This window comes from Giraffa tippelskirchi, chromosome X (genome assembly GCF_054371585.1).
Source record: "Giraffa tippelskirchi isolate mGirTip1 chromosome X, T2T-mGirTip1v1.2.pri, whole genome shotgun sequence".
Lineage (NCBI taxonomy): Eukaryota > Metazoa > Chordata > Mammalia > Artiodactyla > Giraffidae > Giraffa > Giraffa tippelskirchi.
Window position 1 is genome coordinate 115,992,130 of NC_137289.1, and position 72,089 is coordinate 116,064,218.

The window sequence follows — 72,089 nt, forward strand, 5'->3', positions numbered from 1 at the left end:
ATATTAATATATCATGCAAATTTAAGTGGAGGAATTTTTGGACTTCAAAGTACAACCTTTCAGAGAACTGGTTTTACTTCAGCTAAGTAACTGATGATGTATTCAGCCACAGAATTTGTGGTTCGCACACTTTTTGGAGGAAGAAGCAGTTTGTTGGTAAAGACATAGAGAAATTAGTAAAGGGGCTAAATATTCTTCTGAGAAAACATATATATATATGTGTGTGTGTGTATATATATATATGCGCTGACTCTTTTCTCATTTGCAATCCTACATTCTTAGAAATCTTTTTATAAATGAACTGGGCGAAGAGTAGTAGAAAGGAGTTAGGAGTGATAACTAAGGCTTAACCAGGCCTTAAATTACTGGGATGTATTAGACCAGGATGGTTACAACTGTAATGACTAAAGACCAACCCCTAAATCTTAATGGTTTAATGTAATACCAATCGAGTGCTGGCTTATGCAATAGTTTAACACGGGTGCTTGGTAGGCAGCCTTTGATAGAATTACCGAGACCAGGCTTCCCCTTATAGCATTGCTGCCCAAGAGAACCTCAGGTGCTCCTGCTATTTGTGTTTTCTTTTGTCTACCATAGGAAAGTAGAGGATCAATAGATATTTCGGGTGTTGTACCTGGAAGCAGTATCCATCACTTCCAACCACATGGCCTCATCTGTTGCAAGGGAGGTCAGAAAAGGTGACTATGAAGAAATGGAAATTGGTTTGGTAAACAACCAGCCAGTATCTCTAATGCATGGATTGTGTTAGTCACTCAGTCGTGTCCGACTCTTTGCGACTGCATGAACAGTAGCCCGCCAGGCTTCTCCGTCCATGGATTTCTCCAGGCAAGAATACTGGAGTGGGTTGCCTTCTCCAGAGGAAATTTCCAACCCAGGGATCGAACCCTGGTGTCCTGCCTCGCAGGCAGATTCATTACCATTTGAGCTACAGGGAAGTCTTTGCATGGAGTTCCAAGGAAAAGAGGTTGAATCTAAGCATTCCCTATGACTAAATAACTCAAACACCACATGGCATGGCTCTGTGATTAATGGTTATATATTAATTGTAAAATAAGTTATAAGGTAGGTTATAACATAGTTGATAATGACCTATGGTGATACAGGGTAGCCTCAGTTGATTATGGCTGTGAGTGGGAGGAGAGAGAACATTTTATTTTCATACTCTCATATCCTCCTCACATTCAAGTAACAATAGGAACTCAAAGGAAAAAAGTACCAGCAAAAGTATTACTGTATTAGTAAATAGGAATGACATGGAGTGTTCAAACCACCTGATTTTTAACAGCAACACTGTGAGGTAGAGGTAGTGTGGAGTCAAGTCTGGCCTTCTGTGTTCTACTTACAGTGAGTCACTTTGGCATGACAAGTGAGGTTTGGGAATATTCTCCCCAGATTTTCATGCATGGGCATTAGTTCTTGGCTTTTTGGTGAGCTCACTAGCATCTGCTTCCAGTGGTAGATGCAGAATTGCTTAATTTATATTTGGGTTTCAACTCCAGACATGAGGTAGTTCCCACAGAACACAATATTCTAGTATGTGGTTTTTGATTCATATGCCAGAAGAGGGCTGATGCTGGTGATGAGCCCATGGGAGGAGGGATGGATAACCTTACAGGGTCGATATGAGAGCTCATAGAAATATTGAGTGGATTATTAAAAACCACTGTGACCTTATCTGCACTCCTAGTATGTGAAAAAGGCTTTTTCTGGTACAGTTACAACTAGAAAAAATAATGCTGCTGCATGTTACATGGAGAACAAAATTGATCATCACAAAATATGCTCCAATTTTATCTCCAGAATGATATAGCTGTGCACTTCCACAGTTTGCTTGTCTGCTTGGCAGGGTTGTGATTCCCTCATAACTTCTCTGTCCTCTGAAGCAATACATAGATGTCTGCAGGGGCTGGCTTTCTTTTTACTCAGTGAGAAACTGACCTTGAACATTGCCATCAGCTGGCAAAGTAACGATCCCATTTCCTGTTGAAACAAGCTATCCATTTGCTTCAAAAATGTCTTTTGAAGAACAGGGGGAAAAGGTTTTTTTTAAAAAAGCCCTGAATCAAGAAGGCTTGAGTTCACAAATATTGTAGCATAGGTTGTACCCTGCATATTAGGGGCACCTTCTCACATCAGCCCTTCTACTTTTGATTGCTTCAAAGGCTGCCAGGGCCATGTGGTAGAAGGATGATGAGCCTGGATGAGGTCAGTTTTTGTTTGTTAGTACCCTTTCCCCTGTATTTCATACTTTCATTTTCCAAGGGAAAAGGATCTCTCTTTCTATAGAACCAACCTCTCATAACTAACCAGACTACTCACAACTCGATGGGTGCTCAAGAATACTGTCCTGATTTATTACAATGAAGTTTTCCTTGTCTCTGACCTCTGAGACTTGTTGACATAGGTAGACATTGTAGATCATTCAGAAATAGAAATTGGGCTCCAAATTTGAATTCTAGGCATCCTGAATTGAATTTTGAAAGTATTCCTAAGGCAGAGAGAGGAACTAGATGGGTTCTTAATTGAGCAGATCGCAAATTTTCAGAATGAAATGTCAGTGGGTGCTACATTAAAATAACAGGATTGCTTCCCCAGAATGGAAGAACACAGGGACATTTGGGGTTCCTCCTTATGCAAAAAGCCACCAAGATTTACTATGTAAACAATTCAAGCTGACTGTAAAACAAAGAAGCCCTAACTGTATTCCAAGTTCTTCCTGATCCTTGCCGTGGAGATGAAGCTCAGTGGTTGAATCAGCCCCAAGTGAGGGCCAAGTGAAAGGGAGTTTTGTGCAGGATTTGTAAGAGAAAAGTGATTGAAAGGGCCAGAAGGTGTGCACTCAGGTAATTAGTCCCCAGAGAAGATCACACAAAAAGGAATCTTACACCAGATTCTTAAGAGCATACAGGAGGAAATGACCACCTTATGTGCACTCAAGGAGGCACAGATGAGAAAAGGCATGGTGAAACGGCATTTGATGAAGGATTCCTAAGAATGTGTGTCCTTTGGGAAGAAGTTTAAGAAAAGGCCAATAGCGTGGGATCCTAATCTAGATTCCTAGGAAGTTAGCGTTTCTAAGAAGTATCCTCTATGTGGGCACTCAGGGTATAAGCCCGAAGAGAAGGTCAAGGAAAGCTCTAGGCTGCATTCCTAAAAGGAAAGGGTGAGAAAAAGAGAATATGATGGTAGGAGCTCTCTTTATCTGTTATCAACTGATGAAGAGAATTTGTCCTAATGACATATAGAGAAATGAGGTCAAATAATAAATTTATTTTTTTATTTAAGTATAGTTGATATACAGTATTATAAAAGTTACAGGTATACAAGAGATTCACTATTTTAAAGGCAACAGTCCGTTTACAGTTATAATAAAATATTGGCCATATTCTCCATATTGTAAAATATAACTTTGTAGCTTAGTTTATACCTAATAGTTTGCACCTCCTAATCCCTTACCCCTATATTGCCCCTCTCCCCACTGGTATCCACTAGTCTGTTCTCTGTGAGTCTGCTTCTTTTTTTGTTATATTCACTAGTTTGTTGTATTTTTTAGATTCCACATACAAGGGATATCATACAATATTTGTCTTTCTCTGACTTATTTCACTTAGCATAAAGTTCTCCTAGTTCATCTGTGTTGCTGCAAATGGTAACATTTCATTTTTTATGGCTGAGTATTATTCCATTGTCTCTATATACTACATCTTCTTTATCCTTTCATCTGTTGATGGACACTTAGGTTATTCCATAAATTGGCAATTGTAAATAATGCTGCTATGGCCATACTACCCAAGGCAATCTACAAATGTGGTGTAATCCCTATCAAAATACCAATGGCATTTTTCACAGAACTAGAATAATTTAAAAATTTATAATGTATGGAAACACAAAAGACCATGAATAGCCAAAGAGTCAATAAAAAGCCCAGTGATAGACCAATGTATTTATGGTCAATTAATCTCCAACAAAGAAGGGAACAACATACAATGGAGAAAAATACATTCTCTTCAATCAGTGGTGCTGGGAAAACTGGCCAGTTACATGTAAAAAAAGGAAAACAGAACATTCTCTAACATAATGTACAAAAATACACTTGAAATGGATTAAAGACCTAAATATAAGACCAGAAACCATAAAATTCATAAAGGAAAACATAGGTAAGAGACACTTTGACATAAATTATAGTGGTTATCTTTTTGGATCTGTCTCCTAAAGGAAATGTGATAAAAGCAAAAATAAACAAATGGGACCTAATTAAACTCAAAAGCTTTTGCACAGCAAAGGAAAACATCAGCAACATCAAAAGACAACCCACAGAATGGGATAAAATATTTGCAAATGGTATGACTTATGATCGCTTACTATCCAACATATATAAACAGCTCATACAACTCACCATCAAAAAAACAAACAACCTGTTTTAAAAATGGGCAGAAAAACTGAATAGACATTTTTCCAAAGAGGAAATGCAGATGGTCAATAGACACATGAAAAGATGCTCAACATCACTAGTCATCAGGAAAATGCATATCAGAACCACAATGAGCTATGACCTCTTACTTGTCAGAATGGGTATCATCAAAGAAACATATAAGGAACGTTGGTGAAGATGTGGCAAATAGGTAACCCTAGTACACTGTTGGTGGGAATGTAAATTGGTGCAGCCACTGTGGAAAACAGTATGGAGGTTTTTCAAAAAACTAGAAGTAGAACTATCATATGATCCAGCAATTCCACTCCTGGGTACATATTCAAAAAAACCCCCAAAGTACTAAGCAAAAAGATACATGTGGCCCAATAAATTTCTTATTTCAAAAGTTAGTTTGATGGTCAGAAACTGACGGGATTCTTAACATTTTAGCTGGAACTACATATACCACAAAACAACTTTTTGGTACCATAGTCCCTGACAACAAGCTCTTTCTTTGTCCATATTTCTTTCTTTGTTCATATTCCTTCTATCTTTGTGCAAGATTATTCTGTATCAAAATACCCTGATTTAGGACTTCCCTGGTGGTCCAGTGGTTAAGAATCTGCCTGCCAATGCAGGGGACATAGGTTCAATCACTGGTCTGGGAAGATTCCACGTGCCATGAAGCAACGAACCTCGTGTGACACAACTACTGAAACCCATGCATCCTAGAGACCGTGCTCTGCAACAAGAGAAGTCACTGTGATGAGAAGTCCACACACTGCAACTAGAGTAGCCCCTGCTCACTGCAACTAGAGAAAGCCTACATGCAGCAACAAAGCCCAAGCACAGCCAGAAAGAAAGAGGGAAAATCCTGATTTATACATCTTTGTCTATAATATTTAAGGTTAATTTGCTGTGACACTCCTTAGTTCCTGTTGCTTTAAAAATTTGCCAGATATATAAATGTATTAAAAAGATCAGCCTTGTGTTTTTAATGCATTTTAATGAAACCTCTAGTTTCAAAGCTGACTGACATGATAATAGATCTCAGCTCCACTACACACTGTCTGTGCTGTTCGGGTGAAGGTTTTTAATGTCACTAAGTCCCTATTGGTAAACTGAGGACAATAATATAGCCTGGTTACAGCATTGTTATGATGAATAAGGATATTATATAAACGAGTCTGGTGCATAATAAATGCTAAGTAACTATTAGAAATTATGATGATGAAAATGACAATTACTGTGAAAGGAAGCTGATGTCACACCATGAAGGGTCTGGGAGTTCAGACTAAAAGGTTTTATTTAGATCTAATGTGCAGTTAGATACTGTAGGTGGAAATACATAAAGTCACTCTGATATTTTGAGTCCAAGAAAGGATAACTCCACGAGGAACAATGGGTAATCAGAAAGATGAATCACAGCCTGGCCAGAGAGTACCATGGGTGTTGTCAGTTCACCGGGATCATGACATAATATATTAATAGATAATACTCAGGCTACAATAGGCCTGGTGCTTTCATAATCAACCGAGTGTCACTGAATCTCTTTCTAACTTCCACTGAAGCTCATCACAGAAAACTGCTTAAAATGTATAATTCATAACAGCAAAGAATACTGGGAACTTTGCAACTCACAGAATGGGTAAATAACTGTAGCTGTCTCATATTATTCAAATAACTACTTGAAGAGACTACTGTTTCCAAGCTCTTTTATCTGAAGGGGCAACACCCCTAGATCACTAGCCAGTAATATAGTCCTTTAACAATCATCATCTTATCTTGATAATTACCAGCCAGTCCAATATAGTGATATTCTTCAGCCCTTGGAGCCACTGGAAAACAAAGGTCCTTTTTGTTCAGGATGCAAGCATTTGATTCTGGCTTTTGCTTAAAAGGACTCTGTACACTAAACTCAATGTGTAGACCTCTGAACTGTCCTCTCCTCTGGCCCAAATATCCCTCTGATAAACCTCATTATCCCACCTCTAATTCACTGATTACAGATTCCACAAGAACTCCATTTGGCCCCTATCTCAGTTCTCTGTCATCTCCTATTCTAAGCCTCAGCTCTAGCTTTCCATCCAGTCTCCCACCCAGAGATTCCCAGCATCTCATTTAGGACATCACCCTGATTGCTATTCCTCCTTCAATACTTCTAATTACAAAGTTTCTCTGACATGAACACAAGACAGTAAGTAGCGTTAACATGTATATCACAGAATATATAATTCCATAGTGCATTCTATAGTGAAGGGGAGAGAGGCTGGGGCATGAGAAAAGGGAGATGGAGGCTGCTACAAGCTTATGTGGAATCTTTCCATCAAACAACACACCTAGTTACTTTTTCACCCAGCTGAGACTGGGTGTTAATCAAGAATAACTCAGAAGAGGTTGTGAAGTATATAATCCATTGAAAAATTACAAAAGTACATGTAGTTTAAATGCATCTTATTATACAATGGCATTCAGAGATTTGGGAGTTCCATATGAGTAGTATTCTTGGAGGAAAACAAGAATGATTCACCACTGCTTTGGAAATTAATATACAGCATTCAGAATTAATTCCTATCATGTGCATGTTGTGTATGGAGTTTCACTTCTGGAGATGGGACAGAGGGCTTTTAACGAAGTCATTAGGAGTTTCAACATTACTCATACTGTTCTCTCTCTCTCTCTCTCCTCAGCTGGATCAGCAAGTGAATAAATGCTCTTACCATTTATTTTTTATCAAGCGAGGCAACAACTTTGAAATGTGATATTCATAGCCTTCCTTAACAAAAAGGAAGTGACAAGTGTCGAGCAAAAACATTTTTGAAGGGAGAGATGCAAAATGGCTTTCACTAATAAGTGTTTTTCTTAATTATGCTGACTTTGGCAAAGCCACACTTGACATGTTTGTCTGAAGCTGGGGAAAGAATGAGGCAAGATCATCGGCAAAGATATTTGTGCAGTAACTGCCATTGAGCTCTTTGCTATTGACACTTCTTGTAAGATGGAGATAAAAGGCTTCACAAGGGGAATAAGCAAAGTCAAGGTGCTTCAGGTCCACTTGGCCATATGACTAACATGATCCCATGTACGTGGTATTTAATGATTTCTGTACCCCACTACTAGAAATCTTCCTCGGCCAGCAGTTGTCATGGTGACCATCTACAGTCCCTCCAAGGACACTTCAACACATGACACATGATAAGCACAGTCTCTTCCTCTCCATGTGTAGCTCCTTGGAGGAGTCTAGACTTTGGGTCAAGCTGTGTGCTAACGACTAAGAAATGACCTCCCCTCCCACATTTGTCAAGCTTGCATCTGAGGCTGTAACAGCTGGTGAAAATGTAGTTTTTCTCACTTATTAAAAGGAGCAGGTCTTGAGACCTGATTTTAGATTGCACCCCTGGCTGATGGTGTGATACCTTTCTGTTGTGATTTAATTTCCTCTTTGGATGGAATATAAAGTATGGTGCTTTTTTTCAATTTGTTCCACTGCAAAACACCATTCATCCTTGTTTGGAAAGAACCAAGGATGATTTCCTGTGCTGAGGCTGAGCAGGGAGAGCAAGTGCCTCCATGACACTGCTTTGTCCACCAGCAGAGCTCTCTATTGCCCTTAAAAATAAGCTCTTGACAGGGCATTCCAATCCTCAGCGTCTATTACCATGAAAGCTGAGCAAAAGAGAGACTGAGTCATACCAGACTCCCCTTATAAAACCAATCAGTTTAAAGTGGGTACTTGCTTGGGGCCCAGAGCTAACAAAGGAGAGGAGGGTGAGAGTCAAAACATTCATTAGGAGAGCTCTTTTCTTCCTCTTCCTTAGTTAATTTTATCTCATTTTATTTTTTCTTTGGGTCTCCAATAATCTCCTGCCTCTCTTGTTCAGTGACCACTCATAGGTCTTTATTCACTGGTACACTTGTTTGGTGACACCAGAGTCAATGGGTTTGGTCTCTGACTCACTGTTTGCCCTGTTTTTGACACGACATATGCACCTACTGCCTGACTGTCCACCAGACTTCTGGTTTCCTCCTGCATCCTCTCTTTGGTTCATATGTGTATCTAGACTACAGAAATTCTAGCTTTCCTTCCTAACTGCCCCACACTGAGTTGCATGCTAACTTCTCAACCCAGGCCATTCTCAGTAAATAAATCTCAGGACAAAATTAACTGTTCTTTGTATTGTCATCTTTTCTAACCCGTTTCTCTCTCATTCTACCCTGGTCCTCTCAATCTCCAGGCACATCTTTGTATGTAAAAGTTTTAAAAAACAGTCAAAGAAATCACAGAATAAAAATCTACATCTCTGCAACAGCATGGACGTCTATAAATGGGAAGAGGCTTCCTCTCCTTGAAGTTTGGGCAAGAGGATTAAGAACTGATCAAATGTATCTACCCTAAAATTATCCTAGATAGAATTTCCCACTAATAATGGGGCTTCCCCACTGGTTTAGCTGGTAAAGAACCCATCTGGCAATGCAGAAAATGCCAGAGATGTGGGTTCAATTCCTGGGTCAGGAAGATCCCCTGGCAACCCACTCTAGTATTCTCGCCTGGGAAATCCCATGGACAGAGGAGCTTGGCAGGCTACCGTCCATGGGGTCGCAAAGAGCTGGACACAAGTTAGCAACTGAACAACAACTACCACCACTAATAATATGCTACATAAATAAATTCAGATGTTCCTCAAGGGTAGACAAACTCCCTTTCATCATTGATACTAGTATTTGAATTCTAGAAGATCAGTAAGGAATTGAGTTGAATTCAGTTATATAAATCATGAGATAGTTTAGTGAAATGTTATAGATATATGATCTAATTTTGTTTCAATTTCTCTCCTTTGCTTTTTATTTGGAGAATGTTGGCTTAAAAGGCAAAATGTAATTACTGATCAGTATTTAAAACAATTTCTTCGAGAAAAATTGTAAGATGGACAATCAACATGATAGATTCTAAATATAAGTAACATTTATGCCCCAAAATTATGCATATAGAGGAGATACACAGATTCAGGCATGGTTTACATAAATTGCAAATCATATATACATAATGCAGAAAAAGGATCCTAACATATCACTTGTGAGAATATTATTATTGACAGGACTATCATGCTCCTAAAAATCTGTCCCTGGAAGGAAACCACTGGGGCCAGATGGACTACAGACAAATTTAATATAGCATTTTCTTGTCTGTCTTGATTATCTGTTGCTGTGTAACCAATCAGTCCAAGCTAGTGGCTTATAAAACATTATTTTAATATTTCCCACTGTTTTGTGGATGACTGAGACTCAGCTGGACAATTCTTTTGCTGATTTAACTTGAAACCGCTTGTGCTGCTTCAGCAAGATTGTGGCTTGGAACATCCATGATGCTGCACTCACAGATCCAGCTCCTGGAAGGCTGGGCTCTGCTGAGATACAGGCATGGCTGGGTCTCTCTCCTTCTCTCTGTACTAACAGGGTCTGTGCCTCCCTACATGGTGTTTCAACACATTCTTTCTGTATGCAACCTGCCCGAGGACTCCTTCCAGGGTGTCTATAAGCACAAAAGCAGAAGCTTCTAGTAGCTTCCAAGTCTTAGGCCCAGAACTTGAACAGCATCACTTTTGCCACATTTTATTGATTGAAACAAGAAACTGACCCAGCCCTGATTCAAAGGGAGAAGATGACCCAGGGTGTGAATTCATAGAGGAGAGCCAACTACGTCAATGTCCTCGTTTAATCTCTGGGGACTGGCAATGCTGACTCATCTATATTCCACTTCTACAATTTATCTAACACCTCATGGGGATGAATCTCAGTTCTTTAACCAGAAGTCTTCTCCAATAACACCAATTCCCTATAATTAATCAATAGCTAACTCTGAATACCAAGTGTGGGCCAAATATAAATTATTTCTAATTTATTGAATGTGTTGTATTTAAAAAATAAGAAAACTGAGGCTTAGAGAATCTCAGTATATAAAAGGCATATGGCTAGTAAGGGGCAGAACTATGACTGAAACTCAGGTATATCTTTATATAAAGCTTTGGCATATTTTTCCAAGGTTGCACACTGTTGTATCTCTTTGCTTTCTGTCTCTGTCTCTCTCTCTCAATTCTGGGACCAAATAAGAATCTCTCTCTTTTACTTAATTTCAAAAAAAATAGGAGTAAGGTAGTCTCCCTTCTCAACCCATCTTTTTTTGATTAAGGAACAGGTTTGTCCTGAGATCTCACTGCTGTGCATTATGTAACTTTTTGTTTTCAGAAGGAAAACACATCCATGGTTTCAAGAGGGCAATTTGTGTATCTGGTTGTTTTTGAATAGGATTTTTTTTCCTCAGGATAAAGTAAATTTTGGCTAAGCTCTTTTCCTCCATTTTGTTTTTTTTTTATATTCAGGAGATGAATATCAGAGGTATTGGTCCTTTATTGACTTTATTTCTCTGAGTTTAGAGTATTTAAAATTATGTGACATGTTTTCTTCTATTCCTTCGATTAAACATAAAGATTTCAAGTCAAAAATACTCCTGGAGATAGTACATTGATAATTCATTTCCCAGGCAGTGGGGAGTAAGTCACAATGAAGAGATGAGTCTTAGAATGCAAAGTGAGTCTGTTGGGAGACCCTTGTCCCTGGGACTTTCTTGTGTCTGGATATCTTGTGAGCAAAGGGACTGCACCTTTTTCTGTACTTCTTCAAGGATGCTTGTATAGTGGCCAGCCTTGCAAGACAGATGTAGTGTCTTCCACTGAATGAAAGGAGAGGTTATCTTACTTTCTACTATAATGATGACAATGTCTTCATCTGGACCAGAGGGAGGGCATGCTTACGGCTCATTATAAAAAGATTCAGGTTTGCTAAGCTCATGGTTTCTTCTGAAATGCAACCCACTGTATGTGCAGACATCAATCTGGACTAATCTCTGTTGCCCTTGTGGAACTTCAGGAGAGGAAAACTAATACAAATATGCTGATGATTGTGCTGCTTATTGTGCTGTGAGTAATACAGTTACTTATCCGTAACTCAGGCATCTTACACTTTATGCCAGTATCTATGAAATAAAAATAGGCTAGCTTATTAGCTTATAAACAGTGTAAATCTGAGATCCTTTGCAGTCTTTGACACAATTGCAATGGGAACTACAGTCCAAAGCTCAAATATAAGCTATTTGTGATTCTAAATCACTTTCATTTTAGTGTGTTCCCTCTGTAGTTCAAAATAATTATTATTACTAATCAAGAGCTGAAAACCTATGTCTTATAAGTCATTCTATTCAATACTTACATATGACAGTGTTGAGCTGTTACCTCATTCAAATTGTTAAACTAAAGAAAAAGGATAAAGTATAATCTGGGTGACAAATTTCCTGAGAAAATATAAATTATTCTATGTCTAGGCCATAATATGCTTATGCTTATATCTAGGAATGAATGATTCAAGGGCATAGATAGAAGGGCAATTAACAAAAGGAAAGTAAATGGACAGAAATAATTTATACAATTAACTTAGGTAAATTCAAATTTATTTTTTTTTAGCAGAGAGAGAGCATGATTACTAGTAAGATTATCTAGTGAGAATGAGCTGAGAAGGGGAAAGAGAGAGAAAGAAAAAATGAGAGGGAGGGAAAGAATAAAAGTTGAAATAATGTCGGCAATTCATTCCACCATTCCAATCAACGAACACACCGCCTACAGAGATTATCAGGTGAGAAGCCTGAATTGGCTCTTGGTTTTACTTCGGATGGTGCCAGTTAACGGCATGCCTCCCATGAAGTGATCATTAAGTGTGATTCTAGTGTTTAAAGATATGTATCTTTCATATAAAATATCTGGTGAAAACAAGCCATTCACTTTATCTGGTGCTACACTAAAAAGGCAACCCACTCCAGTATTCTTGCCTGTATTGGAGAAGGAAATGGCAACCCACTCCAGTATTTTTGCCTGGAGAATCCCAGGGATGGGGGAGCCTGGTGGGCTGATGTCTACGGGGTCGCACAGAGTCGGACACGACTGAAGCAACTTAGCAGTAGCACACTAAAAGGGCAGCAACCTGCTCCCATGTTTTAGAAAAATCATGTGTTGAACTTTTTAGGTAGTACTTTGGCCCCTAATATGTTACCTTACAAAGGATTTTTCAAGTATCATTTTGACTTAAAACAATGACTTTCCTTTCTAACTCTCCAAATCCTTCCTCCTCAGCATAAGGTATGGGTCTATGACAATACAGATTGAAGGCAGGAGGAGAAGGGGACAACAGAGGATGAGATGGTTGGATGGCATCACCAACTCAATGGATATGAGTTTGAGAAAACTCCAGGAGTTGGTGATGGACAGGGAAGCAAGGGTGCTGCAGTCCAAGGGGTCGCAAAGAGTCAGACACGGAAAAAGTCAATCACGTGGATATCTGATTGATATCCATCAGATATCAATCAGCACAACAGATGCTGCCCTACCCATCTCTAGCAGAAAGTGATTTAATATAGAGAACTAGAGTAGTAACTATTGGAAGTGCTGGAGAAGTAAAATTCAAGGAAGCAACTAACACTCCTGGTTTTCAGGAAATCTGGAAATAAATGAATCGAGTAGAAGCCACTGATGATAATCTCAGCTGCCAGTTGGACTAAAGCAAGTTAGTAACAGGACCTCACTCTAAAGCAAACTCATGTTTACTATCTCCTAAGAGTCTCTTTAATGTGCTAGGCAATTAACAACTTCTGCTTCTTTTCTGCCTTCCAAATAGCATGTGGATCCTTCTTACTGGCAAAATTTAACCCTGAACTCTGCTGTCAGTAAAGTCTCAGAAATACAGTTTTGGAGGTTCCTCCTGTGATGTAGAATCAAGCATAAATCAGGGTGTGGATTATGCTGATCGGACAAAATCTGACACAGCCTACCCCTTTGACAATTCAATATGCACACACCTTTTTTGCCCATTATTCGACTTTTAAATGACAAAAATAGCAACAGAACCTCATTTCCCATAACATGATGTGACTACATCTGATGTAAAGAAAATGTTTATCCCCAAAATGGAACACTAACTCCTAATAAACTTCGTCAATTACTGGGCAATACTTTTTTCCTCTTACACCTGTCATAAACTCCCTGTGATATTCTTAAATTTTAAGATGAAATGATGTTTACCAACAATGAATTATAGGAAACAGTAGACAAAGAGAAAGGAGAAAGATAAATTGGTGTATACATATATATGTATATAAAGCAGAATAAAACTTGCTTACATTCTAAAGTCTTGATTTCTATAACTGGTCAAAGTGTTATAGTTGGTATTTATAACCTAATTCTTCCTTACTTGGCCAATATTGCCTTTGCTCTTGTACTGGTCATATTTATTTAACTGGAGATGTGACCCAGAACCTTTATTCCTAAAGGGTTGGAATTCTTAGAGTTCTGCCTGCATTGGGTTGCTGTATCTGTCATTAACTTTTACCACTAGATTCAGAATTGCAAAGAAGAATCATTTCAATTCCACACTAATTACATATCCACAATGATCCAACTGTGCAGCTGCCAGCCTGTTTCCTCTTAATAATCAAGATCAACTAATACAACCAATAGAGAAATCTTTCTGTTTTTCCATCACCTGGAATGCAGAATCCTAAATAGGACAGGGGCGATTTCAGCTCTCACTTTATTATAAGAATTCTTGTGACCCTAGTGGAAGTATTTCTTCTAGGAGGGGGAACTAACATTTCAAACCAGGGAAGTACATAGTTACTGTGGCTGGTACCCATATTTTTATTCATGTGTTATCACTGGTAATGGTTAGAGGGGGCACTTCCATTTCTACCTCTTGGTGTATCGCCTTGGGAATTCTGGCTGTGAAACAAATGGCACTCTATACTGGTCATTGGTTCACAGCACATACTGAACCTGTAAGTGCAGATACCAACTCACATTGCATCGTCATCCAGGGCACCATACTGAGCCTTCAATAGACTCTTCACAGTTGAGCTTATTTCTGTGTGTTGTGAAACATGGTAGAATCAATGAATGAGTAGGACAACATTCTTTTACTTCCCTTCCTGTGAAATAGATTTTACTACCTGTGTGTGGATACCATGTTGATGAATGAGGAGTTCTGTATACCCATTGATGGTGGTGACGGTAGGACAAATCACTGCTCCCTAAATGATATAAGAAATTACTTACAATCAACTTGCCACTAGGTAGGTCACTGCCTTCTCCCTCAAAATGGTGCTATGTTGTATTTTTGGCATTTGTCTTTGCTGTTACCAGGTTGCACATTCAGATGTGGGAGTAAATAATCAATAGAAAAACTGAGTATTGAGGACTTATTTAAAGTAAATGGAGAGTCAGGCAGGGAAAGCCTTTTTCTCATACTTGAGTCTCCTCAAATCTACATTATCGCTCATATTTATATAAATTTTCCTTCCATCAAATAAGAAAAGCTGTGAAAAAAATATTTGCATCTTCTTTCCCATTCACACATCATTGGTTCCCAAGGAAATTGGCAGACAAAAATCCTCTTTACAGTTACACAGGCAAATCATTCCATATGAGTTCAAATGGCTGGATCGTATACCATCTTCTAGATTTCTCATATTGAAGGCCAGAAATGTATCTCAAAATAGAAAATTTTAAAAATGTTTCAATATAGAAAACCATAAACATGTCTCAAAATAGATTTTTTTCTTATAAGTTTCAGGTATATAGCATTATAGCTCAAAACTGTAAAAATAGACACATTTCAATGAGTACAACATTGGTATTTCCAAAGTAATTTTAATGACAGTAATATCAAACAATTACATGGTGCTTAAACTGCTGTAAATTCTTTATATACAATGACTAATTTAATCCTCATAACACCTTGAGGAGGTAGGTACTAAGTCAGTCTCATTTGACAGACACAGAATCTTAAGGTATAGTGGTTAAGTTACTTATCAAAGGTCACACAGTTAGAATCTGGTAAAGTCAGATTTCCACTCAGCCATTTTTGTGTCAAAGTGCATGCTTCTAACCTCTTAGTTACATGTCTCACACTCAGCCCACACTGACACTTTTTGGTAAACTCGTTTTGAACTTTTGTAATTAATCTGCCTCCTACTCTGTTGTTGAATCTGTCGAAAAGAAAAATCAGTACATAGACTGAAAATGGGCATTTTTTAGAAGAAGTTTAATTAAGCCATATTTTGTATTTTATTCTAAGTTAAATTTTGAAGTGTTTTTCTTTTTTTTTTCTTACTTTAGACATTGTTATCTTACTGTTTGGATCATCACTGTAGCTGCACAAAAAAACTTGATTTTATTTTAGCAGTACTTGAGTTCCTTATAAATCAATTCCTAAGATATTAGTCTCAAGTGGAACTGTTACTTATATGATCAAAGCCCTTGATTTACCTACAGATTTATTCCTTCACTTAAAAAATTAAGCATTGCTCTATTTTAAAGGCACAGTGAAGATTCCACTACACATTCTTCACCAATCTCTGAGCCTGGGTATCTGAACAGGTTTGTGATAACTAAACTGATAAAAATAAAAACAATTCAATGTAACTGATTTCATGAGTGAGCATTGGTTTGTTTGAGTTTTGGAGTTGAGAGTTGGTTGAATGTGAAATATTAAAATAGAAGAAAAACTGAGAGAATGGAAACCAAATATATATATATATATATGATGGTTTTTGTCTTCCTCATTGCTATTTTGAAGTAGTCTTTCAATTGAGAGAAGCAAGAAAGTCACACACAAAAAAATACATTGCCACATTTAAGGTACATTCTATCCCTGCCTTAGAACATTTGTAAACAATGATCAGTGAAGAAATAACTTCAGAAAGAATGATGGGATGGAGCCAAAGCAAAAACAATACCCAGCTGTGGATGTGACTGGTGATAGAAGCAAAGTCTGATGCTGTAAAGAGCAATATTGCACAGAAACCTGGAATGTTAGGTCCATGAATCAAGGCAAATTGGAAGTGGTCAAACAGGAGATGGCAAGAGTGAATGTCAACATTCTAGGAATCAGCGAACTAAGATGGACTGGAAGGGGTGAATTTAAATCAGATGACCATTATATCTACTACTGTGGGCAGGAATCCCTTAGAAGAAATGGAGTAGCCATCATGGTTAACAAAAGAGTCCGAAATGCAGTACTTGGATGAAATCTCAAAAACGACAGAATGATCTCTGTTCGTTTCCAAGGCAAACCATTCAATATCGTGGTAATCCAAGTCTATGCCCCGACCAGTAACGCTGAAGAAGCTGAACTTGAACGGTTCTATGAAGACCTACAAGACCTTTTAGAACTAACACCCAAAAAAAGATATCCTTTTCATTATAGGGGACTGGAATGCAAAAGTAGGAAGTCAGGAAACACTTGGCGTAACAGGCAAATTTGGCCTTGGAGTACAGAATGAAGCAGGGCAAAGGCTAATAGAATTTTGCCAAGAGAATGCACTGGTCATAGCAAACACCCTATTCCAACAACACAAGAGAAGACTCTACACATGGACATCACCAGACGGTCAACACCGAAATCAGATTGATTATATTCTTTGCAGCCAAAAATGGAGAAGCTCTATACAGTCAGCAAAAACAAGACTGGGAGTAGACAGCTCAGATCATGAACTCCTTATTGCCAAATTCAGACTTTAATTGAAGAAAGTAGGGAAAACCACTAGACCATTCAGGTATGACCTAAATCAAATCCCTTATGATTATACAGTGGAAGGGACAAATAGATTTAAGGGACTAGATCTGATAGACAGAGTGCCTGATGAACTATGAACAGAGGTTCGTGACATTGTGCAGGAGACAGGGATCAAGACCATCCCCAATGGAAAAGAAATGCAAAAAAGAAAAATGGCTGTCTGAGGAGGCCTTACAAATAGCTGGGAAAAGAAGAGAAGCAAAAAGCAAAGGAGAAAAGGAAAGATAGTGCACCTGAATGCAGAGTTCCAAAGAATATCAAGGAGAGATAAGAAAGCCTTCCTCAGAGATCAATGCAAAGAAATAGAGGAAAACAACAGAATGGGAAAGACTAGAGATCTCTTCAAGAAAATTAGAGATACCAAAGGAACATTTCATGCAAAGATGGGCTCGATAAAGGACAGAAATGGTATGGACCTAACAGAAGCAGAAGATATTAAGAAGAGGCAGCAAGAATACACAGAAGAACTGTACAAAAAAGATCGTCATGACCCAGATGATCACAATGGTGTGATCACTCACCTAGAGCCAGACATCCTGGAATGTGAAGTCAAGTGGGCCTTAGAAAGCATCACGACAAACAAAGCGAGTGGAGGTGATGGAATTCCAGTTGAGCTATTTCAAATCCTCAAAGATGATGCTGTGAAAGTGCTGCACTCGATATGCCAGCAAATCTGGAAAACTCAGCAGTGGCCACAGGACTGGAAAAGGTCAGTTTTCGTTCCAATCCCAAAGAAAGGCAATGCCAAAGAATGCTCAAACTACCACACAATTGTACTCATCTCACACACTAGTAAAGTAATGCTCAAAATTCTCCAAGCCAGGCTTCAGCAATGCGTGAACCTTGAACTTCCAGATGTTCAAGCTGGTTTTAGAAAAGGCAGAGGAACCTGAGATCAAATTGCCAATATCCGCTGGATCATCGAAAAAGCAAGAGAGTTCCAGAAAAACATCTTTTTCTGCTTTATGGACTATGCCAAAGCCTTTGACTGTGTGGATCACAATAAACTGTGGAAAATTCTGAAAGAGATGGGAATACCAGACCACCTGACCTGTCTCTTGAGAAACGTGTATGCAGGTCAGGAAGCAACAGTTAGAACTGGACATGGAACAACAGACTGGTTCCAAATAGGGAAAGGAGTACATCAAGGCTGTATATTGTCACCCTGCTTATTTAACTTCTATGCAGAGTACATCATGAGAAATGCTGGGCTGGAAGAAGCACAAGCTGGAATCAAGATTGCCAGGAGAAATATCAATAACCTGACATATGCAGATGACACCACCCTTATGGCAGAAAGTGAAGAAGAACTAAGGAGCCTCTTGATGAAAGTGAAAGGAGAGTGAAAAAGTTGGCTTAAAGCTCAACATTCAGAAAACTAAGATCATTGCATCTGGTCCCATCACTTCATGGCAAATAGATGGGGAAACAGTGGCAGACTTTATTTTTTTGGGCTCCAAAATCACTGCTGATGGTGATTGCAGCCATGAAATTAAAAGACGCTTACTCCTTGGAAGGAAGGTTATGACCAATCTAGATAGCATATTAAAAAGTAGAGACATTACTTTGCCAACAAAGGGCCGTCTAGTCAAGGCTATGGTTTTTCCAGTGGTCATGTGTGGATGTGAGAGTTGGACGGTGAAGAAAGCTGAGCACCAAAGAATTGATGCTTTTGAACTGTGGTGTTGGAGAAGACTCTTGAGAGTCCCTTGGACTGCAAGGAGATCCAACCAGTCCATCCTCAAGGAGATCAGTCCTGGGTGTTCATTGGAAGGACTGATGTTGAAGCTGAAACTCCGATACTTTGGCCACCTCATGCGAAGAGTTGACTCATTGGAAAATACCCTAATGCTGTGAAGGATTGGGGGCAGGAGGAGAAGGGGACGACAGAGGATGAGATGGTTGGATGGCATCACTGACTCGATGGACATGGGTTTGGGTAAACTCCAGGAGTTGGTGATGGACAGGGAGGCCTAGCGTGCTGCGATTCATGGGGTCGCAAATAGTCGGACACGACTGAGTGACTGAACTGAACTGAAACAATGTAAAGACCATGCCTGGAGAAGGCAATGGCAGCAGCAGCAAAGACCATGCCAGAAACATTAATTGAGAACTGTTAGTCTCAAATTGCCTATAGCATACTGCATCAGTGGATGGCCTGGAGGAAAACAGTATTGCCAATGTAGCTGTATCTATATTTGAAAAGCAAAATCTAAATGATAATTCCACAATGCATGGAACTGAATTACCCTCAGGTGCTTTGGGAAGGCCATAACCACAGATCAAGACACCTTTTCCTTCCTAAGGCAAGTAACAAGCTATACCCTTTTGTTGGATTAAAAGCTGTACTAGCTGTTTGAATACTAATAAAACAGTCACACTCAACAAGCCATCTGCAAACATTATTTTCAAGGGAAGAATATTGTCATTTAATCTTGGAGACAGTCACACTTAACGATATTAAAAATTCTTACTGTTGTGTAAAAGAGGGAACTCTGGCTGATGAGTAACAGAAAAAAAGAATACCATCCCCGCAGTGAAAGAAAACTCCTAAAGAACAAATGATATTGGTGTCAAAGCCTGATGAAGAGTCCAGTGTTAAATATTCACTGAGTTACACATTTGACCTGCGTTTCATCTTTGACCTATATAAGTGAAATACAACTTTCTTTTCTCATTTTGCCTATTTCCTTTCTCATATTTCCCTTCTGCTCTTAGTCTATCCAACTTCAGCTTATCTCATTTTTCACATCAATAAAATTATTCTCTCTCCTCACTTAAAAAAATAATCTTTTAGTATCTGATCACAAAAACAATCAGACACAGATTTCATCCACTTCAACGTGATTGCCACTCACGAATTCCTCATTGCCTAGAATTTCTGCTGATAAATTTCTCGTTCTAGCTCACCTCCATATTATATTTTATCTAGTATTTCTTCAAGGTACCTTTCATTTGTAAATAAAGTGACAAAAGGGAATTAGTTCCAAATCAAAGGCATGCTCTCTAACCTCAACAAGACCATGTGGCTACTTATTAAAAAAAAATGCACTGGTTATTCTTGAGATACTATGTCCATTCCATTGGTTATCAAAGACTTCTAACTTCCATTCTCAAATCGCCAACTTAAGTTCTAAAAAATCTTCTAATTGCTTTATAGAACGTCTACACTATAGGAAATACTATAAAACATTGTTGAAATAAAGTTAAGAAAGCAAAACAAATGGAGAGTTATAATATTTTCATGACTAGAAGATTCAATAAATTGAAGAACTCTATTCTTCCCAATTTGATTTATTGATTCAATATAGTATCAATCAAAAACTCCAGGAAGGAGCTTTTTGGGAGGATAGAAATTGACATGCTGATTTCAAAATTTATATGAAATCTGTGTACCTAGAATATCTAAGATTTTTTGAAAATGAGAACAAAGTTGGGGTACTTATATCACTTGATTTAAAATTTACTATAAATCTATAATATTTAAGATAGTGTGTTACTGGTGTAAAGATAGATACATTGGATAAACTGAACATGACTGAACACCTAGAGATTAACCCACACATATGTGATCAATTGATTTTCCAGTGTTGCCAATGTGATTCAATAGGTAAAAGCTCTTTATGTAAATGGTACCAGAATAAATGGTTATCTCCATAGGAAAAACAATGAACCTTAGGCCTAGCTTCACACCTTACACACACACAAAATAATCAGTTCACAGAGGCTTATAAACCAAACCAAACAAAACAAAAACCAAGAAAAAGTTAAAGTCAAAATTTTAAAACCTGTAGGAGAAAAGAGAAAAAAATACTCATGATTTTGGGGTAGAAAAATATATTTTAGAGAATATAGAAAGCACAAACTACAAAAGAAATAAACAGTAAATGAGTTTTTAACAAAATTAATTAGGCAAACTATAGATGGGGAGATACTACATATGATACATATATTTGACAAAGAATTCATCTTTGGAATATAGTGAAAATCTTACAACTTGATAAGAGGACAACAAAAAAAACTATCAAAAAGTAGACAAAATATTTGAAAAGACAACACAAGTTGGCCAAAAAGCATATTAAAATATCCTTGACATCACGAACTGTCAAGGAAATACAAAATAAAATAAAAATGAGCCCTCTAGAATTGCTGAAGTTAAAACAAACAAAACCTGGCAATACCAAGTTTTATCCAGAAAGTGAGGCAACTGGAACTTTCATATAGTTGCTGGTTGCAGTGCAAATTGATATAGTTACTTTTATAATTACTTTGGAAGCATCTTATCAAGTTAAATTTATATCTATCATATGAACAAGCAATTTCCTTATGGGTATTTGAAATGGCCACATATGTCCACTAAAAGTCTTGTCCATTATTATTCTTGATATCTGTATTCATAAAAGCTAATGAGAGGAAATAATCCAAATATTCATCAACAGGGAATTGATTCAACAACCTGTGCTATATTTATCCAATGGAATATTACACAACAACAAAAAGAATAACCAACAAAGACCTACTGTATAGCACAGGAAACTCTGGTCTATGTTATGTGGCTGCCTGGATGGGAGGGGAGTTTGGGGGAGAATGGATACATGTATATGTATGGCTGAATCCCTTTGTTGTTTACCTGAAGCTATCACAACATCGTTACTCAGCTACATTCCAATATAAAATAAAAAGTTTTAAAAAAGAATAAACTACTAAAAAGGAATGAATTAAATGGTCAATTATGTTAAGTAAAAGAAGCACAATAGACTATAAACTATATAGACACAACAGACTATTTTATATTTACTTTTAGAAAGGATGAAAATAATTTATAAAGTTAGAAATTAGATGAGTAGTTCCTCAGGGAGGAGTAATGACAGCAAGGGGATACAAGAAAGTTTTCCAGAATGACAGATATTAATTTAAAGAATGTTGCTTCACTTAGAGAATGTTAAAGAATACAACTGAAGAAAAGAAGAGATATTTATGTTCAATAATATTCACCTCATACCACTTTCAATAACAAAGCACTGAAAAAAAATGAGACATTTAAAGTCATGGTGGATCCATAAGTTGAAATATTATTCTGGAATACTGAACTGGAATCACATTCTCAACTATAGTTGAGGATACTAATGGATATATACTATATGATTTTCCTTATGTATAATTCTATACATAGGATAGATATAAGAATATAACAGTGATTAAAAATAGCAATATTTTAAGCTTTGTGGGCCATATGGTCTCTCTTGCCACTATTCCTCCCTACTTTAGTAGTATGCAAACAGCCATAGACAACATGCAAATAAATGGGCATGGATGTATGCCAATAAAATTTACTTACAAAAGTAGACAGTGTGCTAGATTTGGCCATAGACTGCTGAAATTGCTTTAGATGACACTTGGAAGCTCTTATCATGTAGAAACATCCTTTATTATTAGGTCTTTTACCCACTTCTTAAAAGAAGGTCCTACAGTTTTTCTTTGTGTGTTAGGAGCATAATAGACACATTTGATTTTAGACAGAATATATCAACTGATGAAAGTTTATATGATTGGTTTGCTGAGTTTAAGAATGCATAACCTGTAAACAATGAGTCATCAAATTCCTTTAAAAATCTATTTAGACCAGATATATTTTATTCATAGTATTTTTTCTGCACAGAACAAAAAGACTATAGTTGAGTTTGTCAGGAAAGCAGAAACCAAGACAGAAAACCTGAACAAACATTAAAACTCACTGAGCAAAACAATACCCATTTTTCACCCTACATATATTTTAGGCACTTGCATTTCTATTTTGAGCTACAATTAAAAAAACAAAAACGCTAAGAAAAAACAAGGCAATGTAACAACGACTTGCAATGGAAAAGAAAGTACATTGCTTAATATTCAGAAAATCTTTAAGTAGTCTAATAGGGTCTAAGAAGTTCTTTCAGTTTCCCCAATGAAACTGAGAACAGATAAGGGAAAGAGAGACACAGATTCCTGAAAGTTTAAGAGTTACTTAGGCACTTTCAGAGCTGGCAGAAGGGAGATATGTTCACCAAACAGTGAACATACAGCCCCCAGCTTTTGCACCCATATCACTATTACATTTACCATGAATAACTCAGACTTGGTAACTGCTGATGGTTTTCTTACTTCAACTTACATCATAATTACAAAATTATGTCAATGTCAATAATTTCTATGAAATTATTATATAAATATATTATAAATTATCATTTAAATATATTATAAATAAATTATCACTATTTAGTGTGTGTGTACGTGTGTGTGTGTATATATATATATATATATATATATATATGCCTCAGGTTTGACTGCACAGGGACTAAGAATATGTGGGAGCCCTTAGGGGTTTCTTAGTCAAAGGCCAAAACTCTTATATTACTTATAAAGTCAGGTTTTCAAGTTTAGCTTCTATGTCAGTTATGGGCCCACAACATAGCTCTATTCATTTTTATGTTGTTTGAAGCAACCAGTGCTTTGGATTCAGTTCTTTGTCTCTCCAAGTATTTCAGTTCATTACTTTTCTATACCCTCAATCAGCTTTCTATTTGTCCTTTACTCAATAAAAACAGAACAAAAGCAACTGCAATAAGCTTCTTCAGTCTCATGTTCTATGTAATCGTTTCCTCATGGTTTTTAAAATATTTTCATCATTTCATACTCAGATTTCTTGCATGAATGATCTGTCCTTTTCACTACCATCCTCTGAGATCTTGCTGTACTCACATTAATCTGTTGCTTGATATCAACTAATCTGCCCTAATTCCTGGCATCCCTCCTTCTCTGTGACAGGGTACAAGGTTCACACCCTGGAAAAAAAACTGAACTAGATTCATCATCTCCTCAAATGGCCTCATCATTTTGCCAGTGCCAGTATCAGAAATCAGGGGGTAGAACTGTCTCCTCTTTGGTCTTTTTCCTGCATCCAAGCAGACACCACACCTAGACAACTCTACCTTGTAATTGCTCTCAAACGTGAAATGAAATGCATTTCTTTCATTTTTATTTTCTGTCTTCTCTGTTATTTTCTTGGCACTGGATCTCATCAATTTTGATCTTAAGTTCTACACATGCTGACACTCATTCTTCATCCCTTCATTGTCTATTCCCTTCACTGTTCAAGAGACAGCCTTCTAAAATGCAAATCTGGTCATGTGACTTCATGCTTAAGAATCCTTCCTCGGCCTCCCCATGACTTTTGGAATAAACTCATCTCTTGAGTATCACTTACATGGTCTTTCACGAGCTGGCCCCTGATACCACAGACTCACTTTTATGTCCCAGAACCCCATTGTTCCCTCTACTCCAGCCCTACCCAGCACCCTAAGGTTCCCTGCACACTCTTGATTCTCTAACCATTCATGTTTGCACCTGCTGGTGCCTCTGCTGGAATGCCTAAAACCAGACAGAAACTCAAAGAATAGACTCATTTATTATGGGAGCCAAACAATTGATCCTTAGTCTAGACCCCTAAGGGCATTAGAATCACAGGGACACATAAGGCGTGAGTAGTTTACCCAGGGAGACAGATGAATGAATGTTTTTTGCTGTCTTACCCATTAACTTAGAACATGTGTTTTGTTCTCAACCTAGATGTAGCTTCTTCTCTGAAGTCTTCACTGATTTCCTATACTATACACTCAGTTATGGGCTTCCCAGGTGACACTAAAGGTAAAGAACTCATCTGTCAATGCAGGAGACATAACAGACATGGGGTTTGATCCCTGGGATGGGAAGATCTCCTGCAGGAGGAAATGGCAACCCCCTCCAGTATTCTTGCCTGGGAAATCCCATGGACAGAGGAGCCTGGCGGGCTACAGTCCATGAGGTTGCAAAGAGTTGGACATGACTGAGCATCCACGCACACACACACACTCAGTTATAACTTGGGGACTGCTCTGAGGGCTTTGCTTCACTCTCTGCCATTATCCTGATGAGTGTGTGGAGAGCAATCTATTTTTATCTGTCTCTCCAGCAGGGCTATTCATTCCTTGTACGTTCTTAACATTCCAGTTCCCATAGAAGCACAGACTAAGTATTGTTCATTTTGGTCAAGAAATAAATGAGTCCATCCTTTGAGTTTCTCTGTTCTTTTAGTACAACTTGTATGGGTGATATTTTTTTTTCTTTCGCAAGAAGCAACATCAGATCTCACCTGGTTCATTTCCTCATGTTTTGCAGTGGGAACACACACAGAAAGGTTAAGTGACTTACTCACTGCCAAAAACCACAGGGACATAAAGGCTGCTATCTTCACCTGGTGCTGGCTCTACTACGCCAGAACCAATACACTTAAACAGCTCCCACAGCTGCAGCAGCAACAGCAGCCAACAGAGTCCACTTCCAATGTTTCTCCCAGAACCTTTCATGGGACTTGAGCCACGGCAGTGTGGATGAGAATGGAATTTGCCAAATACTCTGTTATTATATGTTAAAATTCCTTAACCTTAAGATTGGCACATACGAGGTACTTCGAAGACAGAATTCCTCTTTTTTGTGTACTTTAAGGTTTCTGTCATTGAATACTCAGTTTACTGTCATGGATAATTACTGTTCATATTCACGAAGACTGACAAAGGTGATTTTTTTTTTAATACACATTCAAGATATTGTGATTTGGCCCTACTTCTCGTGTCTCAACTCATTTACATGCCCTCATGTATCTTTTGCTCAGTACATCTCATTCTACTTTTAGTTCTTTCAAACCTCCATGCCTTCACACAGTATCATGGACAGTTCAGACCTCACCTTCTCTATGTAAAGATATCTACAAGTTCTTCCCTAAAGGACCTTCCCACTCTGTACTTCTGTTTACCTCTTATATTCCCATCTTTCTCAGTATATTCTAGGATTGTTGGGATGAGACATTAACATCTTATTTGTCCATCCTTATCTACTGTGACTAGAATTATTCTCAATATGCAATAGATATGTTTTTAAAGAATTTATATTGACTACACTAATTTCTGTCTAATGTCAAATATATCTGATTGGAAGACTGAAACTTATGATATAGAAATTATATAATGTATAAAGAACACACACAATTCACTAGTAACTCAAAGGCTAAAGTCAAGAAAAGTAAAATATTCTGAGTAATTCCATATGGAGTTCAGTTCAATGAGGAGGAGTGATGAATATATTAATCAGATTTAAAATAATATCAATTTATAGACAACACTGAATGCTCAGAAGAAACTCATGAGGGAGGTACTATTTTTACCCCCATATTGCATATAAGGGAAGTGAGACCCAAAGTCACACTGTTCATAAATGACAGAACCAAAATCTAAAACAGTTTTATTTTACTCTAGAATAATATGCTAAAATATTATGCTACTTCCTAAAGGAACTGTCTCCAGAAATATCAAAGCAACATTACATGAAATGAATTGATGGGCCAGGTTTAGTTAAAATGCTTTTGGTAAAGTGAGAATTGTTAATCTGATAGATCATCTGATTTAGCTAAATATCCCATTCTACTTAAGGATACATGTTTGCAAATGACAGTATGAATCTTTCATAATCTGTTCATTTGTATCAGCTAGTATTCTGGTGAAACAAATATAAACAATGTTCTGTCCACCATGCTCTGCCTTCAATGTTTAGCTCTAAGTGTTTTTTCTCTTGACAAGAGCTTCTCTGTGAGGACTTGGATTGGACTCTTAACTTCTGCCCTCTCTCTGGGAAGGGCTCCTGTCATGCCTACAAACATGGTGTCACAAGAAATGAGATTGCATGCAGTGAGGGTATTTTGTTCTTATCAGCAGTGATGAATGTAACACCAACTGCCTAAACCTGCACACCTGAAAATGCAGATTGCCTTGAAGATCCTCTTAAAATTCCAATTCATAGTAGAATATGTTGCCAGGAACTTGTGAAAGCATTTTTGTTTGTTTTCTCTGGTCTCTGTACAGCTTTATACCATTCACCTAATGTGTTCAGTGATATAATTAAAACTAGGAAATGTAATAACCAACATATGAGCCCAGCACTACTCCCATCTGTTTGAAGTCATGCTCTCCAAAGTGTCAGCTTTGACAGAATGTTCTCCACAGGGTACTTGAGAACCTCAGCAGTAAAGTGCATTGATGAAGGATGTTAAGTAAATCCCACTTACTGAATAGGAAATCCCAACAGGTTCCTAATGTCCATTAAGCATATGGCTTTGACATAACTTTCTGATCCTCTATGCTCTTAGCCAGAGAGCCCAAACTACCAGGGAACATCATTCCTTCCCATTCGAGAAATGTACAGTACAAGATTATACTGCTGTCCAGCTTCAGATGGATATTAATGAAAAATTAAATCAAAGACTGGCAATGGTCTGGCCCCAGACTTTCTAGTCTTACTTTTGCTATTAGGCAATAACACAGGGTCACTCTTCTTTGATCATGTTATATAGTTAGTTTCCCATGAAATCTGTTCTCTAAACCAACATGAGAGAGAAGGAACAGCAAGACTGCAAACCCTTTGGGCAATAATAAAACCAATTCAGCAAACAGATTATGCTACTAAAGCCTTTGACTGTGTGGATCTCAACAAACTGTGGAAAATTCTTAAAGAGATAGGAATATCAGACCACCTTACCTGCCTCCTGCAAAACCTTTATGCAGGTCAAGAAGCAATAGTTAGGACTGGACACAGACCAACAGATCGGTTCAAAATTGGGAAAGGAGTACGTCAAGGCTGTATATCGTCACCCTGCTTATTTAACTTCTATGCAGAGTATATTATGCAAAATGCCAGGCTGGATGAAGCACAAGCTGGAATCAAGATTGCTGGGAGAAATATCAACAACCTCAGATATGTAGATGACAACAACCAACTGGAAGAAAGTGAAGAAGAATTATGAAGGTGAAAAAGAAGAGAGTGAAAAAGCTGGCTTAAAACTCAGCATTCAAAAATCTAAGATCATGGTATCCAATCTCATCACTACATGGCAAATAGATGGGGAAACAATGGAAACAATGACAGACTTTTATTTTCTTGGGCTCCAAATTCACTGCAGATGGTGACTGCAGCCATGAAATTAAAAGATGCTTGCTTCTTGGAAGGAAAGCTATGACAAACCTAGATAGCATACTTAAAAGCAGAGACATCACTTTGTCAGCAAAGGTCTGTACAGTCATAGCTATGGTTTTTCCAGTAGGCATGCATGGATGTGAGAGTTGGACCATAAAGAAGGCTGAGCACCAAAGAACTGATGTTTTCAAACTGTGGTGCTGGAGAAGACCTTGAGAGTCCCTAGGACAGCAAGGAGATCAAACCAGTCAATCCTAAAGAAAATCAACCCTGAATATTCACTAGAAGGATTGATGCTGAAGCTGAAACTCCAATACTTTGGCCACCTGATGTGAAGAATCGACTCATTGGGAAAGACCCTGATGCTGGGAAAGACTGAAGGTGGGAAGAGACAGGGATGACAGAGGATGAGATGGTTGGATGGAATCACCAATTCAATGGACATGAGTTTGAGAAAGCTCCTGGAGATGGTGAAGGTCAGGGAAGCCTGGTATGCTGCAATCCCTGGGGTCACAAAATCCCTAGGGAATTTTCCTAACCTAGGGATTGAACCCTCTTCTCTTGGGTCTCCTGCACTGGCAGTGCCACCTGAGAAGTCCCATGAATGGGATTAGTGCTTTTATAAAGAGAAACACAGAGAATTCACTTTTCTTCTTTCTTCTATGTGAGAATACAGCAGGAGTCAGCGTCTGCAACCTGCGAGAGGGCTCTCACCAGAAACTCATGCTGTACTCTGATCTCATATTTCCAGTCTCTAGAACTGTGAGAAAAAGCTGGCTTAAAACTCAACATTCAAAAATCTAAGATCATGGCATCCAGTCCCATCACTACATGGCAAATAGATGGGAGAAAAATGGAAACAGTAACAAACTTCATTTTCTTGGGCTCCAAAATCACTGCAGACAGTGACTGCAGCCATGAAATTAAAAGACGCTTGCTCCTTACAAGAAAAGCTATGACAAAACTAGACAGCATATTAAAAAGCAGACACATCACTTTGCCATCAAGCTCTATAGTCAAAGCTATGGTTTTTCCAGTAGTCATGTATGGTTATGGGAGCTGAACAATAAAAAAGGCTGAGCGCCAAAGAATTATACCTTCAAACTGTGGTGCTGGAGAAGACTTGAGAGTCCCGTGGACTGCAAGTAGATCAATCCAGTTAATCCTAAAAGAAATCAACTCTGAATGTTCATTGGAAGGACTAATGCTGAAGCTGAAACTCCAACACTTTGGCCACCTGACGTGAAGAGCTGACTCATTAGAAAAGACCCTGATGCTGGGAAAGACTGAAGGCAGGAGAAGAGGATGACAGAGGACAAGATGGTTGTATGGCATCATTGACTCAGTGGACAGGAGTTTGAGCGAGCTCCTCGAGATGGTGAAGGGCAGGGAAGCCTGGTGTGCTGCAGTCCGTGGGGTTACAAAGTTGGACGTGACTAAGTGACTGAACAACAACAAATTGCATTTAAATATGAAATAGTTAATTAACTTGTTTACTTATTGTTCGGCATTAAATGTTATTTGTGTATTTTGAATACAACTCCTTTATCAGATATATGTTTGGCAAGTGTTTTCTCCTAGTATGTGATTCTTTTTCATTCACTTTTTTTTAAAATAAATTTATTTATTTTAGTTGGGGGCTAATTACTTTACAATATTGTAGTGGTTTTTTGCCATACATTGACATGAATCAGCCTCTGAGGGAGAAAGTGAGGGTGGGACGTTCTGGGAGAATAGCATTGAAACATGTATATTATCATATGTGAAACAGAACACCATTCCAGGTTCATTCACTTTTAAGTGTCTTTCTCAGAGCATAAGTCTATTTTTTTTTCTTTTTGGCACTTTGAATTTTAATTGGAGTATATTTTCCTTCAACAGAGCATACAGTTTTAATTTTAATTAAGTCCACTAATCATTTTTTTCTTTCATGGATCATGATTCTGATGGTGTAGCTAAAATGTTTTGCCAAACTGAAGGTCACACAGATTTTCTATATTATCATCTAGAAGTATTATAGTTATTCATCTTTCATGTAAGTTTATGATCCATTTTGAGTTTATTTTAGTGAAAGGTGTAAGTCCATTATTTAGACTGATAATTGTGCATGTAGATGTCTAGTTGTTTCCACATCATTTGTCCAAAAGACTACCCCTTTTCCTTTAGATTACCTTTGCCCCCTTGACAAAAACCAACTGGCTGTATTTGTGGGTGCATTTATGGATTTTCTGTTCTGCTTTTCACTTCGCCTAGAAGGAGAAATAGCCAGGTACATGTTTATATACTGATCCATGGACTGTGGCCCATGACTTGGCTGGATGGTCACGGACTTGAAAGAAACATGATTGGAAATCTATGTGGATAGACCTCATTTAGTAGGCAAAAAACATGAAGATATCTGTGTCCTATGTGAGTGCTTACCTAAGGATGACCTCAGCAGAGAAGAATTTTAATTATCAAGTTGACAGGATGACTTATTCTGTGGCTACCAGTCAGCTTCTTTATGGAGTCACCCTGTCATCTCCCAGGGCACTGATGAGCCAAGTGGCCATGGTAGCAGAGATTGAGGTTATGCATGGGCTCAGCAACATGGACCTCCACTCACCAAGTCCAACCTGACTACAATCACCAATAAATATCGAATCTGCCAGCAGCAGAGACCAACACTGAGTCACATATAGGACGCGATTCTCCAAGATAATCTGGTGGCAGGCTGATTACATTGGACTACTTCCACCATGGCAGGCACGGCACTTTATTCTTATTGGAATATATACTCACTCTGGATAAAGACATCTTTCTTACATGCAATGCTTATGCAAAAACTATCATCAGTGTACTGGCAGAATGCCTTATCCACTTTCATGGTCTTTCACATAGCATTCCTTTTGATCAAAGAATTCCTTTCAGAGCAAAACTGTGGCAAAAGGCCCATGCTCATGGAATTCACTGGTATTAGTATGTTCCCAGCATACTGACTTATCTGCCTCCATAGCATGGTGGAAGGGCCTCTTGAATACTCAATTACAGTGCTTCTTGGTAGCAATACCTTGCAGGGCTGGGGCAAGGTTCTCCAGAAGGCCATATATGCTCTGAATCGGTGTCCAATATATAGTGGTGTTTTTTCAAAAGCCAGGATTCAGGAGTCCAGGAATCAATGGGTAGAAATGGAAGTGGTACCACTCACTATTATCAATAATAATCCACTAGCAAAATTTTGCTTACTGTTTCAATGACTTTATTCTCTACTGGCCTAGAGGTCTTAGATCCAGAGGGAGAAATTATCCCACCAGGATACAGAACAATGATTCCATTGAACTGGAAGTTAAGACTGCAACCTGGCTACTTTGGAGTCCTCAGGCCTCTGAATCAATAGGCAAAGAAGGGGGTTATGGTGCCAGCTGGGGTGAGTGATCCTGACTACCAAGGGAAAATTAGACTACTAGCCCACAATGGAGGTAAAGAAGAATACGTCTGTAATATAGGAGATTCCTTCAGGTATCTCTTATTAATAGTATGACCACTCTCTACAATTAAAGTTTACTGAATATTACAACAAACTAATGCAGGTAGGAATACTAATGGTCCAGACCCTTCAGAAATGAAGATTTTGGTCACCCCACCAGGTAAAGAACCATGACCAGCTGAGGGCAAAGGGAATACATAGGGGTGGTGGCAGAAGGTCATTATAATACCAGCTATTACAATGTGACCAGTTAAAGAAATGAGGATGGTAATTATCATGAGTATTTCATCCTTATTATGCTATGAATACATTTGTGTGTCTGTGTGTAGATATAGATGTAGATATCTTTGACTACTTTCTTACTTCTTTATCATATAAGATGTACTAAGTTTATATCATAAAGTTAGTTAATTTCACATCATAGTATTTTGCAGGCTTATACAAATACTTATTTTTAGTTCAAAAATTAGAACTATATTTTCCTACTTTTAATGTTCTCATATATTTTGTTTCTATATTCTAAAGAAGCATAGGCCACTCACATTCTCACACATCTTCACTTTGAAAAGAGGTAGAGAATGGAATGCTAAGTCGCTTCAGTCATGTCCAACTCTTTGCATGCCTATGGACTGTAGCCCACCAGGCTCCTCTGTTCATGGGGATTCTCCAGGCAAGAATACTGGAGTGAGTTGTCATGCCCTCCTCCAGGGGATCTTCCAGACACAGGTTTCAAACCCATGTCTCTTATGTCTCCTGCATTGGCAGGTGGGTTCTTTACCACTAACGCCTGGGAAAGGGATGGAATATGCCAATAGCGCTCAAACTTGTCAGATCAGCAGAACCTCCAAGGAAACTTAAAAATACAGATACCCGGGGCCCACTCCTGGGGGTTTTGATTCAGAATATCTACAGCCAAACTTAATTTTCACAACCGTCATAGGCGATACAAGTGGTCAGTGACGTTTGAGAACCAACGTGGTGAACCAAGTTTAGGGTTTATTTTAATCCATGTATTTTGTGAAATTATAAAATTTTAAATCAGAAAGTCATTTACTCCCTATTAAGGATCACTTCTGATTTCTGTCATTAATTATTAGAAATACATATCTTTCTTTCTTTTTCTCCTTCTTCCCTCCTTCTCACTCCCCTTCCTTTCTTTCTTCCTTCTATCCTTTCCTCCCTTCATTTCTCTCTCCCTCTTTCTCTCTCCTTCCTCTCACCCTCCCTTTCTTCTTTCTCTCTATTCAAACAGGGTATTTGACTCAGTTGATTGCCTACTGAGTATTCACATGCCCTTTCTTTTGTGTTAGCAGAATCCTAATTTTTTGCCAATATTTATTAAATAAATACTAATTAACCTAAACTGTCATACTGGACTCATTCTAGCTCCCAGAAATTGGTTGGAGGTATACTGTATTAATGAGTTCTGCACTGTGGAACTGAGGGGGGAACCTGCTAGAAGCCTTCTGGGAAAGGTTGTTTTGCTATTAAATAGAGCATGGAAGAAAAAAATCAACTACTTACAGATCCTCCACTAGAATGAGTCAAATCGGACTACAAGGGATCAGGTGGCAGGTCTTAAAGGTATAATAGCACATATTGTCTCAATCTATCTTTGATGGTACAAGTAATAGATACCGTTTACCACATAACTGGATAATGGTTGATTCTTTGAACAAAAATTGGAATTTTTTTAACATATGAAAATATAAATTTTACTCAGAAATGATTGTGGGAAACTCTAGAAATGGTTGGTAAAGAGATAACGGTGGATTAATATTTTCTAAGTGAAAGATTCTACTTCCCTTCAAGCCATTTCTTATTATTTGTGTCCAAAATTTTTTAAAAGAGATATAAAACTTTCTATTCCAGAATTAGAAAGAACTCTTATCTTTGAATAGCTAATGTAACTAAATTATAAATAAGTGAAGTCAGGATATTTCCTGAAAGTGGGTAAACTAGAGAAAAAGATGTGCTTGAATGAGAGGATCATAGCTGTCAAAGACACGAGGAGGGAGCTCATGGACTATAACAAGAATGTATTCACTTTCACAACTTTGTCTCCAGCTAACTGCCTGCCCACCAAAGGGTGCTGGAGACTTATCTTTGAAGATGATAAAAGCATCCACAGAATTTTCCCCTCAAAGCACCAACCCAAACCAGAGAGCATGAGTAGCAATGGTGATGAATGAAGAGGAAGGGGTGTGTCAGCAAAACCAGATGAGTCAAAACATTGGGTTTATCACCATCCCTAAATGTTGCTTCCTTTGTTCTTGGCTCATCAACTTTTCATGAATATCTTGCTCCCAACTTCTCAAGATAAGGCATTCAAGGGTTATCTCCAAGGCTTAAGAAGTGTTGGTTGATAAAGATTCTGCCTTTTTTCTGAGTCCACACTGATAAATTAGATGGAGTAGTGACTCACAGAGCACAGAGAGAAGGGCCAAGAAGAAGATTCCTAAAAGTAGTGCTTTAAAACACCTGGGTTCACCTACATAATAAATGTATAAAGTGTCTAACAAGATTTGAGATCCATGTTACCAGCAGGCCTAAGCAGGCAAAATGTCTCCCTTTCAAATGTTTCCACAAATAGGGTGTATATGATTGACTATGGATCTCGTAGGCTAGGGATATGTTCCTTCTCAATTATGGGGTTTCGAAAATCCTCAGCGGAAGCCTGTGTTGCCATGGATTCACCAGGGGGGCAGAACTTGAGACGAGTATATTATTTGGAAGTTGATCTGGAGATATATTTTAGGGCCTAGGGAAGTGAGATAAGGAAGGGAAGAAGCCATAAGCAGTCTGTTAATATGGTAGTAACTACTGCACACAAGCAATGGAAGCTCAGGCCATGGACCTGAGAGTTGCTTACTGGGCACACTAACTCTCTTGAGCACTTTGGTCTGCCCACTACAGAGACTGAACTAGCTTCAAACAAAATCCTCATTAGGAGAGTAGCAAATGGGAATTCCCTGGCGGTCCACCAGTTAGGAGTCCTCAGTTTCACTGCCGAGGGCTTGGGTTTGATCCCTGTTCAAGGAGCTAAGATCCCACAAGTTGAGAAGCTCGGTCAAGCAGAAAAAAAAAACAACAAAAAAAAAACAGAGAGAAGCAAATGTTTGCAGTAAGCAGACAGCAATGGCACCCCACTCCAGTACTCTTGGCTGGAAAACCCCATGGACAGAGGAGCCTGGTAGGCTGCAGTCCATGGGGTCGCGAAGAGTCAGACACAACTGAGCGACTTCACTTTCACTTTTCACTTTCATGCATTGGAGAAGGAAATGGCAACCCACTCCAGTGTTCTTGCCTGGAGAATCCCAGGGACAGCGGAGCCTGGTGGGCTGCCGTCTATGGGGTCACACGGAGTCGGACACGACTGAAGCGACTTAGCAGCAGCAGCCTCAGCTTTTCTCATGTTGAGGTGAATGCTGACAACAGAGACATAGGACACGAACAGCACCAAAAACAGGGTCCAAACCAAACATAAGTTGAGAGCACAAAAACTTCCACTTCCCACCCAGGACAATCTAAATGCTATGAAATCTTTGAAACCTTGTCTTCCACAAGGTCATTAAATATGCCAGTTGGGTTTGCAACTGGCAAATATCACACAGAACAGAGACAAAAGCCAGTAACAACCTTGTGCAAAATATACTGGCATTTATATACTATACAACAGACACATACCCATTTAGGAAATTTGCTCCTTGTTAAGTTTTCCCCTGACATCTCATAGACTCACCGGGAATTTCCAGGGTGTGCTAATTCCTGAGCCACACTCTTAGTGCACAGTAGGAGGTGATTATTCTGTATCATGGTCCATTGCTTAACCCAATCTGCCAATAGCTAGAAGGATGGTTTTCTCCCCCTCTGGGTCTCCCTGATGAGAAAATTTCCCAACATTATTGTTACTGTCTTTGTAAGCTGATTTTCCATCAGGGTTAGAACTTCGAGAAAATTAGGTTTCAACTTTTTTCCCAAGAAAGAAATCTTAGTAATGGTATTAGAAAGTTCAGCTCAGAGAAAACACTGTGTTCTTAATGATAAAAATTAGGTATCTAATTAACGTGCAAATATAACTTCACTACAATTTGAAGACTAAAAATATCACACACATTGTTACACCAGATTGACTAATATTTTGGCTACCAAAATAAAAATTTTATTGTAGCACTGTTTTATAAACAGAGAAGAGTTAAATGTGTAATGACAAGAGCAATGATTCTTACTTGTAAATTATATGGAAGGTGATCCTGGAAAGCACTTTAAAGGGACTGGAAAGTAAGAAGAGAGATAATTTTCTTGATCTATATTAATTTTTAAATTGTATCCATCACTATGGCCCATGAAAATAAATCAGATTTCATAATCTCACAATAGTCTCTTTTCCATAAAAAATTCTGTATTTTATAGAACTACATTTCTAGAGTACATATGCTCATGAATGGTCCTGTTTACTTACTGCCCTAAGTAAAATCAGTAGGTATGTTAGACGTAATTCATTTTGTAGATATTCTTTATCAAGTTTAATAAGCTCCCTCTATTCCTAGTTTTCCAAGAGTTTTTAATCTGAATGAGTGTTGAATTTTACATTTTTCTCTGTTACATAAATCATGTGCTTTTTCTTGTTTTTCCCATTAATATGGTGTATTATATTGATCAATTTCTGAATACTGATAAGGCATTGTATAACCTTATGTAAGGTTATGACACAAATTTGTCATCCTGGAAAAATTTTTTTATATACTGCCAAATCCACCAGTGGATCCCCTGGTGGCTCAGAGGGTAAAGCATCTGCTTGCAATGCAGGAGACCTGGGTTTGATCCCTGGGTCGGGAAGATCCCCTGGAGAAGGAAATGGCAACCCACTCCAGTACTCTTGCCTGGAAAATCCCATGGACAGAGGAGCCTGGTAGGCTACAGTCCATGGAGTTGCAAAGAGTTGGACACGACTGAGCGACTTCACTTTCACTTTCACTATACTGCCAAATTCTATTTGCTAATAATAATTTTTTCCATCTCTATTCATGATGGATACTGATCTATATTTTCCTTTTTTGTACTTTATCTATTTTTGACATTAAGGTAAAACTAGCTTTAAAACTGAGTTGGAAGTGTTACCATTTTGGGGGGGGGCAAAAATAGGGTATTATTGGTATTAAATCTTCTTTAAACATTTGTTCAAGTTCTCCAGTGAGCTACCTGGATCTGCAGATATATTTTTTGACGGAATTTTTAAAATTAAAATTTGAATCCCCTTAATAGTTACACAGCTATTAAAATCACCTGTTTCAGATTCAGCATAATTGGTCTTTTTCATGTAAATTTATTTTTGTTGACCTATTCAAAGTATTCTATTAATATCTTTTTGGTGTTTGCCAGATTGATAGTATATCTACCTCCTTTTTCATTCTTGATTTTAGTAATATGCATCTTATCTCTTTTTTCTTATTAATTTTTATTTTATTGTGGTAAGAACATTTAACATGAAAGCTGTCTTCTCAACAAACTGTAAGGATATGATACAGTGTTGACCAAAGGTACAATGTCATACAGCAGATTTCAAGCTAATTAATCTTACTTAACTTAAACTTTATGCTTCTTGATTAGTAACTCCCTGTTTCCTCCTCTCCCCAACCTCTGGTAAACACCATGCTTATCTCTGATTTTATGAATTTGAATAATTTACATAACTCATATTAGGCCACAAAACAACTCTCTGTAAATTTAAGAAAACTGAAATCATATAAAGCATCTTTTCTGATCACCACACTATGAGACTAGAAATCAACCACAGGAAAAAAAAATCTAAAAAGACATAACAATTGTAAATATATATGCGCCCAACATAGGTGCACCTCGATATACAAGGCAAATGCTAACAGCCATAAGGGGAAATCGACAGTAACACAATAATAGTGGGGGACTTTAACACCCCACCCATACCAATGGACAGATCATTCAGACAGAAAATAAGGAAACACAAGCCTTAAATGACACATTAGACCAGATAGAATTAATTGAAACTTATAGGACATTCCAACCTAAAGCAGCAGAATATACTTCCCAAGTACACATGGAACATTCTCCAGGACAGACCACATCTTGGATTACAAAGCAAGCCTCAGTAAATTTAAGAAAATAGAAATCATATCAAGCATCTTTTCCGATGACCATGCTATGAGATTAGAAATCTATTACTGGGAAAAAATCTTGCAAAAAACTCACAAACACATAGAGGCTAAATAGTATACTACTAAATAACCAACGGATCACTAAAGAAATCAAAGAAAAAATTCAAAAATACCTAGAAACAACTGAAAACCAAAACATGACTATCCAAAACCTATGGGAAATGGTAAGAGCAGTTCTAAGAGGGAAGGTTATATTGATAGACACTTACCTCAGGAAACAAGAAAAATCTCAAATAAACAATCTAATCTTATGCCTAAAGAAACTAGAGAAAGAGGAACGAGCAAAATCCAGTTAGGAGGAAAGAAATAATAAATATCAGAGAATAAAGAAATGAAGACTGAAAGAAAAAAAAAAGATCAATAGAAACTAAAAGCTGGTTGAACTGACTTCACAGAAATACAAAGGGTCATAACAGACTACTACGAAAAACCATATGCCAATAAAATGCAAAATTCTTAGAAAGGTACTATCTCCCAAGATTTAACCAGAAAGAAATAGAAAATATGAACATACCAAAAACAAAATTGAAACAGTAATTAAAAATCTCACAACAAACAAAAGTCCAGGACCAGGCAGCTTCATAGGTGAATTCTACCAAAAATTTAAAAAATAATTAACACCTATCCTTCTGAAACTATTCCAAAAAACTGCAGAGGACAGAACACTTCCAAACTCATTTTATGAGACCAGCATCATCCTGGAACCAAAATCAGACAAAGATATCACAAAAAATTGAAATTTATGGGCCTACAGCACTGAGGAATATAGATGATGCCAAATCCTCAACAAAATACTAGAAAACAAAGTCCAACAATACATTAAAAAGATCATACATCATAATCAAGTAAGATTTACCCAAGGGATGCAGAGTTTTTTTTTCAATATTTGCAAATCAATTAATGTTATATACCACATTAACAAACTGAAGAATAAAATCCATATGATTATAACAGATGCAGAAAAAACTTTTAACAAACTTCAACATCCATTTATGACAAAAACTCTCCGGAAAGTGGGCATAAAGGGAAACTACCTCAACATAATAAAGGCCATATATGACAAACCCACAGCTAACATCATACTCAGTGGTGAAAAGCTGAAAGCATTTTCTCAATGATTAGAAATAAGACAAGGATGCACACACTCCAGCTACTTTTATTCAACAAAGTATTGGAAGTACTAGTTTCAGCTGTCAGAGAAGAAAAAGAAATAAATTGAGATTGGAAAGGAACAAGAAAACTGTCACTGTTTGCAGAGGACAAGATACTATATATAGAAATTCCTAAAAGACACCACTAGAAAATGACTGGGCTTCCCGGATAGTTCAGTTGGTAAAGAATCTGCCTGCAATGCAGGAGACCCCGGTTCAATTCCTGGGTCGGGAAGATCTGCTGAAGAATGGATAGGCTACCCACTCCAGTATTCTTGACCTTCCCTTGCGGCTCAGCTGGTAAAGAATCTGCCTGCAATGCGGGAGACCTGGGTTCGATCCCTGGGTTGAGAAGATCTCCTGGAGAAGGGAAAGGCTACCCACTCCAGTATTCTGGCCTGGAGAATTCAATGGACTGTATAGTCAATGGGGTCCCAAAGAGTTGGACACGACTGAGTGACTTTCACTTCACTTCACTTCAGAAAATAACTAGAGTTCATCAATGAATTTGGTAAAGCTGCAAGATACAAAATTAATATAAAGAAATCTGTTGCATTTCTATACACTAACAACAAATTTTCAGAAATAAAAATTAAGACAACAATCCCACTGTCACGTCAAAAAGAATAAAATATCTAGGAATAAATCTACCTAAGGAGATAAAAGACCTGTGCTCTGAAAACTATGACACTGCTAAAAGAAACTAAAGATGACACAAGCAGATGGAATGACACTCTATGTCCTTGGATTGGGAGAATTAATAATGAGAAAATATATGTAAATTTAAAAAACTAACAAAAAATGGACAGAAGATAAATATAAATTTCTCAAAAGACATCAGTTCAGTTTAGTTGCTCAGTCGTGTCTGACTCTTTGAGATCCCATGAACTGCATGCAGCACGCCAGGCCTCCCTGTCCATCACCAGCTCCCAGAGTCCACCCAAACCCATGTCTATTGAGTCAGTGATGACATCCAACCATCTCATCCTCTGTTGTCCCCTTCTCATCCTGTCCTCAATTTTTCCCAGCATCAGGGTCTTTTCCAGTGAGTCAGCTCTTTGTATCAGGTGGCCAAAGTATTGGAGTTTCAGCTTCAACATCAGTCCTTCCAATGAACACCCAGGACTGATCTCCTTTAGGATGGACTGGTTGGATCTCCTTGCAGTCCAAGGGACTCTCAAGAGTCTTCTCCGACACCACAGTTCAAAAGCATCAATTCTTCTCTGCTCAGCTTTCTTTATAGTCCAACTCTCACATCCATACATGACCACTGGAAAAACCATAGCCTTGACTACACGGACCTTTGTTGGCAAAGTAATGTCTCTGCTTTTTAATATGCTATCTAGGTTGGTCATAAGTTTCCTTCCAAGGAGTAAGTGTCTTTTAATTTCCTGGCTGCAATCATCATCTGCAGTGATTTTGGAGCCCAAAAAAATAAAGTCAGCCACTGTTTCCCCATCTATTTGCCATGAAGTGATGGGACCGGATGCCATGATGTTAGTTTTCTGAATGTTGAACTTTAAGCCAATTTTTTCACTCTCCTCTTTCACTTTCATCAAGAGGCCTTTTAGTTCTTCTTCACTTTCTGCCACAAGGGTGGTGTCATCTGCATATCTGAGGTTATTGATATTTCTCCTGGCAATCTTGATTCCAGCTTGTGCTTCCTCCAGCCCATGCAGATGGCCAAAAGGCACAAGATGCTCAACATCACTAATTATTAGAGAAAGGCAAATCAAAACAACAGTGAAGTATCACCGCATACTGGTCAGAATGGCCATCATCAAAAAATCTACAAACAAACGTTGGAGAGGGTGTGGAGAAAACAGAAGCCTGCTACACTATTGGTTGGACTATAAGCCACTATGGAAAACAGTCATGGAAGTTCCTTAAAAAACTAAAAATAGTTTGACCATATGACCCAGCAATCCCACTCCCAGGCATATATCCAGAGAAAACCATAATTCAAAAGGATACCCACACCCTAATGTTCACTGCAGCACTATTTACAACAAGCAGGACATGGAAGCAACCTAAATGTCCATCAACAGAGGAATGGATAAATAAGATGTGGTACATATTTACAATGGAATACTATTCAGCCATAAAAAGGAATGGGGTTGTGCCATTTGCAGAGCCACAGATGAACCTAGAGACTGTCATAGAGTGAGGTATGTTAGAAAGAGAAATAAAAATATCCTAATATTGCTTACACGTGGAATGTAGAAAAATGGTACAGATGAACTTACTGGCAAAGCAGCAATAGAGTCACAGAGGTAGAGAACAAACTTATGGTTACCAAGGGAGGACATGGGGGTGTGGGCCAAGTTGGAGGACTTGGATTGACACATATACGCTACTATGTATAAAATAGACAACCAATGAGAACATACTGTTTAGCATAGGGAACTCTACTCCATCTGTGCTGTGCTGTGCTTAGTCACTCAGTCATGTCCGACTCTTTGCGACCCCATGGACTGCAGCTCACCAGGCTCCTCCGACCATGGAATTCTCCAAGCAAGAATACTGGAGTGGGTTGCCATGCCCTTCTTTAGGGGATCTTCTCAACCCAAGGGATCAAACCCAGGTCTCCCACATTGCAGGCGGATTCTTTACCATCTGAGCTACCAGGGAAGCCCCCTACTCCATCTGGGGTGACCTCAATAGGAAGGAAAGCTAAAAGAGAGGATAGATGTATGCATAAAGGTGATTCATTTCGCTGTGCAGCAGAAACTAACACAACATTGTAAAGCAACTATACGCCAATAGAAATTAAACAAAAAAAGAGTAAGAAAGCACACATTATATGTGAACTACAAATAACTGTTGATACAGAAAAAGTAAAATTAATTGTAAGAGACTATTTTGCACAGTTTCAAAAAAATAAATTTGAAAACAGTTTTGATATGAACTGTATACTCTAACTTCATTAGAAATTTCCTTGGTAGCATTCGTGGAGGGATTGGAGGGTATGTTATATGGAATCATGATTAATGCCCTTCTCTCAGTACCCAGTCTTGTGAAATGGAGCTTTCAAGATTCTTTAAATGCATCCAGATACCTTAATGGAAAGGGGATTAGGGGATGACATTGAGTTAGTATTATTCCAATATTAGCTAGCTTTGGGACTTAAGGATTTTCTTTGCTTAATTTCTGTAGACCTTGAAGAATGCTGCAAATTACCTATAAAGTTAACCAATGAGTTATCAAAGATCTTTTCTATTACTAATATTTGATATTTTCCTATCTGTAAGCTTTTTTGTTTCTTACATGACTTTCTTTTTTTTCTGGATCTATTTTATAAGCTTCCTACTGTTTTCACCTAGCCCCAATTTACAATTCAGTAGATTTGGTAATACCCAGTTCATGATGAGCAGGTCTCATTGCAAGGTAACTTGATGTCCATGGTGAGTTGTTCAGTCTTTATTAGGATCCAGTCACATACCACTAGCATCTTTCTTAAAGGAGAATAGTTTTTTATTGTGTAAAGCAAGGCTGGCCGATAGAATTTTCTGTAATGATGGAAATATTCTACATCTGGATCACTTCATATGGTAGTCACTAGTCATATGTGTGGCTATTAAGTATTTAAATGTGGGCAATGTAACTGAGGAACTGAGTTTTAAATTTTAATTTATATAAATATAAATAACCAAGAAGGCTATGGTTTTTCCAGTGGTCATGTATGGATGTGAGAGTTGGATGGTGAAGAAAGCTGAGCGCCGAAGAATTGATGCTTTTGAACTGTGGTGTTGGAGAAGACTCTTGAGAGTCCCTTGGACTGCAAGGAGATCCAATCAATCCATCCTAAAAGAGTTCAGTCCTGGGTGTTCATTGGAAGGTCTGATGTTGAGCTGAAACTCCAATACTTTGGCCACCTCATGCGAAGGGTTGACTCATTGGAAAAGACCCTAATGCTGGGTAGGATTGGGGGCGGGAGGAGAAGGGGACGACAGAGGATGAGATGGTTGGATGGCATAACCGACTTGATGGTCATGGGTTTCGGTAGACTCCGGGAGTTGGTGATGGACAGAGAGGCCTGGCATGCTGCAATTCATGGGGTCGCAAGGAGTCGGACATGACTGAGCGACTGAACTGAACTGAACCAAGAAGGACTTATAGTTACTATATTAAATAGAACAAGTGCTGTTGTTGTTCAGTCTCTAAGTTGTGTCTGGCTCTTTGTGACCTCATGAACGTAGCTCGCCTGGCTTCCTTGTCCTTCACTATCTCCCTGAGTTTGCTCAAACTCATGTCCATTGAGTCACTGACGCCATCCAACCATCTCATTCTCTGTCACCTCCTTCACACCTCTTGCCCTCAATCTTTCCCAGCATCAGTGTCTTTTCCAGTGAGTCAGCTCCTCACATCAGGTAGCCAAATTATTGGAGCTTCAATTTCTGATTCACCTTACCAGGCAAGCAACCCAAATGAAACTAAACGCTTGCAGAGGGTGACGGTAATCTAGAATGGTAGTGAAGATGAATATCTATTAAGTCTATTATAGCCTCAAGACCAGGTACAGCAACAGTCATAAAAGTCTTTGTAAATTTTTAGGAGATTATAACTGACAAAGCCTGGATCTTTACCTCTAATTTCAGGGTACACAACAGGGATCAATTGGTTTACCCAGTTTATGCACTTCCTCAGATTCCTTTGGCATTATATGCCACCCTCTCACCCCCATCACCTAAAGACTTGACCACCTACCAGTGGAGAGCCTCATCCATCACTATCATGGACACATCTCTCACTGACATCTTTCTCAGCCTCCCACAGTGATAAAAAGCCTCCACATGTCTCATAGCAGGAGCTACCTCAGCTCAGAAAACCAAGTCCTACAACTGACAGAAAGTGAAAGTGAAAGTCACTCAGTCGTGTCTGACTCTTTGTGACCCGATAGACTATACAGTCCATGGAATTCTCTAGGCCAGAATACTGGAGTGGGTAGCCTTTCCCTTCTCCAGGGGATCTTCCCAACCCAGGGATTGAACCCAGGTTTCCCACATTGCCGGCAGATTCTTTACCAACTGAGCTATTAGGGATAGAAGCTATTGCTATAATACTTCCATCTCTCTGGGTTTAGATGATGTCCTGCAATCACAAATAGGGGAATTTGAGTAGCACAGTATTTTCCTGGAGAAGCACAGTAACATCATATGCAGGGTTAGGGAATTAATGCTCTATGTGGCAAGCTTCAGGCAGGGTGACACGGTAAACAAGATTTTGTTAGAGAAATCCCATCCTTTTCTTTTTCCTATGTATTTTCTGAGGTGCAATGGCTCCATACAGCCTCTTAGGGGATAGTCCATGTGACTGATCAAATGACTATGTTTTCTTATAAAGCCATGTCCAATTTGATAATGTTATATATTGTATTTTTTTAATTGCCTCAGTTCCCTTTTATGAATTATTCTTCCTCTGGAATTTCACATGCTCTTCCATGGCCTCACTAGTAAAATGTTACTATTAACCTATGCTATCATCTCTGTTCCTAAGGAATCTGGGCTGAGATAAGGATGTTTAATGATTCTGCATATGCACCCAGTGGACTATCTATAAGAGGGAATCTTGGGAAGATGAGGGAGACTTTTTGTCATGGAAAGGTACAGGAGGTCAATTGTAAGGAAAATCACAAAGAGAAATGAAGTGATGTGATCTGCATGAAACAGAAGAAGAAAAAAAAAACCAGGAATGTGAGTAGCATGAAGATGGGGAATTACTCACCAGATTTAAGCATTAAGCATCCCCTGAATTTTCTTTCAGGGACAAGGAAGGGTAACAAATTTGGAATATGAAATTAAGAGTGTTGTTGTTGACAGAAAGAGAACAAATGAACTCCCAGAAGAGAGCAGGCTGTCAGAAATCTCTCTGCTTTCTCATCTTTGTAGGCTTCTTTAGAATTCCATGCAGATATTTATATCAAGGCTAACTTTATTATAAGGTGAGATAAAGAAAAAGGATAGTGTGTGACCTTGGCTATTTATTTGTAACATGAATAAGAAGCAAAGAAAATGACTGAACTCAGAATTAAAAGCAACGTGCTATGGTCCTGTGGTACTGGCTTTTTTAGGAGTTTTCTTTACAAGTCTATTTGAATTTTGGTTTAGGGACAGCAATAGACAGACTAAATAAACTTTATTTACAGCCTAATCAAGGCAAAAATTTCTTGGTATTAAATAAATTTTACTTACAGCCTAATCAAGACAAAAATTTCTCTGGGGGTAAGAGTATAAATACAGAAACTTCCCTGGTGATCCAGTGGCTAAGACTCTGTGCTCCAAATGCAGGGGTCTGGGCACAATCCCTGGTCAGGGAACTAGATCCTACATGCCACAGTACCTGGCACAGCCAATTAAATAATTTTTAAAGAGTATAAATATATGACATTGTCTTTATTTTTTCTGAAACTTTTACATGTACCACAATCACCTGCAGGCTTGTTATAATACACTGTGGTCTCTCCCTCCCCAGAGTTTCTGATTTTGTAGGTCTAGGCTAGAGCTGGGCTTCCCTGGTGGCTAAGACAGTAAGGAATCCGTCCGTAATGCAGGAGACATGGATGTGATCCCTGGGTTGGGAAGATCCCCTGAAGAAAGGAATGGCAACTCATTTCAGTCTTCTTGCCTGGAGAATCCCATGGACAGAGGTGCCTGGTGGGCTACAGTCCATGGGGTTGCAAAGAGTCGGACATGACTGAGCAAGACAGACACACAGATACAGACACAGACAGACAGACAGACAGGCAGGCAGACACACACACACACACATGCTAGAGCTACCAGTATTTGCATTTCTAACAAGTTCCTAAGTGATGCTAACATTGCTGGTCCCAAGAGAAAACTTTGAGAACCACTGTTCCATGTTATTTGGAGAAGTGATGTCAGCCTAGTCAGAGATGTCATTTTAAGAACTATGATGGTCATAGAAGAGTAGAGCATTCTCTCCATGGGAACTGTCAGCAGAATAAATTTGAAATTAATGGTCAAGCACGTGCTAAGGTAGAGTTTTACATTTTAATGTCAAAAAATATATTCTCACTTAGTTCTTTTGAATGTTGGAAAGAAATTTTTTAAAAAGTGTTTTGTAAGCAGCTAGCATCAACATTGCCATTCTGTGTAGTCCTATGAAATCTTTTTCTGCTATATAGGCATGAAGATTTTTTTCTTAAAAAACTCTGATACACTAAAGTAACACCCTGACAATCTGTCAGAAATCTAACAGACGCTGAAAAGTTGTTGTTTGGGATGATTAACCACAGTGATAGCAACAGTATCATAAGGTAGAATTTATTTAAGAATTCAAGCTGCATAGGATATGACATGAGAAAAACAACTCTTCTCCTCCTTGCTTCAATAGGAAGCATGTAAAAACGTCTAGGCCCAGTGATCTTGACCTTGGCTTCCTATTACAAAAACATGGGAATTTTTAATAAATATGATTCTCATGTGCCATTCCATACTAATTAAATCAGCCTGGGAGTGTTCCTCAGTATTATATTGCTGCATAACAAAGTATGACCAAATGAGAGTCTGCAAACAACATAAATATGTTATATCACAGTTTTCCATGGATCAAGTTAATTGGGTTCTCTAATCAGTCTAACTAGTCAGAAATCAATGTACCACCCGGAACTATGATCTCATCTGAGCTTTAAAGTCCTCCTCTAAGCTCACTGGTCATTGGTAGAATCAGTTCTGTGTTGTTGTTGGACTGAGATTGCCAGCTCTGAGGTTAGCCACCGTTGCCTACCATGTGTCCCTTTCTGTCACATGGCAGTTTGCTTCTTCAAGGTTAACTGGACAGCATGTATGCTACTTTTAATCTCTCAAACTTCTTCTGTATCTGATATATATATACACCCTATTAAAAGGGCTCACCTGATTAAGTCAGAAAAATCCAGGGTAATCTTATTTATTCATTTAAAATCAATTTATTGAGGGCTTGATTACATCTCACACGCAAGTAAAGTAATGCTCAAAATTCTCCAAGCCAGGCTTCAGCAAAACGTGAACCGTGAACTTCCAGATGTTCAAGATGGTTTTAGAAAAGGCAGAGGAACCTGAGATCAAATTGCCAACATCCACTGGATCATTGAAAAAGCAAGAGAGTTGCAGAAAAACATCTATTTCTGCTTTACTGACTATGCCAAAGCCTTTGACTGTGTGGATCACAATAAACTGTGGAAAATTCTGAAAGAGATGAAAATACCAGACCACCTGACTTGCCTCTTGAGAAATATGTATGCAGGTCAGGAAGCAACAGTTAGAACTGGACATGGAACAATAGACTGGTTCCAAGCAGGAAAAGGAGTATGTCAAGGCTGTATATTGTCACCCTGCTTATTTAACTTATATGCAGAGTACATCATGAGAAACGCTGGGCTGGAAGAAGCACAAGCTGGAATCAAGACTGCCAGGAGAAATATCAATAATTTCAGATATGTAGATGATACCATCCTTATGGCAGAAAGTGAAGAAGAACTAAAGAGTCTCTTGATGAAAGTGAAAGAGGAGAGTGAAAAAGTTGGCTTAAAGCTCAACATTCAGAAAACTAAGATCATGGTATCTGGTCCCATCACTTCATGGCAAATAGATGGGGTAACAGTGGCTGACTTTATTTTGGGGGCTCCAAAATCACTGCAGATGATGATTGCAGCTATGAAATTAAAAGACTCCTTGGAAGTAAAGTTGTGTTCAACCTAGATAGCATATTAAAAGGCAGAGACATTACTTTGTCAACAAAGGTCCGTCTAGTCAAGGCTATGGTTTTTCCAGTGGTCATGTATGGATGTGAGAGTTGGACTACAAAGAAAGCTGAGCACAGAAGAATTGATGCTTTTGAATTGTGCTGTTATAGAAGACTCTTGAGAGTCCCTTGGACAGCAAGGAGATCCAACCAGTCCATCCTAAAGGAGATCAGTCCCAGGTGTTCATTGGAAGGACTGATGTTGAAGCTGAAACTCCAGTACTTTGGCCACCTCATGCAAAGAACTGACTCATTTGAAAAGACTCTGATGCTGGGAAAGATTGAGGGCAGGAGGAGAAGGGGATGACAGAGGATGAGATGGTTGGATGACATCACCGACTCAATGGACATGAGTTTGGGTGGACTCTGGGAGTTGGTGATGGACAGGGAGGCCTGGCATGCTCCAGTCCATGGGGTCGCAAAAAGTCGGACACAACTGAGCGACTGAACTGAACTGAATTGTAACAGGTTTATTTAGTATGACTAAACTCTTGCTGACAAAATGAGTCAGCATTGTTGTGGCAGAAGTCTACCACAGGGCCATTTCCATAGATCTCTGTGCTCAGCGCTTCCTTTTTTATTTGTATTAATGCTTTGGTTGAAGCCTTATAGATTTCTTCTATGTGTAGATTACAGTAATTGGTGTAATATACACTGTATTAAATATCAGAATAGAAATACACACAGAGAGAGGGGAAAAAAAAAAACCTTGAAAGCTGAAAAGGTGAAATGGACCTACATATAGTCCTATTTGTATTTATTTATTTGTAATGCTACAGAGGGGTTACACACATGCTAAGAGCTGTTTAAGGGTGGAATCGATTGCTTTGAGAAGCAGTGCTTTCCTCTCACATTTGATGGAGTATTATTGGGCTAAAGCCAGCTAGTGGTTGATAATGAGAAAAATCAAGGACTAACACAGGGTTTAACTAAAGGCTTTAAGGAATCTTCCAACTCTGAGAATGTTCAATATTTTTGAAGTGCCTGCCATGAGTGGGTCATTATTTCTAAGCTTGTAGTGGATTCAGATGAGCGTAGAGCCTCGGCTTTTAACCATCTCTCACTCAGTCTGTTCCATCAGGACGCCCTGTCAGCTCTTCCTTCACCAGGCACCCAGCACCTGACCACTGCTCAGCATCTCCACTGTCACCAACCTGGTCTAAACTCATTTCTGGTCTGAACTCCTGAGTTCTTGTCCCCAGAGAGACCACCCCCTCACCTCTTTCCTATCCCTTTCAGTCTGATCTCAACAAGGCAGCATCCTCGTTTGTCCTCAAACATTCCAGGCAAGCTCCCAAACTCAGAACTTTGGCTTTTGCTTTACCTGAAATGCTCTTCTGCCAGATGCCTGTCTGGCTCCTTGATCCCTTTTGTCCTATCTCTACTCCAAAGCCCCATCTCATGAGGCCTTCCCTGGCCACCCGAACTACAAAGTCAACTCCACAGTGACACGTTATGGCTCCCTCTTTGCTTTTTTCTCGTTAGTGCTAATTACTACCTAATATACTCCCTATATTATTTTAAAACCTTGTTTGTGTGTATCCCTGCTAGGAAGTAAGTGCTATGATTCTTATGTTCTGTTTTCTGCTGTATTCCTAGTGCCTGCACAGAGTTGGTTATCAATACATGATTGTCAAAGGAATGGAAGAAATGATCAAAGTGAACCGGCCATATTCACTAAGCACTAGTTTGGGACTTGGCACAGTCCTAAACACTCTACATGCCAGTATGTCCCTGAGTCCTTGTGACAAGTGAGCCCCAGGTAACAGTGGAGGAAACAGAGGTTTAGAGAGCCAGGTAAGTTGTCCAAGTTCCCACTGCTGGTCAGTGCTGAGCCAAGATGAAATTCAAGGGTCCACAGCCCCACTGTTACTCAACTCACTAAGTCAAAAATGTATCCCACCTTACTCTTCTCACAGTCCTCAGCTTGATTAGAGGGTGAGGCACATGTCACCAGGGAGAGCAAGCCTATCAACTGTGATTCTGTTACAAGGGCATTTGAGGGATTGAAGACATTTTCCCAGCATGGATTTGGGAGATTTTATTTGCTATTGTATATCAGGAAAGTCAGGACCTGCAGGTTGCCATGGTAACAGAGAGCAGCTGCTCACAAACTCATTTCCTGTGGAGCAATAATCCCTTCTCCGTAGTTTGAGCTGGGAACAAATCTGGTAACTTGTTATGATGTGGCTGTTGCCAGTGCTGATGGTTCTATTTAGACCTACATCTGATATTTTCTTTTTTCCTTTTCACTTTACAACTTAATTAACCACATTAGAGGAAATTTAGAAAACAAAAAGAAAATTCATAATCACCCGATCCAACATAATTCATTGTTATTTATTGATATTTATTTGTCAGAAGGCAATTCCAGTTTTGGAATCTACTAGTAGCCAGGCAGGCATCTGGCAGAAGAGCATTTCAGATGAAGCAAAAGCCAACATCCTGAGTTTGGGAGCTTGCCTGGAATGTTTGAGGAAAAACTGAGGAAGCTACCTTGTTGAGAGCAGATTGAAGCAGGTGGGGAAGAGGTGGGGTCTGTTCAGGGACACGAACTCAGGAGTTCAGACCAGAAATAAGCTTAGACCAGGTTGGTGACAGTGGAGATGCTGAGCAGTGGTCAGGTGCTGGGTGCCTGGTGAAGGTAGAGCTGACAGGGCGCCCTGACGGAACAGGCTGAGCGAGAGGTGGTTAAAGGCCAAGGCTCTATGCTCACCTGAATCCTAGTAGAATCCTTGGGGAAATGTCCTCATCTTTGTAAAACAAAGTGAATTTCAACTCTCAATGATGCTAATAATCATTATTTTATAATTTTTTTATCTTTCTTTTTAGTTTTTATCTTTGAGGATTAAATAAAGTGTGCAATAGTCTGGTACTAGGGGCTTCCTAGGAATATTTGTGGCTCTCTTCAGATTTTCTTCTTTTTCTTCACGTTACACCATAACCTGCTGTAGCACAGACACCACTACCCACAATGATCACCTTCAGAAGCACATTAGAAATATGTAATTATCAGAAAATAATATATAACCAATAGGAAGAAAATGTTGATATGTGAAAGCTAAAACTCTCCTTGTCATCTTGGCTTCTCTAAATGACAGTGCTTTCAAAGCCCTTTGCCTCTTTGCACTGTTAGTGCTACAGGTGACTCTATGCCTCAGAGCCAAAGTATCACCTGAAGTTCAAGGGTCTGTCTTACCTGCTTGCACCGGACTCACAATCACCATCATCAAAACTTATTCAGACACACAAGTGTCTTTTGTCCTCTGTTCCACATCCTGAAAACTCTGAAATTAGCATCCCAGCTCTGTCTCTTATTAGCTGTATGACTTCAAGTTCACAACTGTTGCTAAGATTAAATGAGATAACACATGAAAGTTCTCCACACTATAGCTGGAAAATACTGCCCACACACAGGATGAACATCTGAGCCCTCAGGAGAGAGTGGGAGAAAATCATACATGCCTTCTCTCACTATTCATGATTTCTTTTTCACTTACAGACTCTTTGGCCCATTTATATCTTTCCCAGTTTTTCTTTATAGAAAGAACTTTATTTCCTGCCGAGTCTTTGGCCCATTTTCCAGTTCTCTGTCTCCGTGATCTTTACATGTAAGTCACCATCAGGACCACTGCACACATGTGTGCAAATTTTGATGCGAAGGAATTTTGTCTTCTGTTATACCAAAAATATTTATTGAACATCTTGTAGACTGCCATACGCTGTTTCTGGCACCAGGTATCTTTTAGGAGAAGGTCAGCCAGGTTTCTTCCATTTTTTAATCCTAATTCTTGTAGATGTTCACAGCTCTCATGCTTTTTGTTCCATATCCTGGCCCAGTTTATGAACATTCCTCTGCCTTGGGTTCCATCCCCACTGGATTTTTCTTCATGATCTTGAATTCAGGACTTAACCCAAATTAATGTGCTTAAGAGTCATGCCACTTAATGAACACTTCATTCAGCAAATGTTTATTGGGGCCCTGCTGTATGCCAAGCTCCATGTTATTCCCTCTATGTGATATATATTCATTCTCACAAAGCCTTCTATAAATAGTACTTTAACCCAAAGGATATCAGCTGAAAAATCAAGACAGGTTTGGAAAACAACTATTCAGGAGATAAACATTTAAAAATCATTTGTAAGGCTAACAGGCATTAGTGTATTTCACACTGGATTTGTCAGCCTCTGATGCCACATTTTGAATTGACATATGTGATGACTGTGATCAACAGCATTCATAAGAAGAAAATGAACTGATCATTTCTAAAGTCAAAGAAGGCCGTGACATTCCAAAGCAAACAGGACATCTAAAACATTCAATGGCATTTTCTTCAACTACAATTTGTGTCATGTGTACAGCAAATGGGAGTCCTTGCTAGTGGGGTTATCAATTCTGCTTGAGATGTTACCTTAAGGTATCAATTTGTTGAGCTACCCAGGTGGCACTAGTGGTAAAGAACCCACCTACCAATGCAGGAGACAAAAGAGACATGGGTGTTTGATCCCTGAGTCGGGAAGATCCTCTGGAGGAGGGCATGGCAACCCATTCCAATATTCTTGCCTGGAGAATGCCATGGACAGAGGAGCCTGGCAAGCTGCAGCCCACAGGGTTGCAAAGAGTCAGACATGACTAAAGTGACTTAACACATATGCATGCAACATCAACTTGTTACCAGCCAAGTATCCATCTTGGAGATGTCTCCCCTGCATAGTAATGGTTGCATATAACACTACAGGCTAAACTAATCCTGTTGCCACTTGGGGTTCTAAAATTCACCACATGATAAAGATTCTACTGAGATTCCAGCCTCATACAAGACTTGACGTACCAGGAGCTTTTCTAATAACAGTGAACTCCATGTAAATGGAATGTTCATTCCAAAAGCTCCATGGTTTATAGGATAAAATCACTCTGGGTAAATAAAACTATTACCACTTCCTTCTAACTGATGCTCAAGAGCCACCTACTTCTGTGCAGTAAGATGACAATAAATCAGTGCTGTTTCCAACTTGCATGGGATGCTCTCCTGAGACTAAGAGATTTATTCAAACTTTCAGAGTTTTCCTTGTTAGTTAACCTCTGTTAACTTTTCTATCTATCTACTTTCTCAGGAGTTTTAACCCAGGGACATGCAGGGATTTGTGAGTATGCACATATCAGACTCTATTTCCCTTAAATCTAAAGAAGGGCTCCTAATCATTTGACTATGCATAGGTACCCACCTTCACTGTGGTGGATCACAATCTTGACATTTTAAAATAGCACATCGATCCAGAGGGATGGGAGGGGGAGGGAGGTGGGTGGGGGGTTCGGGAAGGGGAACACATGTAAACCCATGGCTGATTCTTGTCAATGTATGGCAAAAACTATTACAATATTGTAAAGTAATTAGCCCCCAAGTAAAATAAATAAATTTATAAAAAAAAAAATAAAATAAAAAAAAAAAAAAACAAAAAAAAAACAAAAAAAAAAAAAAAAAAAAAAAAAAAATAAAATAGCACATCGGTATTGCGTTTTTTAAAATGAGGGGTGACAGTGGATTTAGTTGACATGCCCTCAAATGAGAACTTCCAAGATTTGTCCATAGACAAGTAAGGATGAATTATCTACCTTTGATTGATATGTCATGTTCTTCGTTTCTTCAGAGATGACTGAAGCCAGAGACATTCTTGTCACAGTTGGTTCATTATGCATTTGCCTAAAATATCCTCCCCATCTGTAAATTAGAGATGATAATCAGAGTTCTTTCTAGACACATAGTGAAGAGGATATGAAGCAAAGTGTGCAGAGTACTCTGCCAGAGGTAGTCCACAAAAATCTCTTAGAATGACTACTGACATTACAGTAATTCTAGATTTAACTATCAAATATTTCTCAAGGAAGATTGTTTTGATGCCTCCAACATTGTTTTAAGTAAGGCAAAAAGGTGGAGAAAACAGCACCAAATCATGCAAGGTGCAGCCCTCAGTTCTAGTTCAAGTTCTTTGGTGATTAACCATGGAGATACTGGTAAATAACAGTAAGTTTTAGAACTTGAATTCCCTCCTCTGTGAAACCAGGCTGACCGATGCCTACATTACTCAGATGCCAGAACAATCAAGTGGGATAATTTCTTTCTTTTTTTTTTTTTTTTTGATACTTGATAGCACTTTATTTTTTTTTTTTTTTTTTTTTATAAATTTATTTATTTTACTTGGGGGCTAATTACTTTACAATATTGTAATAGTTTTTGCCATACATTGACAAGAATCAGCCATGGGTTTACATGTGTTCCCCTTCCCGAACCCCCCACCCACCTCCCTCCCCCTCCCATCCCTCTGGATCATCCCACTGCCCCGGCCCCGAGCCCTTGTCACATGCATCGAACATGGAATGGTGCTCTGTTTCACATATGACAACACACATGTCTCAATGCCATTCTCCCAGAACGTCCCACCCTCACCTTCTCCCTCAGAGTCCATAAGATTGTTCCATGCATCTGTGTCTCTCATTCTGTCCCGCATATAGGGTTATCGTTACCATCTTTCAGATTCCATATATATGCATTAGTATACTGTATTGTTGTTTTTCTTTCTGGCTTACTTCACTCTGTATAATGGGCTCCAGTTTCATCCATCTCAGTAGAACCGGTTCAAATGTATTTTTTTTAATGGCTGAGTAATATTCCATTGTGTATATGTACCACAGCTTCCTTATCCATTCATCTGCTGATGGACATCTAGGTTGCTTCCATGTCCTGGCTATTGTAAACAGTGCTGCGATGAACATTGGGGTACACGCGTCTCTTTCAATTCTGGTTTCCTCGGTGTATATGCCCAGCAGTGGGATTGCTGGGTCATATGGCAGTTCTATTCCCAGTTTTTTAAGGAATCTCCACACTGTTCTCCATAGTGGCTGTACTAGTTTGCATTCCCACCAACAGTGTAAGAGGGTTCCCTTTTCTCCACACCCTCTCCAGCATTTATTGCTTGTAGACTTTTGGATAGCAGCCATTCTGACTGGTGTGAAATGATACCTCATTGTGGTTTTGATTTGCATTTCTCTAATAATGAGTGATGTTGAGCATCTTTTCATGTGTTTGTTAGCCATCTGTATGTCTTCTTTGGAGAAATGTCTGTTTAGTTCTTTGGCCCATTTTTTGATTGGGTCATTTATTTTTCGGGAATTCAGCTGCAGAAGTTGCTTGTATATTTTTGAGATTAATTGTTTGTCTGTTGCTTCATTTGCTATTATTTTCTCCCATTCTGAAGGCTGTCTTTTCACCTTGTTTATAGTTTCCTTTGTTGTGCAAAAGCTTTTAATTTTAATTAGGTCCCATTTGTTTATTTTTGCTTTTATTTCCAATATTCTGGGAGGTGGGTCATGGAGGATCCTGCTGTGATTTATGTCGGAGAGTGTTTTGCCTATGTTTTCCTCTAGGAATTTTATTGTTTCTGGTCTTACGTTTAGATCTTTAATCCATTTTGAGTTTATTTTTGTGTACGGTGTTAGGAAGTGTTCTAGTTTCATTCTTTTACAAGTGGTTGACCAGTTTTCCCAGCACCACTTGTTAAAGAGGTTGTCTTTTCTCCATTGTATATTCTTGCCTCCTTTGTCGAAGATAAGGTGTCCATATGTGCGTGGGTTTATCTCTGGGCTTTCTATTTTGTTCCATTGATCTATATTTCTATCTTTGTGCCAGTACCATACTGTCTTGATGACTGTGGCTTTGTAGTAGAGTCTGAAGTCAGGCAGGTTGATTCCTCCAGTTCCATTCTTCTTCCTCAAGATTGCTTTGGCTATTCGAGGTTTCTTATATTTCCATACAAATTGTGAGATGATTTGTTCTAGTTCTGTGAAAAATACCATTGGTAGCTTGATAGGGATTGCATTGAATCTGTAGATTGCTTTGGGTAGAATACTCATTTTCACTATATTAATTCTTCCAATCCATGAACACGGTATATTTCTCCATCTGTTTGTGTCCTCTTTGATTTCTTTCATCAGTGTTTTATAGTTTTCTATATATAAGTCTTTTGTTTCTTTAGGTAGATATATTCCTAAGTATTTTATTCTTTTTGATGCAATGGTGAATGGTATTGTTTCCTTAATTTCTCTTTCTGTTTTCTCATTATTGGAGTATAGGAATGCAAGGGATTTCTGTGTGTTAATTTTATATCCTGCAACTTTACTATATTCATTGATCAACTCTAGTAATTTTCTAGTAGAGTCTTTAGGGTTTTCTATGTAGAGGATCATGTCATCTGCAAACAGTGAGAGTTTTACTTCTTCTTTTCCTATCTGTATTCCTTTTATTTCTTTTTCAGCTCTGATTGCTGTGGCCAAAACTTCCAAAACTATGTTGAATAGTAGTGGTGAAAGTGGGCATCCTTGCCTTGTTCCTGACTTTAGGGGAAATGCTTTCAATTTTTCAACATTGAGGATAATGTTTGCTGTGGGTTTGTCATATATAGCTTTTATTATGTTGAGATATGTTCCTTCTATTCCTGCTTTCTGGAGGGTTTTAATCATAAATGGATGCTGAATTTTGTCAAAGGCTTTTTCTGCATCTATTGAGATAACCATATGGTTTTTTTCTTTCAATTTGTTAATGTGGTGTATTACATTGATTGATTTGCGGATGTTAAAAAAACCTTGCATTCCTGGGATAAAGCCCACTTGGTCATGATGTATGATCTTTTTAATATGATGTTGGATTCTGTTTGCTAGAATTTTATTAAGGATTTTTGCATCTATGTTCATCAGTGATATTGGCCTGTAGTTTTCCTTTTTTGTGACATCTTTGTCTAGTTTTGGAATTAGGGTGATGGTGGCCTCATAGAATGAGTTTGGAAGTTTACCATCTTCTGCAATTTTCTGGAAGAGTTTGAGCAGGATAGGTGTTAGCTCTTCTCTAAATTTTTGGTAGAATTCCGCTGTGAAGCCGTCTGGTCCTGGGCTTTTGTTTGCTGGAAGATTTCTGATTACACTTTCGATTTCCGTGCTTGTGATGGGTCTGTTAAGATCTTCTATTTCTTCCTGGTTCAGTTTTGGAAAGTTATACTTTTCTAAGAATTTGTCCATTTCTTCCAAGTTGTCCATTTTATTGGCATATAGCTGTTGGTAGTAGTCTCTTATGATCCTTTGTATTTCTGTGGAATCTGTTGTGATCTCTCCATTTTCATTTCTAATTTTGTTGATCTGATTCTTCTCCCTTTGTTTCTTGATGAGTCTGGCTAATGGCTTATCAATTTTGTTTATCTTCTCGAAGGGATAATTTCTATAAAGCTATTTTGAAAAATACATAGAGCCATACGTAAAACATTATTGGGATTTTAGGGTTTAAGTTTTGTTAAATGAAAAATCAATAATCTCTTTGAAATATCTCTCAGAGGATTAAAAATCCATTAACTTTATTTTTATCTATAACATTATTTTCTCCAGTAGAGGTTTTAAAATGTTTAGCTTATGAATCACGAAACCATCAAAGCAGAGCAAGACTGACAAGGGTGTAAGACAGAGAGCTAAAATATGCCCCCGGCCTTGCCTTATCTTCTCTCTGCAAGTCATCCAGATTGCATTCTGTCTCTCTCATTAGCGAGTATAGACAAGCATTCTTCACCACTAATGTTTTTCACTTTCTTCCATGTGACAATTATAAAGGATGCCCAAGGCCTTGACAATGCCTTAGAGAAAACTAAAGAAATGCCTTACTTTTTAACTGACCAAGGCAGAATTTAACTTGGAAATTCTCATTTAGTTTGAAACATCCAAAAGTAAGAGGTACAAAAAAGTGGTGTGTAATTAATTGTTTTAAATATATGCCTTCATTATATTTTCCAATATCCCACGGTAATACAAAATAATACACTGTCACAGCCATCCTCTTGCAGAAATGAAATCCTATTAAATGAAAAGGACATGTAAGAGCTTTAAGGAAAAACAGTTTTCAAATTATCTTCTTTAAACCAGTTGGCTGTGCTCTTTGATTTAAATAGTAGAAAGCGCTAATAATACAGTCAGCTGATTTTGAGACTATTTTGATATAACTCTTTTTTAACAGTAAAGATGCTCACTTAACACCTGTTGTGGTAACCAGTGATGCTGACAATACTACTGAATCAGAGGCCATTTACTTGTTTGAGTCCTGTGACCCTGAGAATCCTTTTATAAGGAAGAGAGTAGAAAAAGGAAGTGTGTTTTACCCCATGGTTTAGTCCCGTGATCGCCGCAATGCTTCTTTCTATATCTGATGTCTTTTCCTCCGTCATCTTGTTGCAGAGAAAGAGCTGTGGGGAATGTGTATGCACTAACATGGTTCAGAGAGTTATTTGGCCAAGACCAACTATGGCTTGCCATGGACATGTCTTTTTTCTGTCTCTCATTCCTTAACTCTCAGTTCGTGGCCTGTGCTTGGCTTCTACTCCTTCCTCTTCTTTTTCTTATTACAATACTAGGATCAACTGACCTGTGCTATCTCCATTGGGCTGCCTTTGGTCGATCCTATGCATGTTGTTCTTCATCTAACATATGGAAATAACACCTCTTGCTGTGCAGAAGCACTGGTAAGATTAAATGAGACAATGCTTAATCCAATACATGGTATATAAGTTCCCTAAATTACAGGTATTGTGATATGGGTTATCTGATATTGCTACCAAGTCTGCTAAACCAGTGATGAAAATGCAAATATCTTCTTTCTGCAACTCATCTAGACTGCATTCTCCCATATAAATCAGAGAGTATGTTTTTCATCACTACTGTCTTTTACTTTCCCATATATGATGACTATAAAGGGTGTTGAGAGTCTTGAATTTTTATATTGAAAGAGCTTATCTGCTATTTTGACTTTCCTTCTACTAGCTGTCCTTGCTGTGGGTCTCACTGCAGTCTATTTTCAAGATTTTTCGCTATACCAAACAATTTCTTTAGGTTAGTTTGGTATATGATTCCCAAATTCCCCATGCTTTATCATCTGACCCTTTATTTAGTCAAAATTTGAACACTCATAACCAATTTTGCTTTGTGATCTGATATGGACCTTTCTTTTTTTGGTAAAATGAATTAAATAAATCTACGCTCTGTGCATGCATACTCAGTCATGTCTGACTCTTTCTGACCCCATGGACTGCAGCCCACCAGGCTCCTCTGTCCATGGAATTCTCCAGGCAAGAATACTGGAGTGGGTTGCCATTTCCTTCTCCAGAGGATCATCCCAACCCAGGAATCAAACCCACACCTTTTGCGTCTCCTGCATTGGCAGGTGGATTCTTTACCACCACCTGGGAAACCCCAAATAAATCCATGCAGTAAGTTAATTTACAAGTTGTTAAGATACATAATCATGAACTGCTAAGCTTGACACCTCAGTTGTTATTAAGAAAAATAAAGATTTCTTCTTTCTTTCATCTCTTTGGACTTTTTCCACATATAGCTTTTTAACATTTGAAATTTTCCATTGAACTTGAAATACATACCACAAAGTCTACAAATTATAAATGCAATGTGCAAGGAATTTCACTATCTGAACATACCCATGTGGCATTCCCACCTGTCTAACTCTTGAAGGCACAAGCACAAGTCCTTGAATCCAGGAGGTCTCCTCCTCCTCTGTAACCACATTCAGAATCTGAGATTACTTCCTATGTTTTACTTGCAATATCCACAGGGTGGTGCATTAGTGGGACAAAGATGAAGTCTGGAGGTAAAAGGTTGTTCTATGTTTCCATCAAGCCTGAGTATAGGATCTCACATGCTAAACAAGGATAACAATACATTGTAGGCTTTGTTGTGTGTGTAAGAATAAAATGTATGCAAGCAAGAGCACAGTGGCCATTAGAGGAGAAATGGGGGTACACTAACATTAGCTTTTCCTACCATTTGTGGAATGGTTTCAATCAATGCAGAATAGTGATACCAAGCAATGGAATAAGTAGAAAAGGGCGGGGGGTGCTCTTTAGGATGTTTCTATTTTTAATCTTTAAGTGTCTATCCAAAATTATTGCTTTGGGCAATCAGCTGTTCTTGCAAATTTGTATGGAAAGACTCATGGTAAGAATCTGAGGAATGTCTACCCGCAACACTAAAGATAATATTTAGCTCTGCCTTGTTTTCTTCTCTTGGGTCTTATCACTCATTTTTCCTGAGAATTTCAGTAGTTAGATGAACACTTTCATTGGGTATCGTAAAAAAATTAAGTGAACATTTTAACAAGTTTTGCTCTGAGCCCACTGTCTATTCTTGAGGCAGAGATAACAAGAAAATGTTATTAGAAATGCTATACTTTAGCAACCTACAGGAAAGACACTCTACAACTAGTTGGGCTTCCTTTGATCTTATTTTGTTAAATGCCTGGCATTTCAACTTAAATGAACAGCACAGGAGGATTCTGATCTAGGCACTAATAATGAGGTTGTGAGTAGGTTTTACAGAGGAAGTATGCTATCATATGGCGGTTCCCAGATGGCTCAGTGGTAAAGAATCTGCCTGCAATGCAGGAGACACAGGAGACGAAGATTCAGTTATTGGGTCGGGAAGATCCCCTGGAGGAGTAAATGGCAACCTGCTCCAGCATTCTTGCCTGGACAGAGGAGCCTGCCAGGCTACAGTCCATGGGATGACAGAGTTAGAGAGCACTGAGTGACTAAGCATGAGTATGATGGTATTATACAGATCAGCAGTATGTACATGTACCAGACCCCACTGGCAGAACTGGCAGAGCTCAATAACAGAGAAAAATAAACTAAAAGGATACTGGAAGACTGTGATTAAGAGTGTGTGCCTGTAGAGGTTTAGCAATAAAATGATGTGCATTTTCAAATTATCTTCATTGTATACTTTCTATATGATAGGCAACATGTCCAAATCATTCTGAATCTGATTAACGTAAAATATAAGGAGTGACATGGGTACCTTTAAAAATGCTAATGCAAACACAATATTGTGCCTTAATTCTATTTCAGTAATTTTTAAGAGAAATTTTTAAAAATGAATTCGATATTTAGAAAATATTTTTCACTATAACTACTCAGAGCTTAATTAAATCAGACATTTGAAATGACAGAAAATGACTGACTACATGACTGTTCAAATATTTTCTCATCAAATGACAGACAGTGAGAAAAATACCTCCCTTTTTGTATATTAAGAATAAATGAATATGTTAAGTCCTTCCAGGGCTAGCCATTATAAAAGGCCAAATTCTGAATCCCTTAGATATTTTCTAATGCTTTCCATTATTTTAGGTGACATTATAAGTAAAAGTACATTAAAATTAGAAAAATATTCACATTTAAAAATTAATGCAGAGAGGAAGGCTAGTTTTCTTAATGTAAAATATCAAGTCCTAGTTTGTGTTATTATAAACTGTTTCCCCTTTCCCTAAGCCACTTAAGTATTGTGTATGCTAGGTCCAAATTATGCTTGCTTAACCATCCACCATCACCATCAAGGATTTCCCCAGAATTTATGGACATCTAGTGACTAACTGTCATAAGATGTACTTCTTAGATATCCTTGTGATTCATGTTTCTGTATGCGGAAAGGGTTCATTTTAGAGAGAATAAAAAATGAGATTAACTCAGAAAGAAAATTAAATTGTGGACAAAAACTGAAGAGGGATCTTGAGTTGTTCAAGAACGTGTATCCTAATCATTTCTGTGGCCTTCATGGCTCTGGCACAGAGAAGCAAAGAAACAAGGGAAGACTATTCATTTAGGGTGTATCATGGGAAAGGTGTAATTTTACATAAAATCATAAAGATGTACGGTGGTTTCAGAGGGAAAAAAAAATGTTAGCAGAACTGAAATTAAGCTAAGTTCTTTCTCTTGAAAAAAAATTATCCAGTGCAAAAATGCATGAGTTTTTTCTCATGTTAAATCTCTACATATACCAGACTGAGTATTACTGATCACCTATACATGTAAAAATGTTTCTCTAGAAAATACCTTTCCTAATTAGATTTGTCACTGATAAACATGAAAATATATTATTTGCATGTGAATGTCTGTGTGTGTATATGTGTGTGTATATATAATACACATTCCAGTTAAGATATTTGAAGTCCTAAAAGATGATGTTGTTAAAGTGCTGCATTCAATATGTCAGCAAATTTGGAAATCTCAGCAGTGGTCACAGGACTGGAAAAGACCAGTTTTCATTCCAATCCCAAAGAAGGTCAATGCCAAAAAATGTTCAAACTACCATACAATTGCTCTCATTTTACATGCTAACAAGGTTATGCTCAAAATCCTTCAGGCTAGGCTTCAGCAGTACATGAACTGTGAACTTCCAGAAACAAGCTGAGTTTCAAAGAAGTAGAGGAACCAGGGATCAAAGTGCCAACCTCTTTTGGAGAAAGCAAGGGAGTTCCAGAAAAACATCTACTTCTGCTTCATTGACTATGCTAAAGCCTTTGACTGTATGGATCACAACAAACTGCGGAAAATTCTTAAAGACAGGGAAACACCAGACCACCTTACCTGTCTTGTGAGAAACCTGTATGCAGGTCAAGAAGCAACAGTTAGAACCGAACATGGAACAACAGACTGGTTCTAAATTGGGAAAGGAGTATGATAAGCCTGTAAATTGTCACCCAGCTTATTTAATTTATATGCAGAGTACATTATGCAAAATGCCAGGCTATATGAATCACAAGCTGAAATCAAGACTGTTGGGGAGAGTATCAACAACCTCTGATATATAGATTATACCACTCTAATGGCAGAAAGTGAAGAGGAGCTAGTCTCTTCATGAAAGTGAAAGGGGAGAGTGAAAAGGCCAGCTTAAAACTCAATATTAAGAAAACTAAGATCATTAGAAAAGACCCTGATGCTGGGAAAGATCAAAGGCAGGAAGAGAAGGGGACAACAGAGGATGAGATGGTTGGATGGCATCACCGACTCAACGGACATGAATTTCAGCAAACTCTGGGAGGTAGTGGAGGACAGAGGAGCCTGGTGTGCTGCAGTCCACAGGATCATAAAGAGTAGGACACGACTTAGTGACTAGACAACAATAACAACAGATTACATACATACACATATGTGTATATATGCATTGTGTAGATATACCTCTATATGATAATAATGCAGAAATTACTATTTTAAACTGATGACAAGCTCGTCCAAGGAGCTAAGGTTTCTACAGGACTATGTAAAAAATGGTTTTTGGAATTGGAAATTGTTTCAGGACAGGGACCTATAATACCTGCAGGCCTTGAGTTATAAAGCAGGAAAAAGAGAACTATCTTTACGTATGAGAAAAGTGCATTACAATTTAGGAAGTTCTTCCACACTGAAACTTATCTGACTTCCTCAACATTGTATGAAGGTTGGCCTAGTTACAATTATATCTAGTTCCAAATATGCACAACAAATGCTAGAAGTTTAGTGCTGCCAAAGAACCATTCTATTATGCGCATAGATTCTGTGGGTCAGGACTTTGGAAAAGGCACAATAGGGAATACTTGTTTCTTTTTCATATTGTCTGGTAAACTTAAAGGCTGAGGGTTAATTGATGGCAGGGGCTGTGATTAGGTGAAGTTCATTCATCTCAGCTGTTTGGACTTGAAGGATGCCAATAGAAACAAACATACAAAGTCTATACATGGTCTCCCCCATGACTTGGCATCCTTACAGCATTACAGTTTCAGGGTAATTTGACTTCTTACATGGTGACTGAAGGATCCAAGAGCTTGTGTTCTAGTGAAAAAGGCATAAGGAACTTTGCTTTCTATGCTGTTTTGCTGCTGTTTAGTCACAAAGTCATGTTCGACTCTGCGACCCCATGGACTGTAGCCCACAAGGCTCCTCTGTCCATGGAATTCTCCAAACAAGAATATGGAGGGGGTTGCCATTTCCTACTCCAGAGGTTCTTCCTGATCCGGGGATCAAACCTGCATCTCCTGCTTGGCAGGCAGATTCTTTACCACTGTGCCACCTGGGAGCCTTAAAAATCAAGCAGCATCACTTCCATTTCACTCTACATGTTACAAGTAAGTTTCAAACCCATCCAGATTAAATAGGAGTGATAACGTTCCAGAACGGCATGAGGGATACAGGAGAGTGTTGCAGTCATCTTTTGCAAATATAATATGACACAGAAGGTAAGGTTCAAAGAGGTTGAATGATTTGCTGAAGCTAAACAGTAACTGGTAACACCAATACTTGGTGGCTGACTAGAAGATAACATTTCTGATCTGCAAATTGTCAAAGTCTGCAGCAAAATAAGTGAGGTGAAATGGTACAAAAATGGCAAAATAGAGGTGTGGACCTCAGTACAGTAACAATATTTTAAATTTTCAAAATGAAAAACTTTATCTCTCATGCCTATTTTTCTTTTGAGGACTATACTTTCTCCTCTCTCTACATTCAAGCCCTATATTCTGGTTGCTCTGAGTTATATTCAACATTCAGGAAATATCTTAATCTAATGCAATATTAGAGCAGATTTCCCATTGCCAAACTCATAAAATGAGATTGGTATTATACAGTTTAATGCTATCTGGGGGGACTACTTCACAGCAGACGTACATTTTCCCTGAGGGTTTTCATTAGGGCCGGGTTCATTTTTGTCTGATGCATTGCTTATTTCTCAGCACACTGGGTCTTGGAGTTTTTCCCCTGTAGCAACTGAGTGCCATCAGTGAGGACATACATCTAAAGTAAGAGCTCTCTCCCATGATGGTATTCAAGATCCTGAGGAAGAAAAACTACCCCTCACTGGAGGTGCAATTCAAGAAGGACCACAAGGATTTTCCAACTCAGCAATTGAAGTGGAAAGCTTCTAGTTCTCAGAGCACTAGCTGGCATCGGTGGGGGAACCACAGCAAGATGTTTCCCAGAGAACTGATGATGGGGTTAGCAGTGCCCTAGCATGTGAGGAAGCAGGGATTCAATGGCAAAAGGTTCTTTGAGTTATAGAAGCTATATCATGGCTCTTTGACTTAAGAAGCCAATATGTTTCATGCCTTCCTTATAAAATGAGAGTCCTGTCAATTATATGTCATTAAACCCATATTCAGGATACTTCAGCCATCATAAACAGAGGACCTATGGTCTTCCTCCCATTAATGGATGCCTAACAAAGTACAAAAGTGAAGAAAACATTGTTCAAATGGCTCCATGTTCTTTTACATGACTTCTTACAATCATCCTTTTACTCTCACATTTAGGATTATCAACCGCATCTGTTTTACCCAGGATATAGCTGTTCTTACCACACAGCCAATATTTTTCTCAGTCTTAATAAATACAGAAGAGCCACTGCTATTTGATCTAGACTGATGTGTAATAGCTTCCAGAAGCATAGAAACTGATAGACATACCAAGGGCTTAAGTGAAGTGAAGTGCAAGTCGCTTAGTTGTATCCAACTCTTTGTGACTCCATGGACTGTAGCCTGCCAGGCTCCTCTGTCCGTGGAACTCTCCAGGCAAGAGTACTGGAATGAGTAGCTGTTCCCTTCTCCAGGGGATCTTTCCAACCCAGGGATCAAACCAGGTTTTCCTCATTGCAGGTGAATATCTTTCCATCTGAGCCACCAGGGAAGCCCACCAAGGGCTTAAACTTTTACAAAATTGAGATGCACTGAAACATAATGGATAAAGCACATATTTGGCATATGCCTTCACTTTAGTCCTGTCTGATTTTGGTAAATTCCTCAGTTCCTTCCGTTTAATATCAGTTTTAAGTGTAACACATGGAACTGCTATAAATTTTAAATCAGGAAAATATTTCAAAAGAATACTACATGGTCTTGAAATGTCTGTATGTAGTATTTACTCTGTAAGTTGGTTAAAACTGGTGATTCCTTGTTTCCATTCTCAGTATGTCTGGGACACTAGGCTATACCACCCTGAATGTACCCGATCTAGTCAGTATGTCTGGGACAGGACACAAAAATCTTCATTTAACAAGCTCTCTAGGCAACTCACAGAATAATACCTGTAAGTATGATATGTCACTCAAAAGAGATAGAAATAAAGAATAACAATAAGTTCTCTCTCTCTCTCACACACACACACATACACACACACACATACACACAGGCTGAGCTTGTCAACCAGTACTAGGGCTTGTGTCTGTAGTTTTATTTGGATAGTTCAAAATGCCCAGCTCTCCTCTTCCCCAACAAGTTCAACAAACTTATGTTGAACACAGGGTTGTTTCTTTCTGGCTTCTAATGTTCAGAAGAGATTCGACTCACAGGAGGAAAAGGAAGAGAAACATCAAATGGTAGATCCAGTCAGAACCTGACAATTCGTGAATACTCACTAAATCAAAGTGGGGGTAAGGCTCTAACACAGACCTCTCTTCTGCTACACAGTGTGCTCTTTACCTGTGTTTTGTGAATTTTTACTATGACATTATGAGGTTGCTATGTCCGTACTGGTTGTACAGACAAGGAATCTGGGGCTTAGAATGCCAAGTATCAAGTGGATGTGAGTAAATATTTTTGAGGTTGTTGTTTTGTTCACTATCTGGACTGTGATAATGACTTTACGGATATACACATGTGCCCCAAACTATCGAACTGTATGTTGTAAACACATGCAGTTTATTATATGTCAATTACACCTCACTAAAGCTGGAAAAAACAAACAGGATGCTACATAACATGTCTAAGAGAGCACAAACAGAACAGTACTTCTACCATCTCACCTCTGAAACCTGGGTTCTTACTCAGCAAGCCCTGCAGCAGAGCCCAGGGAAGGGGTGACAGCCCAGCTGGGAGGAAGGGAGATAGAGGAAAGATGAAAATGCCCACACATTCTGGTTTTTCTCAGAGTATTAGGTGGTGCTGGAGAAGATTCTTGAGAGTCTCTTAGACTGCAAGGAGATCAAACCAGTCAATCCTAAAGAAAATCAGTCCTGAATATTCATTGGAAGGACTGATGCTGAAGCTGAAACTCCAATACTTTGGCCACCTGATGTGAAGAACTAACTCATTAGAAAAGACCATGATGCTTGGAAAGACTGAAGGCAGGAGGAGAAGGGAAGGACAGAGGATGAGATGGTTGGATGGCATCACCGGCTCAATGGACATGAGTTGGAGCAAACTCCAGGAGTTGGTGATGGACAAGGAAGCCTGGCGTGCTGCAGTCCATGGGGTTGCAAAGAGTCAGACATGACTGAGCGACTGAACAAGAGGATATTAGGACCTCCTCCTGACGTGTAAACCAAATTCAGGAGAAAATGAAGCCCAAACTGTACTGTCTAGATTCCAAGTCGCCAGGTAGATCTGCAGTGTCGTTTGTTTCTGGGATAGAGATGTTGGCATCCTTGGCCCGTTCACCCCCAGGAAAATCTCTTCTCAAAGAGAAAATTCTCTGCCACAGCAGATGACAGCTCTAGTATTGGAGGCAGCTGTGAGCCCAAGGAGACAGGGATGACTATCGGCCTTGGAAGAGGGAGAAACAGTGCAATCTCAAAACTGCTGAGTGGAGATCTCTGTTGGGGCTCAGAGTGTGAATGTCCTATCACAGTTGTAACTCCTGGTTCGCGTGGCGGGGGGTAGATGCTCAATAATTAATTTGAAATAAATGATCCAATGGATTTCCAACTCAAAAAAATGAAATCCTAGTGGCTATTTTGCCATTAGATTTATGTGGAAATGTTACAACGCTGTAGATACAGTACCATTTTTATTTTGAGAAAAGTAGAGATGAATATCTAAAATAAAGTGTGAAAATGATCTAAAGATTTCTATTACCTATGCTTCCCCTCTGAGCTGAAATCATATCATTTACATTATAATCAACTTTTCTCTGCAACTGCTTTTTGCAGTAAACCTCTGGGTTTCACTAGGAACAGGTTGATCTGTATTAGCCGACAAAATAACATCACATTAGCGTTTAGCTTGCTCTGCTTTTTTTCCTACAAAACTCAGCTCACCATAACTTCTCTAAAGAAATAACACTTCCATTTCTGTAAATATTCATAATTAGTCAATTTACATATTTATTGATGTGTAATGGATATTTTAGACAGTCTAACTATATTATACGTTATAGAACATGAATTAAGTAAATCACAAGGTATGTGTGCCGAAGTAATTTCAAAAATGTAAGAAAATTTTATTTTTCACTCTAAAATTGTTGGTTTAAGTTAAAACAAGGATCATTTTATTCTTTAATAATGGAGACTTACAGAAACCAAAATGCTATTGCAAACTTGGCAATTGGCCCAAGTTTTTTCCTTGTCAGTTTCACAGGTCACACCATGCTTGTATGATGGATAATATGAATTCACTGCATTGGGAGGTCTGAGGCTGTTAGCTTTCAAAACCTCTCTTAGTAGACAAGTTCAATCAGCATAAAGAGCACAGTGAGGCACGGAACTGTTATGTTGCATCAAGCAGCAAAGTAATTTATTCCTTGACATACCTGAAAATGAACAGATTCATTTCTGAGGCATGAGAACATGTATTCTACAATGTAGGCTAAGATTCATTTAGCCTGACTGATAAAGTTTCAAAGTCATATTGGGAAGTATGCCTGTTTAGATGGCTTGGGTGTAAAGCTTATGATCATAGAAGGGTATAGAGAATACTAGACAGAAGGTAGCCAAAATGGACAGAAATCAGGGATTTCACAGTAAAGGAACCATTGCTATGAAACTGTTGAGACCCTTTTCTCTCCTGTCCATGCTTGAGAGATTTTGCCATTCCATGAGTTTTTTCTGTTTAAAAATGCGCTTATGGTGGAATCCAAACTTTTGATTAAAAGAATCTAATTGGTTCATAAAAGTCATCAAATTGGCTCTATAATTCATTTGAAAAAAGAGTTAAACTCTGTTTTCTTTGTTTGTTGTCTCTTTTGAAACATAACAACATTAGGCTTATTTTTTTCCTTTGCTATTTTCCTGCAGTGAGATTCTTTTCAATTTAATCCTCTTTCATCTGTAATTAGTAGTGGTTAACAACAGCTTGATATTCTCTCTCTCCCCCTTTCTCTTCCTCTCTTTTGCATAAACACAATGATGTGATTAGCAATAAGCATTTAGTAATCCATTTAGGAAAATGTGGAATGTGGAAGAATTTGGTTTATTGTCCTGTGTGGCTGCCCTGTACTAATCCTCCTAGCCCTTACCAAAGGGGTAAGATTAAGGCAAAGATAATTCATTTTTGATACTGAAGGGGCCAGAAGGTGTGTTGTGGAATGCAGTTTCACCTTAAGTAGATCATATTTGTGTGGATGAAGCCCATCGAGATAAGGAAGGGGAGACGAGCAAGGCAATGAGAAGCCATTTTTCCAGTGTTGAAAGTGACACCCCAGAATAGAACTGCCATATGACCCAGCAATCCCACTGCTGGGCATACACACTGAGGAAACCAGAATTGAAAGAGACACGTGTACCCCAATGTTCATCGCAACACTGTTTACAATAGCCAGGACATGGAAGCAACCTAGATGCCCATCAGCAGACGAATGGATAAGGAAGCTGTGGTACATATACACAATGGAATATTACTCAGCCATTAAAAAGAATACATTTCAATCAGTTCTATTGAGATGGATGAAACTGGAGCCCGTTATACAGAGTGAAGTAAGCCAGAAAGAAAAACACCAATACAGTATACTAATGCATATATATGGAATTTGAAAGATGGTAATGATAACCCTATATGCGAGACAGAAAAAGAGACACAGATGCATAGAAGAGTCTTATGGACTCTGTGGGAGAAGGTGAGGGTGGAACGATCTGAGAGAATAGCACTGAAACATGTATATTATCATATGTGAAACAGAACGCCATTCCAGGTTCAATGCATGAGACAAATGCTCCGGGCTGGTGCACTGGGATGACCCAGAGGGATGGGATGGGGAGGGAAGTGGGAGGGGGGCTCAGGATGGGGAACACATGTAAACCCATGGCCGATTCATGTCAATGTATGGCAAAAACCACTATAATATTGTAAAGTAATTAACCACCAACTAAAATAAATTAATTAATTAAAAAAATAAAATAAAGATTAATTAGGGACTATCAAAAAAAAAAAAAAGAAAGAAAGTGACACCCCAGGAGCTAGAATCACCAAGAGGCCACTGGACGATGTGGAATGGGAAGCAGATTTGCACTGCAGGTGATGCGGATTAGAGAATCAGCTAGAAAAGAGGTAATTACAGCCGAGGATGACAAGTTGACAAGCACAACTAAGAATGTGCAGATAGACAGCAGCCAACTCAGTGCCTCCACCAGCTGTGGCCAGAGACTCCGAGGCTGTTCCCAGCATAAGGCTCTCCAGGCATGTTCTGAAGCCTCATCTTAGATCCTAACAACTTGCCATATCTCCATCTTTCCCTCTGGAATTCCTGTCACCACACTAAAACACAGTCACACTTGATAAAGGCCGAGATGAGAGCCTCTTGCTGGACACCTGACTTTACCTCTCACACACCCCTCTCAGTTGGCAGGTCCAACCAGCCACCAAGTTAAAGACACCTGCCTGTGACACTCATGAGGGAGTCTCGGGGGCTCTGCCCCTTCTTTCTCAACATCTCAGCACATCACCCCCGTCTAGACTGGTGAGCACCACAGAAAACTGCGTGTGTCTGCCAAGTGAGAAGGAATAATGAGGAAACCTCCAGTTAGGGTGAAATGAGCCCTATTTGCGGCATCAAACAAGTGAGAGGCGAAATCTGTATCCTGCCCCAGGGAGAACTTTCCACACTTACGTCACCGTCCGCTCTGATGTCCTCATTTCACCTGAGTCCCCAGGAGGACTCCACTGCACACCACAGTCCTCTCTTGTGCTCCTACCCCGTGATTTTCACAACATTTGAATATTAGCACTTCTAATAATGTGTTTAGTTAACACATAGCTTAGAAATTCATAGCGTTATTAACATTTAAAAGTCTAACACGGGTCTTTTCAAGATTCCAAATGTTTTCACTTGGCTTTCATTTCCTAGGGCAAAAAAATTATCTGTTAAAATAAGAATCACATCAAGTATGTAAGATATATGTGAACTATAATATATGCATACACATCTTACATGAAGAAGATGTGTATGCATCTTACATGGTACACAAGATGCCTATATGTAAGGTGTATGTTAGAGAATACATAAATATGATATATTAGGTATTATACATGATATAGAGCAAATATATAGTAGATATATGATAGATTTATTATATGTGGGTAATACATGAAAATATTAAAGATATATATAAGATGTATGTACATATTATGTATGTACAAATATGTCTCAAATTTTGTCTGGGTGTGTACATAAATACTTGAGAATTATGTGGCAGGGCAGTGTGAATGATAACAATAACTACTGATTAGGAAGTACACATTTTTCTTTATACATCACCTTTGCTTATTCACATATACATTGAAATACTGCCAACAGACAACCCTCTTCTTCAGGTGAATATCTTGTGAATTATTTCTCACTCTAACAAGAACAAAAGGCAAATCAAAATAGTCATCTTCTGTCCCTTATAAATTGACGTAAAACCTCCTCAGTAAGCCCATCATTCCAGTAAACACAGACAATCTGCTCCTTTACAGCAGTCCTAACTACTGTTTTAAGTTCCAATCTTCATTTTGAAATGTCAGAACATATGAAAGACCCTAGAAAGAGAGGGTCTTACATCTTTGTGGGATGATGTAGTGTGTAGATTGCCACAGATTCCTATAAGAAGGTAGTGAGAATAAGGAGAGAGAGGAAACATTCCTCATTGTAGTCATGACAGCATAGGAAAAGCCAAGAAGCCAATGACTGGGACCCAGGGCTTAGAAGGAAGGGGCCGTCAGCGAGGGACCAAATCACAGAGATGGTTCTTATTCAGGATACCCTGACATTGTGCATCCAGCTCGGCAGTCAGAGGAGGGGCAACCTGCTCACAATTCAGGACCCTGATCTGCGGTGCACTGACTCAGGGAAGCTGACATGGAGCCATGGGAGAGATTCCTGCAGCCCTCGTGTGCCTCATCCTCAAAGATGGCAGGTAAGGCACCCCAAAGGAAAAGATGGTATCATTACAGAAGGGAAGGGATGCAAGGAGTGAGAATGAAAGAGAATGAGAGAATTATATATATATCAGTCGTGTCCGACTCTTTGCGACCCCATGGACTGCAGCACTCCAGGCCTTCCTGTCCTTCACCATCTCCTGGAGCTTGCTCAAACTCATGTCCATTGAGTCAGTGATTCCATCCAACCATCTCATCCTCTGTCATCCTCTTCTCCTCTTGTCTTCAATTTTTCCCAGCATCAGGGTCTTTTCTAATGAGTTGGCTCTTTGCATCAGGTGGCCAAAGTATTGGATTTTCAGCTTCAGCATCAGTCCTTCCAATGAATATTCAGGATTGATTTCCTTTAGGACTGAGTTCCTAAACGTGTGTGTGTGTGTGTGTGTGTATGTGTGTGTGTGTGTGTGTGTGTGTGTGTGTGTGTGT